The 63,206-nt window shown below is 37.6% G+C and overlaps 5 protein-coding genes across 6 annotated transcripts; 3 read left to right on the plus strand and 2 right to left on the minus strand.

Moving 5' to 3' along the window:
* The first annotated feature begins 1,905 nt into the window (after positions 1-1,905).
* On the plus strand, positions 1,906-3,237 carry LOC110765036 (uncharacterized). The gene is made up of 3 exons (XM_088244490.1): positions 1,906-2,101; positions 2,294-2,941; positions 3,032-3,237. The coding sequence occupies exons 1-3, from the start codon at positions 1,906-1,908 to the stop codon at positions 3,235-3,237; spliced, it is 1,050 nt and encodes a 349-aa protein (XP_088100616.1).
* An 18,908-nt stretch (positions 3,238-22,145) lies between these two features.
* On the plus strand, positions 22,146-34,143 carry LOC110763837 (WW domain-containing protein). Of its 2 annotated transcripts, none has more exons than XM_088256144.1 (15): positions 22,146-22,618; positions 22,752-23,279; positions 23,376-23,410; positions 23,509-23,587; positions 23,720-23,798; positions 25,985-26,068; positions 26,166-26,317; positions 27,595-27,651; positions 28,040-28,199; positions 30,799-31,054; positions 32,461-32,574; positions 32,723-32,848; positions 32,945-32,996; positions 33,370-33,565; positions 33,668-34,143. In XM_088256144.1, the coding sequence occupies exons 2-14, from the start codon at positions 22,917-22,919 to the stop codon at positions 33,520-33,522; spliced, it is 1,710 nt and encodes a 569-aa protein (XP_088112270.1). In that variant the 5' UTR covers positions 22,146-22,618; positions 22,752-22,916; the 3' UTR covers positions 33,523-33,565; positions 33,668-34,143. The 2 variants fall into 2 exon arrangements, with proteins under 2 accessions (XP_088112270.1, XP_088112269.1); XM_088256143.1 differs by having other exon boundaries at positions 22,147-22,579.
* Positions 34,144-34,346: 203 nt separating this feature from the next.
* On the minus strand, positions 34,347-38,539 carry SIP2;1 (small and basic intrinsic protein 2;1). Its single transcript, XM_021966720.2, has 3 exons — positions 38,075-38,539; positions 34,857-35,117; positions 34,347-34,745 (listed from the first exon to the last, which is right to left on the minus strand). The coding sequence occupies exons 1-3, from the start codon at positions 38,357-38,359 to the stop codon at positions 34,581-34,583; spliced, it is 711 nt and encodes a 236-aa protein (XP_021822412.1). The 5' UTR covers positions 38,360-38,539; the 3' UTR covers positions 34,347-34,580.
* A 769-nt stretch (positions 38,540-39,308) lies between these two features.
* Positions 39,309-42,624, minus strand: LOC148292899 (uncharacterized). The gene is made up of 4 exons (XM_088244491.1): positions 42,615-42,624; positions 42,143-42,239; positions 40,977-41,090; positions 39,309-39,884 (listed from the first exon to the last, which is right to left on the minus strand). Exons 1-4 carry the CDS (start codon positions 42,622-42,624, stop codon positions 39,725-39,727), a joined length of 381 nt encoding a protein of 126 aa, XP_088100617.1. The 3' UTR covers positions 39,309-39,724.
* An 11,653-nt stretch (positions 42,625-54,277) lies between these two features.
* Positions 54,278-60,604, plus strand: LOC110763835 (putative protein S-acyltransferase 1). Its single transcript, XM_021966718.2, has 6 exons — positions 54,278-54,790; positions 56,090-56,269; positions 56,357-56,662; positions 57,371-57,592; positions 59,008-59,549; positions 60,422-60,604. Exons 1-5 carry the CDS (start codon positions 54,662-54,664, stop codon positions 59,479-59,481), a joined length of 1,311 nt encoding a protein of 436 aa, XP_021822410.1. The 5' UTR covers positions 54,278-54,661; the 3' UTR covers positions 59,482-59,549; positions 60,422-60,604.
* The last annotated feature ends 2,602 nt before the right edge of the window (positions 60,605-63,206 follow it).

The raw sequence follows: 63,206 nt of genomic DNA on the forward strand, positions 1-63,206 counted from the left end.
ATGATGGTCTTCTCGATGAATTATAACACCTCGACTTGGGTTACTTTCTTTAGCGGGACAGCCTCCACCCACTTCATGAAGAAGTCGGTGGCCACCAAGATGTACTTGTGGCCTTTGGACGACTCTGGGTAAATTTGACCGATTACATCCATCGCCCAACCTTTGAAAGGCCAAGCCTTCACAATGGGATTCATAGGTCTAGCCGAAACATGTTGAATCGGACCATGCCTTTAACAATCTTGGCACCCCTTAGCATACTCGATGCAATCTTTGAGGATAGTTGGAATAGCCATGTCTTCTTAAAAGCCATCTCATCTTGATGCCGGCTTGATGAGCTCCGCATATGCTTTAATGGACTTCAATCATGGCTATAAGTTGTTCTTTCTTGCCCAAACACTTCATGAGAAAGTCGTCAGAGCCTATGCAAAAGAGTATCTCATCCCTTATCACGTAATATCGGGCCCTCCGCCGAACTTGTTGGCTATGTGGCCCATTTTGGGCTTTCAAATATGATACGATATCATGACTCCAATTATCCGTTGTTACAGTGAGTACCATGACTTCCGGTGAAATCTCTCTTTCAAAAACAGAAGAAAGAGATCGTTTCTCTACCTTGAAAAGTTCTTCAGAGAGTCCTTCGAAGATTTGAACCCCTGATGCTAATTGGGCCATAGCGTTGGCCTGAGAATTGTGTTCCCTCGGTAGATGAGTAAGAGTCACTTCATCAAGATCCTCGATCATTTGGTTGGCCAGAGCATGATAGTCGAGCAAGGCTTGGCTGGTCACCTTGTAATCCCCAGATAGTTGTTTCAAAACCAACATCGAATCTCCAAGAATTACGACATTGTTTATTCTGAGTTCTCTCACGATCTCTAACCAAATTATCAAAGCCTCATACTCGGCCTGATTGTTGGAATAATCAAAGTCCAACTGGAATGAATATCGAGTTCGAAAACCTTGGGGTGATTATATGATGATGCCTGCTCCACCCATGTTTGAAGTTCGAGATCTGTCGAAATAGAGACGCCACGGAAATAGACTCAATATGTTGACCAAAAAATAGTCCATGTCTTCTATTTCGACACAAGGGTGAGTGGCCAAGAAATCAACCAAAGCTTGCCCCTTGATGACCAATTGTGGCACGTAACGAAAAGTAAACTCAGCCAAGGCCATCGTCCATTTTCCTATCCGACCTCTAATAAGGGCATTTCCAACAGTCAAACCCTTGCCACGGCAAGGGGGGGGGCTAGGGCTGACACTATTCACCTCAATAGTGACTGCCCTTGCAAATAGTAAGTTGCACTTCCAGCAGTTGCCTGGGCAAAGGGCAAGTACTATTCAATTTTTTGTTTTTTTTCACAAATTTGTTTACCTAAACAATTAATTTGGACAATATTTTCGGATAAAATATTCAAAGAAGATTTTCAGATAAGATTTTCAGTTTCAAATTTCAGATAAATTTTTGTTTCAAATTTCAGATAAATTTCAAAATTTAAATTTCATATAAATTTCAAATTTCAGATAAATTTCATTTGAATTTCAACTTTTCATTTCAATTTCAAATTTCAGATAAATTTCATTTGAATTTCAAATTTCGGATAAGATTTTCAACCTATAAAATTGCGCCACGTGTCATATGAATTTCAAATTTCAGATAAATTTCATTTGAATTTCACCTTTTCATTTGAATTTCACATTTCCAAAAAATTTCATTTGAATTTCAAATTTCGGATAAGATTTTCACCCTATAAAATTGCGCCACGTGTCATGTCTATCAACCTAAATTTTTCTATAAAACTAAGGCTCAGCTCCACAAACCTCTCACACTACATCTTCTCAAAAAATTTATTTCTCATATTTTAGATTTCAGATTTCAAATTCCATATTCCATTCTCAATGTCAGACATGGAGGAGGTCTTGGAGAGGCAAGAGCGAGAAATAAGAGAAAGAAGGCATAGACGAGCTGCAAGCAAAAGAGCCCAGAGAGATCTAGATCAGCAACTTGTCATGACTGTGGCTTTGCTTGATGAAGAAAACCAGAGCAGTCGTGGTTCACATGAAGGCCGTGCAGCAAATGTTGACAGACATAGGCATTCTCGAGGTAAGAATCTTATGGAAGATTATTTTATCCCAACATCTCTGTACTCTGATGTTCATTTTCGAGGGCGATATAGAATGCAACAACATTTGTTCAATAAAGTCATGCATGATATTTGCAATTATGATGAATACTTTGTTCAAAAGAGAAATTGTGCTGGTGTTTTGGGAATGCTTCCCGAACAAAATTTCACAGCTGCTATACGAATGTTGGCGTATGGTGCATCTGTTGATCAGGTGGATGAGATTGCTCGGATGGGGAAGTCCACTGCTTTGGAGAGTTTGGTTAGATTTTGCGATACAGTCAAAAATCTGTACACCAGGGACTACCTGCGCAGACCTACGCCCAGGGACTTGCAACGACTTCTACAGAAAGCCGAACGGAGAGGATTTCCAGGAATGATTGGTAGCATTGACTGCATGCACTGGCAATGGAAGAATTGCCCAACCGCTTGGCAGGGAGATTACGGAAATCGGAAAGGCCAAAAAAGTATCATCCTTGAAGCTGTTGCAGGATTCGATACATGGGTTTGGCAAGCCTTCTTTGGAGTTGCTGGATCACAAAATGACTTGAACGTCCTAGGTCAATCCCCGGTGTTCAACGATGTTTTGAGAGGAGAAGCCCCGAAAGTCACATATGAAATCAATAATACCGTCTACCAAACTGGGTATTATCTAGCTAACGGCATCTACCCGAGGTGGACAACATTTGTGAAATCAATTCCACATCCCCGAACCCAGAAGCAAAAATTATTTGCTACCCATCAAGAGAGTTACAGAAAAGATGTGGAGAGGTGCTTTGGTATCCTCCAAGCTCGGTGGGCGATCATTAGAGGTGCGGCACGTATGTTTGATGAGGAGGTGTTGAGGAGCATAATGATGACATGCATCATCCTCCATAACATGATTGTGGAGGATGAGTATGATTACGAAGTTGAAGAGGTGTACGAAGAGGATCCCATGAATACGGCCTTGACAAGAATTTATGAAAAACCCATAGGGCCAAATGGAGAACCATTGGAGCATGAACCATTGGTTAGAGATGGTCGTTTCACGCACCGTATGATTGATCGATATACGGAGATGCAATCGCCGTATATTCATGAACGCCGTCAAGTTGACTTAATGGAGCATTTATAGGCGGTGAAAGGCAATGACGGTGAATGAAATGAAGTGAAGACAAGAATTTTTTAAGATTTTAATGTTTATGTTTTATGTTTAGTTATGTTTGGTTTTTTTATGCTTTGGTTGTGGTTCGTTTGTTTTTATATTTTTAATGCTTTGGTTATGGTTAGTTTTTTAAGTATGGAATGTTTTGAATAAAAAGGAATTTTATTTAATAATTTCTTTGGTAACTCAAAGAAAACCAATACTACTAATAAAATAAAATACATGAATTACAAGCAAAAATTAAAACAAAACATTAAAATACAATGAAATGAAAAGGCAAGCAAACTAACTTAAGGATTTTCATCATTTAACCAATCCGTATTGCTAGGTTCATCATCACGAAAAAGTCTTCGTCTCATAATAGCCTTTCGTTCAAGCTTCCGAAATTGTTTTGTTTCAGGAGACATATGGCTTGTATCCATGGCCATGGTTTCCCGATCCTTCTTGTCTTCGTTTTCTTTGCGTTGATACTCCCTTTCTTTGTGTATATACTCCCTTTCTTTAGCATATTCTATTCGCATTGCCCTTTCATCTTCTTGGGCTTTCCTGTCTAATTCTAGTCTCATGGCTTTTTACCTTGCAATTTCCTCCAAAATTTTAGAGGCATTACTGGTAGAATTATTTCCTCTCTTTGCCTTCGCCGCCTTCCTCCCAATAGGTCTTGGCTCCTTTTCAATGAGTGAGTCTTCACTCATAGGGGATTCCATAGGCGAATCCGAAGCTTGTGAATCATGGAGTGGCGTCTCATTTAACATCACCGTTGGACCCGTTGGAATAATGCTAAATCTCTTACAATGCTTCACCACCTCCCAACATTGGGTATGGTTGAAAGTTTTTTTCTCTTGTCCAGTAGCACCAAACCACATTTGAGCTTGCACAATCTATATAAAAAAAAAATTGAATATGCAAAGAACTTAAACAAAATATTGGTAATGCAAAAAAGATAAACATATGAATGAAAATCCAAGAAATATTAACAAAATATAGAGAATGCAACAACCATTTAAATAAATATTAGAAATACAAGAAATATTAACAAAATATGAAAATGGCAAGAAACATTTAAATAAATATGGAAATACAATAAATATTAACAAAATATAAAAATTGCAAGAAACATTTAAATAAATATGGAAATACAAGAAATATTAACAAAATATAAAAATTGCAAGAAACATTTAAATAAATATGGAAATACAAGAACTATTAACAAAATATACAAATTGCATGAAACATTAAAATTAAAATTAATATAATGAAAATTACAAATAATTTACCTCATCGCTTAGATTTTCCCCGCTTCTTTGGTTATCCATCGCTTTAGTGAGGGTATCTCTCCATTTCCCCAACTCTTTGTTGAGAATTTTCCACTTACTAGACAATGCCGATTCTGTACGGGTGGAACCCGATCTTTCAACAAATTCGCGATGAATTTTTTTCCACATTTGACTAAATTTCATCTCATTACCCGATATGGGATCATGACTAATTTGGATCCAACACTCACACAACAAGACATCTTCCATGATGCTCCATGCCCCTCCAGTTTCTTGAGAAAAAGCCATAATATGATAGAGAAAAATTAAACTTGAAAGTGAAAAAAATATGGAGTAGAAAATGAAAAAAATATGGAGTAGAAAGTGAATAATAGTTGGAGGAGGAGAAAATGCATGAGGATTTGTGGTTAAAAATGAAGAGGATTGATTGGTATTTATAGAAAAAAAAAATTCAGTAATTTTTGGGAATTTTTTTTAATTTTTTCAGAATTTTTTTCATAATTGTTGGCCTTGAAAAATTCCTGGGCGTTGGATTGGATGACAAAAGCAATCGGAAGGACCAGAAGCTGCCACGTGGCGTATGACCATTGTGGAAAAGCTGACGCGCGCGCAGCAAAATGTGCCAACGTTAAAAAAATTTGAATTGCGCCTGCTGATGTCACGCTGGCGTCAGCAGCGCCTTCGGGCCAGCCCAGGCTGGTGGACCCCACCTCTTGCCCAGGCTAGCTTTTGTTGCTGGAAATGGGTTTTGGCCTTTTACCCCTGCCCCCGCCCCCCCCAGCCCGAGCCCTAGGGGGCTGCTGGAAATGGCCTAATTGGCCGAGTAAGCATGTATTTTATCAGATCAGTCTTGGCAATTATATGAACCGTGGAAGGCAACATGTAGTGCCTCAATTTGGTTGCTATGAAATATAAAGCCAAGTAAAGTTTTTCAATCGGTGAATACTTCCTTTCAGTGGCCGTTAGAATCCGGCTAAGGTAATACACCGCTTGCTCCTTCTTATTATCATTGTCTTGGGCCAAAAGGCTTCCAATGGAATTTTTTGAGGCAGAGATATAAAGCTTCAAGGATCGGCCTCATTTTGGTGGGATGAGCACCGGTGGTTTGGTCAGATATTCCTTGATAGAATCGAAAGCCTTTTGGTGGACTTCATCCCACCTAAATTTCTCTTCATCTTTGAGTTTTAGCAAAGATGAGAAAGGTTCGACCTTCCCGGTTGAATTGGCTATAAACCTCATAAGGAAATTTAATTGGCCTAGCAAGCTTTGCAACCCTTTCTTATTTTTCGAGGGTGGCGCATCAATGATGGCCTTAGCTTTGTTCTTGTCTATCTCGATCCCCCTTTGGTGCACCAAGAATCCTAGAAAGTTTCCAGTTGAAAATCCAAAGGCACACCTCTTTGGATTCATCTTCAATTGATGTTTTCGCATTCTCTCGAAAGCCGACTGAAGATCAATCAAGTGACCTGACCTTGACTCCGACTTCACAACTACATCATCAATGTAAACTTCCAAGTTTCGACCGATCATGTCGTGGAAGATGGCATTCATCACCCGTTGATATGTGGCACCGGCATTCTTGAGGCCGAATGACATCACCACATACTCAAAGGTTCCAATAGAACCCTCATCTAAAGGCTGTTTTGTGGACATCCTCCTCAGCTATGAAAATTTGATTATAGCTGGAGTGTCCATCCATAAAGGATAAGATTTTATGCTTGGCTGCCCTATCAACTAAGAGGTCAGCCATAGGCATAGGGTATTCGTCTTTAGGAGTTGCAAGATTGAGATTACGAAAATCAACACAAATTCTTATTGCTCCAGTCTTTTTCTTTACAGGTACAATATTTGAAAGACATTTTACATACCTAGCTGGCCTAATAAATTTGGCTTTAACAAGCCTTACAATTTCTTCCTTAGCCTGTAATTCTACTTCCGTTGACATTCGGCAAGGTGGTTGCTTGAAGGGCTTGAAATCCTCTGTTGTTGGTAAGCGATGCTCGACCAAGTCACAACTCAATCCAGGCATCTCGATATAATCCCAAGCAAAGCAATCCTTGAATTCTCTCAAAAGCTCTTTCATCTTGGTCTGAAGCTCTGGCTCCATTAGGCCACTAACGTAGATTGGCCGATGGTTGTCTTATGTTCATAGGTTGATCTCCAATAGCTGATCTTGGACTTCCGCCTTCGAATCATCCATCTCAGTTGGCGCTAGCTCAACTTCATCAAGTTCGAGTGTATCATCTTCCGGACCTTCGTGGAGGAATTCCACCAAATGAGCGGTGGACCCATGTTCGGCCGCTCTCTCAGCCTAAAAACCATATAATCGTCTCAAAGTGTCTTCCACCGTGGCTCTTTTCTCTTCCTCAATGGTTGTATCACTCATTTAGAGATAAGAAATCAGCCATCGTGGGGCGCTCCCCATCTGCTTGGGCATCATGTGCCCCCAAGTCTATCAATTTTTGGGCCGAGACTCCCGTAGGTCGGCTGTTCTTATCTTACCCTGTGAAATAAAGAGGACCAAGATCATCCTCGTAAAATCTGGCCTCCACTGCGTTGGCTGAAGCCATAAAGGGCCGTGAGTTGGCCTGAACTAGTTCCACACTCCCATCCTCGTGCCAAAATTGTAGAGTCTGATGAAGTGAGGAAGGGACACACATACTTCCGTGGATCCAATCTCGACCCAACAATGCACTAAAATGAGCTGTTGTTTCTACCATGAAGAAGGCTGTCATCCTGACCTTTCCTCCTACTCTGACTTGGAGTGGGATGATCCCCTTCGATCTTGTGGTGTCTCCCACAAAGCCACTGACCGTTGTCTCGGTCGGGATTAGTTCATCTGAACTCTTCTTCAATTTCTTCATCAACGAAGCTAGGAGGATGTTCATTGTGACACCTGTGTCAACCAGAACTTTGCTTACCTAAACCCCATCAAAATGAGCGCTCACGTACAGAGGTTTAAGATGGGAAGCCATCCTCTTGGTGGGCATTTCATAGCACACCTTCTCCGACATTTTCTTCTCTAAACTTGGCACCACGATTTGAGGTTGACCTTCTCCAAGTCACATTGATTTCCTTTGGTTCTCCCATCTGAACCATGGATTTGACTTCATCGAAAACATCCCCTTCCATGGAGTTTGGTTGACCTGGCTGAGCTTCAAAAAATAACGGAAGTGTGACCACCATGGCCACAACTTCATCGAAGTCCCCAAACTTCACCTTCGTCTTTCCTACCTTCAACTCATTATCTAGCTTTGCCATCTCTTCCTTACGATCCTTAGCTAGTTGCTCCATAACTTCTTCTGTAAGTTCTTCGAAATACTCGTCATCACCATACTCTTCATCTTCCCCATAAAGCTTTTCATCGTTAGCCAAAGTGCCTTCCGAGTTTTCTGAGGTTTCTTTGGCCTCAACCTCGGTCGTAAACTCAGCCTTTTCTTCTGCCTCGGGTGTTTGAACATTGACCATAACTTGGTCCTCTTCCACCTTTGGCTTATCTTCTCTTGTCTAGGGCTTACCCCTAACATTTTTGACCATTTCATGGTCATTCTTTTTTTCCTTGCCAACCTCAGATGGTGATACCACCTTAGTGGCTACTTGACTCTTGAGAATCGGAGGCTTGGGCTTCAATTGAACCCTCATAGATTTCTTAACTTTTGATGGCCCATCATTCAACCCCTTCATTGGGCCACTGGATTCGGCCTTGGAATTATTTGCTTCAAAAGCTCCACTCAAATGAGCCTCCAACTCCAAGATTGGCTCATCTAAGGCTGTCACCATAACTTGGCCATTTGCCCATTATCGGTGGATTTTCATTTCTTCTGTCGTTGCTGCCTCCAACGAAGCCACGGCATCGGCTTTGGCCAACTCCAACTCTTCCAACCGAAGTTTTTCTCGAAGCTCAACTAATCGGTTAAGTTGGGCTTGCCTCTCGTCTGCCCATTCAAACTCTGCATTACATGAGGCATCATATTGCCTCTGAGCCCTTCTTGTTTGAACCTCTACTCCTATACCACTGTCCTGCCTTGGTGTTTGGCATCTTAAATGTTGGAATGCCACTACCATCTGCTGGGCGAGGTCTTGATACATAAGCCATATCTCGATTCTTTCCTTCTCCCACTGAAACCTACATGCTTCTATTTGGTTTTCGCTTGGGTTCAGTGGATCAACATCCTCATACCTTAGTGGCATCTGCTGACTTCTTCTCTTATGCTGATATCGTGGCCTCTTGTACCTATCTTGGTACTCATGTAATGGCTGTTTGTTCGGCCTTATCTCCATCACATCCCTTGGGCTATGTGGGCTGTAATTTTCGGCCGGACTTCTCATCATATTCTTCCCTGCACTTTTAGGTCTACTTGTTTGGACTTGCTCCTTGGTCGACTCCTTAGTCGGTTCTCTAGATGGCTCCTTGGGCTTTGGTGGAACTACCTCCAATGAGACCTCACATTGACATCGGCTACATAACACAATGGCCTTAAGAGGTTCTTCCCTAATTGGAGTTTTTTCATCTAGAGCCTTGGTCATTTCCGGATACATCTTGGCCTTACCCTTCGCCTTAGGATCCATTTGGGTCTCCCTTGCTTTTCTCTCAGCCGTTGCTTTTCCAGAACCACCCAAGTCCAACCTTGGTCGAGGTTGATCTGGCCTTGGGAAGTTGGCATTCACCATGTTGGCCTGAGCATTAGGAAATGGATTCTGATTGACACCCATTGTAGCTTTCTCCGGGAATTTCAAGGTCTTTCGATCAATGAGGTCCTGCACAACATTTCGAAAAACAAGGCAATTATTAGTCGCATGAGACCATACATTGTGCCATTTGCAAAAAGTCTTATTTCTAAGTTCGCTAGGCAACGGAATATTATGACCATTAGGCAATTTTATCATCTTTTCTTCTAAAAGTTGGTCAAAGATTAGTTCAGCTTTCGAAATGTCAAAGGTATAGGACTTCGTTCTGACTCCCTTTTGTGAGGTTTCACTAAACTTAGAAATCTGGACCGTCGTCGATCTTTGATCCTTGGAGGCTTTGGACAAAGCCTTGCATACGTGTGGTCCGCTGACCACGATTTCGGCCAAGTTTACCTCAGCCGACTTTTCTTCTTAATCTAGGAAGACTTCCTCTTCTCTTTCCTCCGAGTCCATATCTTCAACATTCACTGCATGGACAGTTGTGGTTCTAGATGTGGAAGGCTTTGGCAGATCTCTATAAAAGGTTGGCCGAGATGTCGGCCGATTCTTTTGTTGTTCCTCCTTCAGAAGTGCTTCATATTGTTCCACCCGAAGTAGGAGGTCGTAAATTTCGTGAAACTCAATACCCTCAAACTTCTTCCGGAGATCGAGCAATAATCCACCTTGGGCCAACTTTGCTAACTCATGTTCAGGTATGTTGACCGTACATCTAACCCTTGCTTCTCTAAACTTCCCCAAGTATTCTTGGACTGACTCATTTGATCATTGACGCATCTTGGCCAAGTCGGCCATCGAAACCTCTGGCTCTGGCCGATAAAATTGTTCGTGGAAGATTTGCTCCATGGTCTACCAATTTGGAACGGAGTTCTGGGGAAGTTTGACATACCATGAAAAAGCAGCCACATGAGGGTACTCAAGAATAACCTTAATTTCAAGACCTCACGATGTCCGATTTCAGCACATTGAGCCATGAGTCGGCTAATGTGCTCCACAGTCGATTGAAGTCCATCTCCTGAAAACAATGCAAAGTCCAGGACTTTGAATCCTCGTGGAAACTCCTCTTGATCAAATTGCTCCGGATAAAGCCTCCGGTAAACTGGTCTACCAATCCTCCTAGCACGAGGTACCATATCTTGGATCATCTGTTCGATCGCTCATCGGTCGATCGCTTGGTTTCCCAGTAGTGGATTATTCAAGTTCGCATTCCCACCAAGATTATTCCATCCACCGATTCCGGCGAATTGGTTGATATGAGGTCCAACGAAGTTGACTCCTGCCTCCTGGTGGACTTGTGGGCGAAATTGGTTATATTGTGGGAATCCTTGGAATTGGTTGGCCACCACATATGGGTTATTACCTATCGACTGAACATTGACCGCTAGGGCTGGGTTACCACCAGTTGGTGGATTCGGTTGAGGCGGATTCGCACCCAAGACGTTTGGTTGAACCTCCACTTGAGGCCCTGCCGCTGGCACTCCATTTGGAGGCACCTGATTCCCATTTTGGCCATTTTGTTGGCCTAGCAATCGATCAAACCTCTCATTTATCTGAGCACTTTGGGTGGCTATGGTTTGAGCCATGTCTTGCATTTGTTGCTGGTTGAGTTGGTTTGATGTCTCCATCCCTCGGATGAGCTGTTAGATCTCCAGCGAAGTGGCCGGATTTGGCCTTAAGACTGGTCCTCCAGCGACTTCCGTAACATCTTCGACCACCACATAATTGGGGTCGATGGCCGTAGCTCGGCCAATGCCATTTTGGCTTTGTTGTCCGTTCATAACATTTTGTGGTTGAGTATTCATGGGAAGTGAACCAGCCATGCTTGTCTCTGATTCCGAACGAAGTCTAGACTCTTCAAACTCTTGATCTCTTCTAGGATTCTTCCTAGTGTTTACAAACATATAAAATCAAGTGGTCCCACTGGGCATGCCAAATTATGTTTCCCTCTTTTCGGCTAAGGTAGCCATTGGAAGGAACTTTTGGTCCTTCTTCTCTTGGATTGCGTAGGCATGCCACCACCAAGCCACTGATTGGCTTGAATGGAAAAAGTTGGATTGTTATGTTTGCGCTTCTGACTTCTAACTAGCCTATTGATCGGCCAAGCAAGGAACCTCCGTTTGGCCTAGGTCCTTTCACTTCCTCGGGGTCGAGGATGGTTAGGTTTTGTATGGGTATTTTAATATTTTTTAAGATTTTAATGATAATGATGCAAATTAATTTAAAAGATGCAATTGAACTTAAAAACAAGAATTAAAGTGCAATAAAGTAAATCAAAGCAATAGATAAACGTAAATTCAATGAAGAACGATATAAATGATAAAGACAATAAAATAAAGCAATCTGAAATTAAATTAAACATAAAGAGAATTCGATAACAATTAAAAATAAAGCGATAAGCTTGAATCTTAAAACAACGTAAAGGAAAATGCAAGAAATTAAACTTACACTAATGAAAGTGAAGAACTAATCTAGTCTACTTGCTTGGAAAATAAAAACCTAGTCTAGGGATAGAAAATTGAAAGACAAAAAGTAGGTTTTTGTGTTTGATGTCGGAGTCCTTTGCTCTTTGTCTGATGTAGTTTTTATAGGGGCATTCGTCAACCCATGGGCTAGCCATTAAATGGCAAAGGTCAACCTCATTCAAAATCTTTCCTTGTGTGGCTTCCTAAATTCGCGGAATTGATTCGAATGAGATCATCGGATTGCAAATCTGATCACTTGATTCTCTCCTCCTTAGGAATGTTCCAGATTGACATCACTCTCTTTAATTGCTTTCCTTGAATGGATCTTGTCACGTGCATGAAAATATCTGGAGGTTTTGGGCCTACTTTCGCAAGTCATACTTGGATCTCTGAGAACTTGGGCTTGACATTTGGTGAGACGTTGTGGGTTCCAGAGTCTTTAATTGTGAAGAAATAGTCCACCGATGTTAGAGTGGCTTGGGAACCCATTGAATTGTATGAACCGTGGCCATGCGACTCTTGCTCTTGGACCTAAGTTAAAAGGAGAATACTTACTTTTCAATCAGGTGTATTCATACTAATATTTAAATTTTAATAAATCTAGTTATACAATAAATGTATATGTGGGCCATTTCATGGCCTATTAGTATTAGTCACCTCCAGGTCATAAGGCTTATGCCTTGTATATATTATATATATAATTATAATATGTATCAAGATCCAGGCCACAAGGCCTTCACACCCTGCGGAAACAACACCCCCTCAATCCCATCATATATAATTTTATACTATTATATTTGAAACTTGGGACATCTTGGAAGCTGAACTTCAACTAGACACCAGCAAACCATTCAACTCCAATTACTCACCCGTCTTGATAAGTCAGTCAATTGAATATGGTTCTGCTTAAGTCAAATCACAAGGCCATGATATGGCCACTTTAATATAATATATATATATATATATATATGTATATATATTTATATATGTATATCATTGTACATTCAAAGTGGGCTTTTGAATTTGCAGAACCTCAATACATCATTTCTTTCTAAAAGAACTCCAATTATCGTCCTCTCAGTTTGCGAAATAGGGACAGTCTCCTCCTTAACAATTCATGCATTATATAAGGTGTGATTGAAACTCATTTCACAGGCACGAGAGACCCAAGTCGAACCCATCTCATTTGTCAACCATCGTCCCTTGTTGAGTTTATTCTTTTTGGGTTAAGAATCCGAGCAAGAGGAGCATATCCACTTTCATGCTCCATCCACCATCCGTACTTGAAGAGGCTTGACAACTTGTTTGCACCTCAAAGGAACAGCTTGGTCTCAATGGTGAGTATTAATCCCATGTCTTGATGAATCTACTATCACTTGTATATTTGGAGACTAAAGATCTTGACAACCCTTTTGAGATTGTTGTAGCAAAGTTCAGACCCGACTGAAGAAAATCTTGACCCGGCCGATAAAAGCTTGACCCAGCTGATAAAAGTTCACTTGATATGTTTTTTGGGTCACGTGATCGAGTGGTAAGAGAATCCAAACTTCCTACATTAATTGGCTGATCATTATTCCAAACCAAACTACTTGGACTTTCATTTATTTATTGCCATTATGAATAACAATTTCTTTATTTGGCTAGACCTTGTGGAGTTGAGACACTTGACTTGGCTGGAATTGAGACACTTGACTTGGCTGGGATTGAGACCCTTGACTTGGTTGGAATTTGGTGACCACATCCAAACACATGTGAAACAATGACTCTTCTTATTTCTTCCATTCATCCCGTATCATGACTTGTTATCCATACACAAGTAGATAATCAAAGGTAATTATTATTATTGAAACAAGACCAAAAAGACCGTAAATAAATTAGTGAAACAATTCCATAGTGAAAGGAAAAACAAAAATCCACAAAGCTAATTATCATACAAAGATCCACAAATCGATTAGTTGAATAGCAAAAACAACATCCACAAGCAAAGGGAGAACTCGTAGACTTACCTCACACTCTCACATTGCAAATAAACAAAACATAACATAAAATAAGAAAACATATGGAAGAAGAAAAAGAAGAGAGTAGGAAGCTTTTGGCTAGATAAGGTTACCTATATGTTGTTGCTCGTTTGAGCATGTGAAATTGAATGTGGAGGATTTTTTTTCTTCTTCATTTTTTGTTGTTGTTGAAGGGTGTACATATATGGAGAGTTAGGGTTAACCTAGCCCGAGTGGCATTTTAGGTGTTCCCTCCCTTTTTTTGGCTTAGGCTGGAGTTTAATTGGAATTTGTTTTAATGTCTTAATAAAATTCAATCTTGTATGCCATGCATCTTCTGCATATCCAACTTGTATCCATAAATCTAACTATTCATTCCTTTTTGTTTTCAAAATAGATGGAGTGAATCATCAAATTCGTTATAGCATTTTCATTTTCTACGGAGTTGTTGAGAATGGGTTATCCTTTGTTTTCCTTTCTATGTACACAATTTTTTTTTTCTATCACTGATTTACTCATTTGTACAAGTTGGTTTCATTGATTTATTCTTAATGTTCTATTTCATTGATAAATCTTGGATGCAATTTAGGAGGTCGTCAGAAGATTATTTTGAAGGAGTTGAAAGTTTTCTTAATTATGCATACAAGCATGTTAAGTCGAATGAGGATAATGACAGTGATGAAACTGATGAAACTGATTGTGACAATGAAGGACACAAGCATCTTCTTTATAACAGAATCAAGCTGACTTATACTACATGGTATTTGCACAATGAGGATGAGGATAATGACAGTGATGAAAATGATGAAACTAATTGTGACAATGAAGGAAATTATGTGACCAATATGGAGCAAGATGCTGATATCCATGGTTTAATAGAAGAAGGTTGTCCACAAGATCCAAATGGAGTTGCACACAAGTTTTACAAATTGTCAGAAGAGGCAAAACAACCATTGTACTCTGGTTGTGAGTCATATTCTAATTTGTCTTTTGTTGTCAACTGGTACTATCATCAACAAAGCATTTAGTATTTTGCTACAATTGTTGAAAAATGCATTTCCTTTTTGTGAGAAGTTACCTACAACCACCAATGGTGCAAAGAAAATTATTGCATGTAAGAACAATTGCATCATTTATTATAAGGACCATGCAAATGCAACACAATGTCCTAAATGTAAGCTTTCGGGATGGAAGAGACAATGAAAAGGTGGCAAAAAGAAAGGTAAAAGGTTTCCATAGAAGTTGCTTAGATATTTTGCACTCACGCCAAGACTTCAAAGATTATATATGTCATCCAAGATAGCTGCAGATATGAGATGGCATTTTAAGGATTGCGAAAAAGATGGAATGTTGATCCATTTGACAGATTATGAGGTTTGGAAATCGTTTGATCATATTTAGAAGTGATTTGGTATTGAACGTTGAAATGTAAAACTTGGTCTGGCAACAGATGGATTTAACCCTTTTGGGAACATGAATCTACACCATAATACTTGGTCGGTTCTCATATACCCATACAACCTTCCTCCATGGATGTGTATGAAGGAGCCTTATGTTTTCATGACTTTACTTATACCTAGACCAAAACTTCTATGCAATGAAATTGATGTATACATGAGGCCGTTGATTGAGGGAAAATTACTGCACTTCTCTAGACTATCACTGATTATCCAGCATATGCATACATGCTAGCTAGGACTACGTCTGGCAACTTCGCATGCCCATATTATGTTTCTGATACTTCATATCATAGGTTATCTCATGGGTCTAAAACATGCTATTTGGGTCATATATGGTTTTTACCTTCTGACCATGCATGGCATAATCAACGAAGCTAATTTGATAATACAAGGGAGATGAGGCTTGCACCCAAGAGACCATCTGGTGATGATGTGAGAAATGAAGTTAATGAATTAAGAGAAATAACACATGGCAAGGATAAGAAAATCAGACAAAACCTGAGTTTGGAAAATATCATAATTGGAAAAAAAAAACATTCGATATTTTTCCAATTACCTTATTGGAAAACACTTTTGGTGCATCACAATTTAGATGTCATGCACATTCAGAAAAATGTATTTGAGAATGTGACTGGCACAATAATGAGCAATTATGGTAAGACAAAAGATTCTTTAAATGCTCGTCTTAAGCTGAAAGAACTGGTTGTAAGATAGAGGTATCATCTATAAGAAAAAGATTATGGTAAGTTCTATTTTATCCCAGGAGATTATACATTGTCAAATGATGATAACAAAGCCTTATGTCAATGGTTAATGGAGTTGATAGTTCCAGATGGATATTCTGGAAATTTATCTTGATGTGTGAATGCTTAAAAACAGAATATTTATGGTATGAAAACCCATGATTGTCATGTGTTTTTTGGAGAGATTACTTCCATTTGTGGGGCAAGATTTATTGCCTAAAGATATAAGTGTGCCTGAAATTGAACTATCTTACTTTTTCAAGGAATTGTGTGCTAAAGTATTAAGAGAAGAGGACTTGAATCTTATTGAAAATCAAATTGTCATTACTCTATGTAAGTTGGAAATTTTTTTTCCTCCTACCATTTTGTACATCATGATTCACCTAACTTGCCACTTGGTATGGGAGGCAAAAGTGGCCAGTCCAATGCAATTTAGGTGGATGTATCTTGTGGAGAGGTAATCTCAATGTTTAAATATTAATTTTATTTACAGTTTGTTTAATTGTTGTTGTATAACTCTTTAATTCCAGTTTTTACTACATAAGTTAAAGACTTATGTTCTTAATAAGGCTCATCCAGAAGGGTCTATTTCCGAAGGAGTCTTAAGAGATGAGTGTTTAATATTTTGCTCTCGCTATTTACATCGAGTTGAAACTAAGTTTAATAAAAGAGATAGAAATGACCATGGAGGTCAACTGTCATATGATACATCTCAGTTTTCTATTTTCTCAACATATGGTCAAGCTTTTGGTAGAGATGTACTTAGAGAGATAAGCATTGAACTTCATAAAACTGCGACTCATTATGTCCGACAAAATTGTGATGAAGCTCTGCCATTTGTGTAGTAAGAAATCTTCAACACTATAGATTCTTTGAGTATTTAATATGTTACTATTTATTTAGATCTAATATGTTACTATATTAATTTGAATGTCATAAATTGTCATGCGTGCAAAGAACATAAGAACATTCTAATGCAGTCTAGTGTTGATACTGCAGAGGAGTCACATAGGCTTCAATTTTCAAACTTGATTTCTAAAAGGGTATAATATTATATTGAAAAAACTCTTGACGGTCATATATGTTTATTTAAAACTTTTTTTTTTCCTTATATGCAGGTCACACAACTGTATAATGATGATAAAGCGAATAAGCAAATGCTTTCTTTGGCTTGAGGTCATGGAAGATGAGTACCTTATTATTCAGGTTATTATATTTGTAGGTTTAGGTTTCATACACTGCAACGTGATGAGACCAAAAAAACACAAAACAGTGGAGTTATGGTTAACGAGGAGAATCTGATTGACGATGTGCCTTGGTATGTAATCTTAGTAGATATTATTGAGCTTCGTTATACATAAGGAAATAGAGTTGTACTGTTCAATTGTGATTGGTATGACACAGCGCAAAAAAAAAAAGTTACAAGATAGATCGTTATGGAATAATCACTATTAATACAACACGCAAGCTAAATACTCAAGTCAAGCAACCCAAGTTTTCACTACAAAGAATGTTTCTTTTGAACCAAGCCATAGCGAGGAAATGTTGGTTTCAGTGACACAATATTTCAACGTTGTAGATCATTAAAGCGAGGAAATATATGTTTCCTCGCTAAAAGTTTAGCGGGAATTCTTTCCTAGCAGTAGGCCTCACACAATTTTTTCACATTTTCTAAAAAGTGTCACCATTTTTTTCGACAAAATGGGAATATTGCCTCTCTTTTTTATGAAATTTTGTTTAAAAATATTGAACAATAGTGAGGAATTTTGTCTTTGTCTCGGTAGGTTTTTAGGGAGGAATTTTTTTCGTTGGAGAATGGCATGTATAGTGAGGAGTTTAATATTGGTCACTGGTTTTCATTTTATCCATGTATTTTATTTAGTTTTGCTATAAACAAAATGTCTTTTATTAGTTTTGCTATAAACAAAATGTCTTTTATTTAGTTAGTGTAACAAAAGGATTATTTTTTTTGCTGAAACGATGTGGTTGAGCATAGATTTAAATTTGCTTAGCTTCCATTATCATTCTTAGACCTCTCCTTTTGGATTTGAACTGACTTCTCTCTGAAAAAATTCACGCTCTCTTTCCCTTTTGCTCTTGATGTGCCCTAACTCTTGACTGTCAATCTCTCAATCAATCCTCTTAGCTCTCTCTCTCTTTCTCTCTCAGCAACCACTTGAAAATAATTTAAAATAAGACTTGGAGTTTTGTGGTGGAAGCAAATCCTCGAAATGTTTATGAGATGACTAATGATGAGAGTAAACTATACCAAGAAGAAAAGACTCAAAGTCGAAGCATGCATGCCATCCAAAATGATGTTGAAGATAATAAAATATATTGAAGAAGGCATGCGATTTAACTTACAATTGTGGGATGAGTTCTCATGTAGTTGGGATTGTCTAAGTTTTTTTGGTTGTTCTGTCTATTTTTATTATGTAATTAGCTCTCATATTATTTGGATTTAGTTAAGTTGGATTGGCTATTTTGAGTTACCTATTTTGGAGTGTGATGGGTTATTTGTCTTATCAGTATCAATCAAATTCTTTTATTTTTATTTATGTACAACTATGATGAGTTTTCAATTTTCAATTTTGTTTGTCTTTTATTTCTAAAATAAATAATAGACACTATAGGCAATTTTACTGAGCTTTGGAACTTTTAACGTGTAAGATTACATAATTTAATTGGATGACAATCATTAGTCACTAACATAAAGTTCCTCTAACAACATAGTATTGATTATATTTTTGTACTTATTCTACAATGGAAAATTGAACTTCCAACTTTTTCCGAAAACGTACCGACGACACATTTGCACTCAAAAATATATACTCAATTCCGACTACACCTAATATCCTCGAAAATATAATGGCATTACTGAGAGGATATATTTCTCTTTGTAAATAGTCAAATAATTCTGACGTAATGCGAATCCCTTATGAAATAATCATTCTATTTCCGACAAACATATTTTTGTCGTTAATAAAGTTGGCGGCAAGTCTTCCCACAAAATAAATTACATTTTCAATGAATAGAGACTTGTTCCAACGGCACTTCATTTGTCAAAAACAAATTTTAGCCTCATGGGATATTTCCAACGGTTAACATATTTTGGTGAGGAAAAACATTTTTTCTGAGGGAATTTCGGGGCTAGCAAAAAAAGTTGGTCAGTAATGACTTTTTTTGTTATAAAGTTTAATGAGTTAAAAAAAAGTTTAATTAGTTCATCTATTTAGAAATTGTATATGATTCCATGTTTAAGACTATCTTAATTTTTTTATGACCATATTATTAACACTAAATTTATTATAAATGGAATATGTTGGATTTAACTTCAAACATTAGTTTAGAGCATTTGGAGACCAATATTTAAATTTCAACATGATACTTTATTTATTTTATGATTAAAATAATTTTTAGAGCGTGATGATTAAGAAATGTATTTAACACAAAAAATATATAAGTGAAAGTGAAAGTGCTTTTCTTTTTACCACACACTTGAAAAGAAAAGTCATTTCAACACAATGGCCTTTTTAGTCATTATACATAACTCACAGCACATTCACAAAAAAATTCACCAAACACTAATAAACTGATTATTGTACCAACATCCACTACAAGAAATTGGCATGTTGCAACACTTTAATGTGACAATGCACGCGGCCCTTGCAAATACATTTGCCCTTGCAAATACATTTGCCCTATTATAAGTTATGTTGTAAATAGTGTCGCAAATGAATTGCACACAACTATATTTGACACCCTTTTACTTGTTATCATGTATATTGTTTTTGCGACATTTCTAGACATTTTATGCGATGTGAAAATAAAATGTCCCAAACGTCCCAAAATAAACATTTTGTCTCCCTCTGCCGCTCTCACTTTTTACTCTAAATCAAACCATCAACTGCTTTCTACTTCTTGTAAGCCTCCAATCTCTCTCTCTCTCTCTTCTTTATTAACTTTCTTCGTCTTTATGTCCATCTCTCTGTTATGATTTTTAATAAAAAAAATTTACCAAACGCCACCGCTTTCTTTCATAGCTAATTTCACTCACAACATATCTGATATTTGATTATTTCATATAACAGAATTGCCAAACTGGCCCTAAGAATATTAAACAAGCAGTTGCTGGTTTTGTCAAGAGATATTCACTGAAATATTTAGATTGGTGGTTCTTTTCCTATTGGCTATGTGTATGTATTACAAGCTGAAATTTCTGTGTTAAAACATGGTTTTAAATTATAATAAGTTAGTTATTGAAGGTCATTCTAAGGTTTCAATTGATATTTTAAATTTCATGGAGTATTTTATCACATGTTAAGGACACCAGAAAACTTCTTTGGCAGCTGCATGAATATACAATTCAGCATATATTTCGTAAAGCAAACTTGGTAGCAAATGCTTAGTAAGGATATTGTGAGAACCGAATTAAATCACCCTAGGTCAAATAATTCCTTCCATTTGGGGATTATTTGACCTAATTGGGAGTTACTCAATTTAATTGGGAGTTACCCAATTAAATTGGCAATTACCTAATTAAAATGGGAATTGATTTGATTCCTACCCTAATTAGGGATTTGATTTAAATCAAATAAATCAAATCTCTAATTAATCAAATCTCACCTAATCGGGGAGGAATAATTCCTTTCCATCTAGGGAATTATTCCTCTGAAACCCTAGCCTCCGAGGCTCCTATAAATACCTAGCTACACACAAGGGTTAAGGTACGTCTAAATTCCTACTGAAACTCTGCAGAAATTATCCTTCACAAACCCTAGCCACAATATTCTTTCTCTCCCTCACACAAGGCTCCGGCCTCCACACACGGCTCCGGCCACCCGGTTTTCCTTGAAATACCCATCCTAACTTAGGCATCGGAGGGCCTTTGGCCAACACCCCCCGGGTGTGGTCTTTAACTCCGATCTGTTTTGCAGGGAGAGAGAGGTGCGAAGAAGACGAAGGAATCTTTAGGCGAATATTCCCGTTGGAGGAAATTTGCTCCCACAGATATGACATAATTATGTACATCTTTATGTATGGTTGTCAAATTTTCTTTTTTAGGTGACAGTTTTGTTTTGATTTCCAGAATATTAAGATTTTTAAAGATCTTCGTTGTAGCTTTTTTTCCAACTCGACTAGACCATGTTGCCAAAGTGGATAATTTTTTTACACCCCCTTTCTACCAAAGTGGAGAATTAATAATAATGGGAGCTGATTTTCCCACTCCCTTTTTCTCCACTTACACTCCTTTCTGTTTTTTAAAACTTTTTAATCAATTTTGTTTTTTTTATGTTCTCTTTTTCCTACTCTAATAAAATAATAATAAATAATAAATTTTGTTTTTTTAATCAATTTTGTTTTTTTGTTTTTTTAATCATTAGGAAAGTTAAATAATAAATCAAAAATCAAAATAAAATAAAATATCTCTCTCTCCCCTCCTAGCCTCCTCCAGCCCGACTGCTACCTCCAGCCCAACTCAGCCACCCAACCTTTCTAACCATCAACTACCCAAACTCAACATCAATTCACCCCCACCCCCACCCACCTTCCCAGACCCCTAATCTTGCAACCAAACTGCGATCCCAGCCCCACACCCCAATCTTACTCACATCACTCATACTCAAAACAAATAATCAAACCTGCAACTAGAAAATTTCATATCAATTCCAAGAAACAAATTAAAGTGAACCCAACCCATCCATCTTTAAATGATTTCTGAAAGTAAGAGCGACATGGACCGAGAGAGAGAGTGCACGAGAGAATCATCCCCACCCCGACGCATCCATCTCCAATAGATCGTCGGTGTTGAAGGCCAGATCTAATGGGGTCGGGGTTTAGAGTGACATGCTGGGTGTTTTGGGGTTGAATCTGGTATTGTGCCTTCGTATCAAGTGATGTGTAGGTGCCGGTGGTTGTGGTGGTGCTGGTTCGCCGAAGGAGGAGGGGGGTGGGGTGTCTTGATAAATTTTGGATGGAGAGAGAGAGAGAGAGAGGTTAGATGGATGCGGGAGGCTGGCCAGTGCAGCTGTGTTTTGGGGGTTGGTGATTGCTTAGGATGGAAATGACGTTGGGATTAATGGGTGGGGTTGGGGTTTTTTGGTTTAGGGATGGATGAGGCTAAGAGGCGAGAGAGAGAGATATTTTCTTTTCTTTTGATTTTTGATTTATTATTTAACTTTCCTAATGAATGGTAAGGGTAGAGTAGGAAAAAGAGAATATAAAAAAAATAAAATTGATTAAAAAGTTTTAAAAAACAGAAAGGAGTGTAAGTTGAGAAAATGAGAGTGGGAAAATCAGCTCCCATAATAATAATCATAATTAACTTTGGTAGAAAAGGTAAGGTAGTTTAAGAAAAAAGATCTAGGCACCCACGCATCCGCCTTGGGCCTTAAGTCATCTAATATCCCCCGGTCGGCCCAAAGTAAGCAACGAAGCCCCTGGCTCCGTGTGTGTCTGTAGGCCAATCCTCCTACTTTCTTTGTAGCCCTTGTCCAAGCAAACACACATCGAGTCTTCTTCCTCAAATTTCAAAACAGGGCACTCCAACATCGACAAAACTGGTGCCACCTGCAGCGAATTCCTGGGCTACGCCTGAAACCTCTGTGCTTCCACTGAATTGCGCACTCAAACCCAATCATTGAAGCTTTCTGCTTGGATTTGCGATTGTCTGTCTGCATATAACAAGTACCTGTGCTTGCCTTTTTCATTCATACGATATCACATGTGGGTTTTATGTATGTCTGTATGTATGTATGTATGTATGTATGTATGTATGTATTTATTTATTTATTTTAGTGTATGTATGCAAGTGCCTGTGAAGATGATATGTTCTAAAGCAGTAAACCTTTTGGTGCAGGTGCAGCAGACAGATACACCATAGTGGAGTGGGGGCTTGTTTTGTTAAATAAATTTTTTGGGATTTTGGGATTTTGGGATTTTGGTTTCGAGTTTTTCATAAAATAATTTGGGTTTTATTTTATTTGACTCATTCATTCCGAGTCTGACTAAATTATTGCAAAATATGGAGGATTCTCAAAACGAGCCACTGCCTCCAGGCGTTCAGTCGTTGCAACCTCATCAAGGCTTCTTCTACCCTCGTATGATGAGTTCACAAGCCCAGTATAGTAATTTCACTACAACTGCTCCTCAATCTTTCCACCAACCACTTACACAGCCACATGATGGCTCATCACAGAATGCTGATATCACTCAAGAAGCTAACTCATCAATTCATAATGCATTTGATATTCATCTTGTCAATGAAAAGCACAACCTCACACATTCTCATGGTGCTCTCCCTGCACCCACCAGAAGCTCCAGAATACATGTTGAAAATGCTAGCGAAATTGAAACTGCTGCGCAAAATGTGGTGTTGCATGAACAAGTACTTACGACTCTTTATTGTTTTTGTTTCCCCTTTTTCATGTTTTGATTTCTTTATTGAACTTATGTGATTATTTTCTCTTTGTCTGCCTAATAGGAAATTTCTACCCAAAATATCATACGTAGTCAAAGGTTTGTTTTTATTTGCTTTCACTAAAATCTTCTCTTCATGATGGATTGATGAATATGTAAATCATTTTAAGTTTGATGGTTTTTTTTTGCAATTTTAGAGAAGCAAGAGGTGTGGATGAGTCTTCGAAGGATAATGTAGATGTCTTCTCGGAACGCCTTGATCCCAGCGCTCTAAAGGTGTGTAATTTGAATGAGTTTTGCCTTTGTCTTGTTGACGAACCAACTTTATAGGTAGGCTCACTGAGTATATCATCTCCTATTCTGAAATTATTATCAGTTTGTGCATTCTGCTTATCGGTGCTGCTACAGGAGCATCTACTGAAGATGACCACGGAACATCGAGCTCAAATGGCTTCAAAACGTGGGAAGTCTACCCTTACTGGAGAAGGTTGGTAGAAAGTTTCTTCTTTATGATTGGCATGTACTGTTATTCCCTTTCTCAAAACTGTGATACCTGCTTTCAAAGCATTGGAAGTTTGGCCTCCCAGTACAATGGTTGTCGTTCCTTCTTTCTCCTTTACCATTGGGCCTTTTTTTCTTCTGTTACTTCTGTGGCCAACTCTTTTGAACATTATGTTCTTGTTAAAAAAATTTCTTTAGTAAAACAAGAGGAGTGTCTAACGAGGAATAAACAACCTCTTAATGAAAACAGGGAACATTATGACATCAGTGAAATGAAATGTTATATATTTGAAGCTCCTGTGAGGCAAATGAAAAACAGTATGGAATGCACATGGGTGGGGCTATTTCGAATATGCCACAAGAGACCGTTCCTTTGTTTGTCAATCCAAGAAGTTATCTCCATCCTGATTTATTAACAGCTTCTATTTTTTCACCTTTCAACTCAATGGAAGAGTTACGAACTAGCTCTTAGTCTAGTGGTATTTCTCTTTCCAATGTTGGAAGAGGTCTCAAGTTCGAATTCCCTGCCCCCTGTTAATAAAAAGAATATAACGCGATGAAGGAGTTTCTTTTCACAATAAAGTAGGATTCGAGTCATAGTAGCTTCCCTTAGGACGTTGTGCATGTGGAAATGATGCATGACTTGAAGCTGCCTTTTATAATAAACCAGGATTCAAATTGTTGATTTCCTTAAATGGATCAACGAGAGAGGTGAGATGGACAGATTGAGACGGGAGATAGGTAGACTAAATCACTCACACAGGACAGAAGATATATGTGTTCACCCAAGTTAGGCTATGCCCACAGGGTTAAAGAGTTCTCATTATGATAATGTAGTGTTTACGTATTACAAGAAGTTGGCTGAAGCATAAGAGACATGATTAAATACTCAGATTCTATAGGTGAGAGAGGGTCCTCTATTCTTGTTGTCTTGTGATGTGGGAAAATTATCCTGTTTGTATTCATCATGTTTGAATAGCTTCCTGTTACCATTTGTTGTGGGGTTTCTTGCGAGACCAATCGTGGCCTAAACAACACTCATTGTAGCTTCCATTAAGCAGCAGTCCTCACTCTGAAAATTGTCTTTTAAAAGACGGCCTTGATTTAAAGTTGGCGTAATCTGGATGGGGAATCCAAAACAAGGATATTTCTTTTGTCCTTTGCAAGAAAGAAGCTTGGAAAGGATTCCAAAATTTTGCGGCACATTTTCCTCATTTCCAGAAGCTTCCAAAACTTTTTTCTTCTTATAATAAACAAGAAAGAACCTTTGGCAGATTTGACAAATCCCACGGATGAGCCGACTCAAATATGTATGTAAACACTGAGAATTCCATGGAAGCTTCTGGAAATGAGAAAAATGAATGAACTGGTGATTTTTGAGTCCTTGGCTTTTCTCTGACAGGATATTGTCTATATGTGGCTGAATATATGGTGGGTAATACAGCTAACTGATAAAATTTGCAGACCCAAAGGAGAAGCATAGAAGTACTAAATAAGGAATTGGAAGCAAGCATAGGCACCTTTAGTCAAGGTGTGTAGAAAAGCCCAACAATATTCTATATATAAAGCTTACCTAGAATTGTCATCATTAAAGTTTCCATGCAATTTCTAAGAAAACATTTATCGGTATCCTAATGCTCACTTTAAAAATAAATAAAAAAGGTTTAAGTTACAGTGATGGAATGTGATTTAACAATCAGCGTGTATGTTTATCTGAAATGGAGGAGAAAGTTACTTTTTGAACTGGGAGAAAAAAGCTTGATTTGGCTGTTCTTTTACAATTAATAAAACCTTGGTAAAATTAAAAATAGATACGAGAAGTTTGCCCGATTGAATTACATGTCATGTGGAAAACTTCAAATGTTTTAGGAATCCTTATTCATGTTAATCCAGGTCATTTTTGGCTCAGTAAGCTCATAGTGGTCTGGCGAAATTTCTTGGTGTGGTTGGAAACCATGTGAAGATAATTGCTTACAAGAAAGAGGAAAATGTACTGCTAAGTGAAATATTCGCTCGACTGAGACAACCATAATTGTAGGTGTTATATGTTGTTTCTATAGATCATGTTTAATGTCATTCGCCATATTTGATATGCCAATTACTCAACAAAATAACTAGTCTTGCTTTCTGAGTTAATCTGAACAATGCTTCCATCTGCTGATTTCATACTAGGTAACATAGAAATCGGTAATGGCTATGGTGTACCAGGAGGAGGTGCTTATTACAGTGCTCCAGGACCTAATGTTACTACACCTAGTAAGCCTAATTGACAAAACTGAAGAATATTTTTCATTGTCATTTTCTCTTAATTGTCTACTGTAGAAATTGAGCATTTTCTTGTTTGTTTTCCTAGGAAATCTGGGAGTTGGAAATAGTGAGATGGGTCAGAAGAATTTTGAGTCTGACAATAAACAGAAGTCTCCAGCTAAAGAATTGCCAGAGTATCTTAAGCAAAAGTTGAGAAATAGGGGTATTCTTAAAGATGACTCAAGCAAAAGCAATCTTGTAAGTTTTTGCTATGGAAATAATTTTCCCTTACCACGCTTTTACCTTTTCTCTCACCTCACTGTCGAACATGTTTTACATTGTTTTGAGAATCAAATCTTATTTTGAAGCTATGTTCTTCAATCTATTTGTGCGAGTTCAGGATGGAGTTTTTGAAAATGCTCCTCTTGTTGGTTGATTGGATATCCAAGTCCCGTTCCTTTGTATGTGAAAGAATGCGTTGAGGCTCATATGTGTTGTGTCCTAGGTTGGTCTCAATGAGTGTCAACTGTTCTCTAGTCATTGGGGGTGATAAAAAAAGTGACATATGGTGTTAGACTGAACTTGGTACTAGTGTTTTCAAAGGTGTTAACTAGGAGCTGGCATCAAGGCAAGGCAGAGGCAGAATGCCCCAGACATCTATCTGTTGAGATAAATGCTCAAAAGGCGTAAGCATTGCTCCGGTAGTGTGTGGCTTTTGCATAATAGCATAAGAGGCAGATGCCACTTTGGCAGACTCCATATATCCCCTTTCTCCGTTGAACCCGCAACAACCCACTGCTTTGGGAGGCTTATGCCTTGTCTTGCAAGTGCCAAAATACCTCGCATTACGCCTTGGCCTTTGAAAACACTGCTTGGTACCACTATGTGGGTTCAGGAGCACTTCACTGTAAGTTTGGCCTTGACAAGGACAAGAGGGTTATGAGTGAGGATGTTCTGAAGCTAATATTTTGTGCATTGTGCAAGTATGTTAAGTTTCAAGTTCGTTGTTTATTAGGTTGATCTAGAGAGAGTACAAGGAAATTTTTTACAAGGAACCCCATTGTTGACTAATTCTTTGGGGTATTATACTGATATAGCAAGCTCATTCCCTAGGTTGTGATATGGCAAGCTGACTAATTCTTGTTTTAGTTTATTTCGCCAGTCATCTTTTTTTATCCGTGGGTAACTTGAGTTTGTCCTCAAGTTATCTTATTTTCTCTTTTGAATATATAATTTCTCTTTTTATTTATTGGAAAGACAGTTTCTCCTATTTTATTTATTGCTCCTTTCTTATAAACCTCCTAGGTACAAGAAGATTGTGTCCCCTTTTGGTTTTCTTAATGAATTTTTTGTACCCTATTGGTTATTTTCATAAATATTACACTGCTTATGAAAAAGAAAAAAAAAAGCTTTGGAGTTCTGAAATATCTTTAACTTCTATTGTGGACTACTCAACTTATGACGTTAGACTTCCTCCGTTTGTTATTCTCAGTTGATCTCTTTTCCTTTGATTAACCTGTACCTTTCAATTTCAGAAGTTGAAAAGTAGTTCAACTCAACAGACGGAATATGGGAAATTGCCTCCTGGATGGGTGCGTATTGTGAGATATAATTGTGTTTTATTTTATTTTTTTATTAGGTATTTTGTTCTCCTAGCTGCTGGATAGAATTGTTGTGCAAAGACCATATCATGGAAAATATAGTTGAAATTTGTTTCATTTAACAAAAACAATGACATGTTCCTATGAGTCATCACTGAAGACTAACGAATGCAAACAAGTTACAAATAAGATAAGCTCATTCTTGTTAGCTAAAAGTGCACATGATATGCTAGCGTACAGGGGCTCATATATACACACATAAATAGAACGAGCCCATAATTTAAATTTCTGAAATTAGTAAAATTGTAGTCTATTTAAAATGTCATGTTGTGTTCTTTCATGCTGCTATTACCCTAATACTTCTTGTATTACTTTTTAGGTGGAGGCAAAAGACCCTGCAAGTGGTGTTTTGTATTATTACAATGAGGTCAGTGGCAAGAGTCAATGGGAAAAGCCTGCTGAGACATCTTCTGTTACACCACTTCCATCACCTGTATCTCTTCCAGAAGATTGGGTGGAGGCTTTGGATGAAACAACAGGTATGCGTGCCAAATATGTTCTATGTGTATTTTGAGAGAAGTACATCAACATCCCAGGGATTTCACAAAGTCACTGGTATCCACTGTGGATGTGTAAATAGCACTTTAGTCTTAGTAAATTACACTTGGCTCTCTTGTTTCAGTTTCCATTTGTAAATGACCGTCAATGACAAAAAAGTAGTAAAACCTTAGTGAAAAAAAAAAAAAAAAAAGGATAAATTTGTTTATATTGATATAGTATTATATATCGTGAGATTCTTTCTGTAGGATGTTAAGGGACAGATGTATGAATAACATATCGATAATATGTCAGTAATGTGTCAATAGATTATTGATATGCCAATAACATGTTAAATATACGTATGGACCAGTTATTGACATGTTATTGATATTTTAGCAATACATTATTAATATGTTATTGACATGGAAGGCCAAAATTCCTGCAGAGAGCCGCACTATATATATACAATTATTCTCTCATCCGGATGTCTGCATGTTATTATTGTGCGGATGACATTGTAAACAGGGAGAAAAGCAGGGAAGGGTAGTAGAAAATACATGGCATCTGCACAATAATAATGTCTGGATGTCCGCAGAGGAGAATTTCTGTATATATATATATATATATGCACATATTTATATAGGGAGAGAGAGAGAGAGATTGAGGATTTATAAAACAGTACACATTCAGAGAAGGGTAGTAGAAAATACATAGCGTCCACACGATAATAACGTCCGGATGGCCGCAGAGGAGAATTTCTGTATATATATGTGTACATATTTATATAGGGAGAGAGAGAGAGAGAGAGAGAGAGAGAGAGAGAGAGAGAGAGAGGATTTATAAAACAGTACACTCTGTTCCACTCTCTTTCACATATTCTTCAGATATATTTCCTATATCCTTTAAATAGTAAATGATGCTTGAGATTCTTGAAGAAAAGAAAAAATAAGAGTCTGTTAGAGAGGGAGAGAGAGAGAGAGAGAGAGAGAGATGGAGGATTTATAAAACAGTACACTCTGTGCCACTCTCTTTCACATATTCTTCAGATATATTTCCTATATCCTTCAGATAGTAAATGATGCTTGAGATTCTTGAAGAAAAGAAAAAATAAGAGGCAGTTCAAAGTTTGGAAGAAAAGCAGGAGAAAAAGAGAAAGGTAAAGAACTATAGAAAAGGAAATGCTCTTCCGTGGAAGGGAGCTGGGACTATTCACACGAAGCACCCTCCAACAAAAGATAACAGTTCCAAGGACAAGAAGGTGGTTACTCTTTAGTAGGTGTTATCTTTTGTTGGTGGGGGGTTGCCTTGTTGTTGGGAATTATAAAAAGGCAGTTACTTTCTGGTGGTCTGCAGTCTTGATTCTTGTGTTTGGAAACGAATAAAATGTTCTGTGAAGGTAAGGAAGGGGTGAAGTTACTTTGCAATAGAACCAAATATTTAGCGCCTCTTCATCTTAAACATTTTAAAGATGAATCCTTTTTGTTATTCTTCTTGGTTAGGGAGAGCTTTGATCTAATAGTGATTTGCATTTATGTTTCTGGGTAACATATTTGGTTTGAACTTGATTAGACATCTGGTTCGTCTCACTTGTATAATTTCCTTTATTAGTAAAATTTGTTTCTTATTAAATTAAACATTGGGGAGAGGAAAAATATTCAATTTGTTCTCAGGATGCAATGATAATTGGGTTTAGTGGTAGGATCACCGACTTCTGGTAGGGCAGCAAAGATTGGGCAGTGGTGTTGGGTGATCCAAGAATTTTCCCTCTCTTGGCTTGGACTGATGTGGTTTTGAGAAATGCAATTGACAATGGTTGGAGTTTTGAGTGGCTCGGGCTGCTGTGGTTTTGACAAATGCAATTGATTATGGTTGGAGTTCTGAACATCTAAGGTTGAGAAAAAGGGGGGTTGTGCAAATAATGGTTTGTGGTGGTGGAGAGGATTTTGATTCAGGCATAGCTGGTAATGGTAGTGGAAGTTGAGATTGAGATTGGGCTTGAGGATGGGAGCGATAATGATAGCCTTCTTCTATGTGTATTTTACTTTTATTGCAGTATATATGATTCTTTTTACTAAAGTCATGAAGCGATCATTGTCAAGTAATTATTGCAAGAATCCCCCGGGGAAGGGGATCTATGATACAGACCTGTTTTTGGAGTTAGGAACCCACATTTTGCAGTTATCCAAGGAAATATGTCATTCCCATACAGTCATTGACTTGGGTTAAACTGACAAGGTAATCATTGTATGAGAATCAAGTAGCCAGTCCTGTTTCTGGAAATTGCAAACCAAGTGCCAGACAAAGTAGAGCCATGTCTCACTTACCATTTTGAAGGGGAACAGATATCCACTTCTGCTTTAGGGAGGTTGATGTGATGTGTTGTATGTTTCTTTTGATAGGTGCGAGAATATTTTGCCAATAAAGTTCCAGGGAGAGCTGCTCTTGAACCTAAATAGTGTTTACATTTTTCATGAAGTTGTGGTAGTGAAACATAACCAGACTACACTGACAAAAATTATTTGATAACTAAAGTTGTTTGCATTCTGTTTCTTTTTTATTTTCTTTTCAGACTTAGAACTTTCATACTTTCATGCACAGGTCACAAGTATTACTACAATACAAAGACACATGTATCACAATGGAAACACCCTAACTCGTCAGAGCAGGTTGCACTTGCATCTCAACATTTTGACAGCATGGCTTCTAGAAATCATGCTAATGTTATTTGGGATGGCCAATCAGCCGAGGTACAAGCAGAGAAGGATGAATCATCCAAAACAAAGAGATGCATGGGTTGCGGTGGATGGGGACTAGGCCTTGTTCAGATGTGGGGTTACTGCAATCATTGCACAAGGTAAGATGGCTCCCCTGTTCACAAGATACCTGTTGGGGTTCAGGAGAAATAAGCTCCATACCTGAGGGAGTGCTGGTGGAACTGATCCATAGTTAAATAACATGCGCCAAAAATGATCTATACTTCCCCCCAAGCTAGGAAAAAGATGTCCACTAACCACTGGTTGATTCATGAATACTGAAGTAACGACAAACCAATTCAATTTTTTTAAAACATATTCAACTTTGATTAATTTTATTAATAAGAAAAAAGAGTTACAACTAAGGGAACAAGGTGTCTCCTAAAAACATAAAATACATCAACAAGAATAAAAATAAAAATAACAAAAATACATGACTAGAATCTGTCAATAAGAATAAGTATCAAAAGACCAATTGCTTAACTCTGAAGGAACGGAAACCCAAAAGGAGGCTCATAATCAAACTCTGTCTCCAAAATTATCCACCTTCTCACACCTTGCACCCTAAAAAATTCTCCTATTCCTCTCCATCTAACTATTTCCCACAAATCACGTCTCCCCAACACCAGTCGCCTCATCCTACCTCTAAATTAACCTTTTACATAATAAAGTGTTACAAGAAGCTGGAATCTCCCTACTCAAACTGATCTCCCTAAACATTCTTATCCACAAAGAATATAGAACCAGAAAATGGAGCAATAAATGTTTCAAACCTTCAGCATCCTTTCTTCATATGACACACCACTAAGGAGTAGGCAAACTACAATAAGGTCTCCTCTGTACCATGTCACAAGTATTCATCCTCCCATTAGCAATAACTCAAGCTAAAGCCTGGGGCATAGGTGGTTCTTTACCCTTCAAAACTGCATGAGAGTGGATACTTCTCACCCGCAAACCCTAGAGAGCAGAAGCTGGAAGATAAGTGGGTGAAGGGGTATGAGAGGCACTGGCAGCTAGAGAGCGGTGGAAGAGGGGCGGTTTCTAGAGATACTTTTTTCTTTTACATATTGAGGCTTTGATACCAAATTAAATTTGGCGTAAGTGGATTTGCATAGTAATATGTCTCAATGTGGATTAAAAAACAAAGAGTACAGTACCTTTCCCCAATGTGAGGCCAAGTGGATTTACTTTACTGACCAAGTGTATATATGGCACATGGTGAACATATTTTGTGCTGAACTTCCAATTTTCTATAGAAGCATGTCATGTTTTACATGTTTAGTACTGAAGTTTTGTGTGTCAGTGTTCACTATACAGTAAATCTATTTGTAATAAGTTGACAATGCCTTTACTACAAGAGTTTTAAAGCATTGCAGATACAAATCTCTCCTCTCTCTCTCTCTCTCTCTCTCTCTCTCTCTCTCGGAGTTGTGGTTCTCAATATATACAAATTTGTGTGCGTGATTGCATTGATACTCGTTTTTCTGGATTATTTTATCACTTGCAGAGTTCTTCATCTTCCACAAAGCCAGTACTTGATGACTAGTATGCCTAACAATCACCTGACCCAAGATCCTGTAGATATCAAAGGAGAATCCGACAGAAAGGCCCCCACACAGAGGTACCTGTCTTTTATGGAGCTAGGTTTTCTCAAGTAACTGCTTGCTTTTATCTACGAAGTCATAAGTGTCCATAGAACCTTAAATGCAGTGAAGTTGTCTTGGACTGCCGTTATATGTAAGAGATGTGATTTTACTTTTGGTTTTTAGGTCCAATTGGAAACCTCCAATGGGAAAGGGAAATAAAAGGGAAAGTAAGAAACGTTCTTACTCTGAGGATGAGGAATTGGATCCTATGGACCCTAGCTCATATTCAGATGCTCCCCGTGGTGGCTGGTATGTTCCACAAACTTGATTGATCATTTTAGAGTGATATTTTATTTTGTTTCCTCCTTTTAATATTTGTAAAATTTATCTGGTGCTTATTTTCAGGGTTGTAGGCCTTAAAGGAGTGCAGCCACGAGCAGCTGATACCACTGCCACAGTAAACTCAATACTTTTGCCTCAATAAATTTGTCTCATTATCTTGTTATAATGTGCCAGTAAATATATATGAACTTTAGCTCAATGGTTTACAAAGAGAAAATAGGAAAAACGGAAAAATGTATTTGGCATGGATATTTCACGAGTGATGCAACATGGATGATACACCTCCATGCATGGGAATATTGTCCATGTTTGAGTATCTACTGATACTTGAAATTGTCAACAACATCAGAATGTGACGCTTCCTTTCTCTCCTAGTGATGCACATAAATATTTTCCTGTTGTATGTTGATTTTACCATTTGAAATGAACTGAATTTGAAACCCTGTCATGCTTTAATTAGATGATGTTATGTTTCTGGTATATTTCAGGGTCCTCTCTTCCAACAGCGTCCTTACCCATCACCAGGTGCCGTCTTGAGAAAGAATGCTGAAGTTGCTTCACAGACCAAGAAATCAAGCTCGCATTTTGCACCTATATCCAAAAGAGGGGACGGGAGTGATGGACTTGGTGATGCTGACTGAGAAATTTGAGCAATTTTGGTCTATTTTGCATGTCAGATTACAGGTGTGTATATGTATTCTTTTTGTTAGTTTCTAATCAACTTTAAGGATATGGTTTTATCTACAGCAGCCAGATGACCCATTAATTTAACAATAATTTATGTAGCTGCTTGCTGCTGCCATACTAAGCTGGGTTGCATAACTAGACAATGACGAGCACAGACCTTGGAGTAATGATGCCCATCTTTGAAGTCAAGTCAAGGAAAGACTGTCTCGTTGGGGTTGGAAAATGCTGCTTAATTTGCAAGCCTGGATACATTTAAAGAAGAAAAAAAAAACGCCGCTGTATTCGTTTCTTCTATTCGTCTCATAGTAGTACCAGTAGGGTTTTAAAGTTCAAAGGTCTTCCTGTGATCCCAATTAGAATGAATATGTAAAGCGATGGTTGAGAGCATTACCGTTCTGCATAATTGAAGCATTTTTTATGTCATGAGGTTGAGGGCATTGAAATGGTCTAGTGTTAACAGCATTTAGAATAATGCATGCAACTTTCCTGCAAGTTTTGGTAAATCTGTTTTGCTTTTAAATGTTACCCTGTAAAATAGATACTGCAATGTATACGGAATCTAGTGGATTTTTTTATTTTGAATGTTGTTGAAATGGGTTCTTCTCGTGCAACAAGCATGTTAGGACGGAGAATTTTCGTAAATCTCCCACCTGCTTTGTTCTGCTGTCTTAGTCAATCTCTCTCCTTAAACGGATAACAATGGTCAGCGAAGGGTTGAACATAAAGTTCCCAGTGGATAATGTCATTCAAATTTGTGTTGCATCTTCTTTATATATCCTTGAGCCAAAAAAAACAAATCCTCTTTATAAATGGAAGATTGAATGGGGCAGTTTGAACACACAAAATGAAGTTCTGAAGGCTAACAGGTTAGATCATCAACAGATTGCAAATTCAAGGAAACAATTAACTTCATATACAGGAGAAACTTGGCTAAGTTAGCCATTGTCCACTTTTTCTAAAGGCTAACATGTTAGCTCCTCCGTTTAACATGGAGAAATGGAGTGGAATTTCTCTATTCTGATTTAGCCTTCTTGTCTACCTTTTCCTCTTTTAGTTGTGGAACTAGCACCCTAAATGTCCATATGGCCAGTAGAGTCGCCTCTATCGGGGCAAGCCAGTAGACAAGTATATGCTCCTTCGTTACATGGGCACCACGAGCATAAGCCCATCCCATCACCTACATAAGTCAATAAGGTTTAATACATTCAAGTTTCTAAATTAGATCTCAGCAGCTAAAACAACATGGGAATCTATACATTTATAATGATTAATTGTTGTAGGTACTTACAGAGGCTGGGTTCATGCAACCACCAGTCAGATCAGAGCCAAGAATATGAAGAGTTAACTTAGAAACACTTGAGATCCATGTCTTCATGAAGAAACTCCCTGGGATGTTTCTGGCAAGCCCAAGTGAGATAGTAACAATTGCAAATGTTAGCAATCCTTCTGTAAGTGCACCTCGATGGATATCAACATTCAGACGTGGGCCAAGACCTATTTCAGGAAAGAGCTGAATTATGAGCTTGACCCCAGCAATAGAGCCAATAACCTGAAGAGATAAGAGATATGAGAGAAATTAAGTTGTCATCACTGTAAAATATGGAATTAGGAAAATCATTTCAAGTAGTACCTCCCACGACAGATAATATGTTTAGAAACTGAAAGGCATATGGTTTTCGGCAAAGTTATTCACTTACTGCAAAAGGGGGAGCAGGAAGATAAAGCCTTATCATAGGTTCCATGCAGTAACAGCTTAGTTCAACTGATATTTTAACTCCGATTTTATTTTCTTTGTGAATTTATACTAGTACATGCAAGGGTTAACTAGGAAAAGGTACATTGTTCCATAATCGATGTCTATTCACTCAATCAACTCGTAATTACATAATCAAAGCTCAATTACAGGTTTATAACAATACTCTCCAACAAAACTAACACCAGGGAGTGCAGGATATCACACCTGTAATTGAGCTTTAATATTTAAAAAGTCCTTATCATAGTTTTCACGCAGTAACAGTATAGTCCAACTGGTATTTTCACTCAAACCTTGTTGGAAAATAAAAGAAACAACGGTTCCTCTGATTTTATTCTTCTTCATTTTGGATGAACTCTCAAATTTCCCTAGTTCTCTATGTTTTCCACATTGGTTCTACATAGACACAAGGCTTAATTAGGAAAACATGTCTGATTCCATAATCTATGCCTAATCAGTTAATCAACTCTTAATTACATAGTCAAAAGCTCAATTACAGCATAATAAGTAGTCAATAATTTCCATCTAAGCTAGTACCAACGAGTGCATGATATTGAACCATACAACATGACTCCAAGAATTTGGAAAAAAACAACTGCCATGGTAAAAGGTCACCAAAAGAGATCTGACAGCAATGTCACTGCACAAGAGAAGAGGCAGCTGTCTGGTCTGAAACACCATGGGGTCTTTCAAGGACATTTTCTGAGGTCAAGCTCGTCACTAGACCAGCTCTACCCCATCAAACCTCCAACCCCTATTCACTACTCTATAACTATAAAAAAGTCCTATTTCTCTCTTGATGCACAACACTCGAAAGAACAGTGGAACTCCATAAAGCTTTTGCCTTGTTTCCCTTGTCAAAAGTCTTGTGCTTCTGTCCAAAACAATAGACATGTATGTAGCTGGAGTTATCCTACTCAGTTCAGCTTCCCTAAACAACCTCAAGAATAAGTTTAATGCCATAGGAGAACGAAGAAATAAGTGATCACAAGTGATATGACTTGCCACAATTAATTATCCAAGCTAGTATCCGTACCTTAGGCTACACTTTAGCCATAAATCATAGAGGAAGGCTGAAAACATGCAGTGGATTCCACTTTCCACCTTCTACAATCTGCTCTAGATGCATGTGAAACCAAATAGAGGACAAAAGGATCCTATTTTGGCCAGAAAGCTGTCATGAAAGGGGATAGGAGCTCTGATTTGGGCTTTGATATGTGCCTTTATTACTCTTGAAAGAGATTTTTACCACTGAATTGGAGAGTCTGTTCTTGGGAAGTAGAACCTGATAAAACAAAAGCGAGCTTAATTGACGTTCTCTCGAGGCCTATCAATCTCAAGTGTTGAAGAGTTATAAGACGGCATTATAAATTGCTATCTACGGTCCAATAGGATTTGCAGCGGCAGACAATCCTAGGGAGACTGAAGAGAAGAGGAGCCAAGCTTCTTCGTTTAGGTGCATCAATCAATTTTGCCCCTTTGCAGCTAGGAAGGGTGGTCTAAGGAAGAGTTCCCATGATCCCATAAAAAATGGAGTATTGAGAGCAGCAGGGAAAGGGTCAGAGGTGTCACCAGACAACCTCCTAGGACAGCAATCTTAAAACAAAGGGGGATTCTAGTAATGGAAAGAAACGGGTAGCCATGGAAGAGTTGTAGGAGAAGCTATTAGGTCATCTTCTCCTTTGACCACAGCTCCATTCACTGAAGACCAAGGGGTGTGCAAGATAACTGCACTTGGCAGTCTATATGCCTTCCTTAGATACCTTAGGGTTACAATCATGCAGGAAGAAGTTGTAGAAGTTACAAAACGAGTAGACAAATGAGGGCTCGTTGCTTGTGTTTCATTTAGTTTCTTTCTCTCTTTAGCACAAACTTTTTCTTTGCTTCCCGTTCTTCCCTCATCGGCCTTTGTATTGTTGCATTCATAGATACATGTGGTTCATCTTCTTCAACTATGTCTTAGGATGGTGAACTATTTAGATCAAATCTATCCAATTTGAACAACATATCAACAGTTCACTTCTTTTCCAACTAATGTTTTCATTTTAGTCCCACTCTTCTTAAGAATTTCGTTCTCTCTCTCTCTCTCTAAAGGAAAAAAATACAAACTACTTGTTTCTTGGCATTAGTGTCATCTAGAACATCTATTCTAATTATTTACGCACAATATAATTCAGAAAGGACTACTTAATAGGGTATAATAAAGGAGCGGAGGCAGGGCATATTTAGAGACTTGTATGGAGTATCACCCTAATAGGTCTGTTGTAATATATGTCAAGAGATTATCTAAATTCCAAAATCGACCAGAAAGCGACATAAATTGGCATTTCCCACACGTAAAACAATTCCTCAGTTAATTAAATCTGTTTGAACTTTGAAGATGTATAATTTCTATTTCAATAAAGCAGTCAAATAGAGAACACAAACAAGAACAACCAATATCTCAAATTGTTCAACAACAACAAAAAAAAGGCATGTATAATTCAAAATTTTCAAACAACTCAAATTGTTCATGTATCACAGAAACTAGGAAAGCAAGATAACCAAGAAACCGCTATTTAAAGCCAAATCAAATTTCAGCAGCCCAAATTAGATGTTCCGCAACCAAAAAATGTAAAAATCAACTCTACATACAAAGATCAAAACCCAAGATTCTTTCTCTCTAAATTCTAACATTTCCCTCCTCAAGTTTTGCATCTAGCCAACCAAACAACCAAATAAGACAAGCCCATGAAAAGGGGGCGTTGGGTTACCTGAGCAGGGATTCTTGCAGCAACAGTGAAAAGGAAGCGGGTGAAATCCCCAGTGATTGCGCCAGCAAAAACGGTGAGAGGATTGTACGTGCCACCATTGGTAATCTTTCCCAGCAAGGCAAAGAAGAACATGTTTACAATGGACAGAGTAGATTTGATAATCTCACCGGTGGGTTCATGGCCAAACCCCAGATTGTTGTAAACATACATCTTAATCAAGACCCCTGACCAAACCCACATGAATGACATTGTGAAATCTGATACAAGCAAACCAATCCTCCCCATTTTGCTCGCACAGAAATCACCAACGCTTACGCTTTGCACAAAAATGGTGGCTGGCCCGTACCCAGGCTCTAGGGGATGCTGATGATGAATAAGATTCGTTTACTTTGTACTTTCATGTTGACCAAAAATAGAATTTTTTTTGTTGGGTCGGAAAAACGTAAAGAAAATGTTTTGTGAGAGGATATATATTTTTCAAACCCCACCCGCTTAGGTAGGTACGGTCACCAAACGAACTTTCTCTGTATTTTCGTGTCTGTCGGATCGTAGACTCTTTTTGTAGAATACAACCAGCCCACAACTCTTCAACAATAGGGAAATAAAATAAGGGATATAATTTACCCGCTCCCCTTTTCTCCACTTTACACTTCTTTTTGCTTTTTAATACTTTTTAATCAATTTTGTTCTTTCTCTTTTCTATTCTACCCTTACTCTACATTAATTTCTTTTTACTTTATTTTTATATTAGTTCTTTTTCTTTATACTTAATTTTCCAACTTGCACTCTATTTTTAGTATTTTTTTTCTTTTAATTGAGTAAGAAATTAAGTTTTTTTTCCTTTTAATACTGAAAATGGAGTGTAAGCTGAAAAATTAAGTATAAAGATAAAGAAATAATATAAAATTGAAGTAAAAAAGAAATTAATGTAGGATAAGGATAGAATAGGAAAGAGAAATAACAAGATTGATTAAAAAGTATTAAAAAGCAAAAGAGAGTGTAAGTGGAGAAAATGGAAGTGAGAAAATCAGCTCCCTAAAATAATAAGCGGCTTTAGCCTTCAATAATTCATTTAAATCAATTTCTAATGAGTGGGGAAATCATTACCCTTTCTAATAGTGGGGGCAACCTTTCTTTTTAAATATTTTGGGATGCAAAACCACCTATACGGAATTACATATCTAGTTTTCGAATCTTTTAATATATTGCAAAGTTTTTCATACCTTAGAAAGGCTTTTCAATGCATCATCTTCTACAGTAATAGTTCCTAAAGTTGGATTCCCACCCAATGGCGGATTTAGTAAGGAGCCAGTGAAGGCACTAACCCCCACTCAATCTTGTTCTACAATTATGAAGGTGCCAAGTTTTCATGATATTTTAAGTTGAATGAGGACAAACTGTTTGATAAAATGCCTCAAATAAGGCTAAGGTAGGGCAAATGGGCTAATGAATGATTGAGACTTGGGCTACATTATGCAAAGATTTTACAGATTGTTGGTAGGCTCCATTAGCCAATGTAAGCTAGAACAGACTTTACAAGTTCTTGCCCTCAAGAAGGAAAATTTCTAGATCCGCCAGTTCATTAGTATGAGTCAAAATTTTATTGAACTTTCTATATGTTTGTCTCAAAAGATTGTACTTATTTTTTAGCTAGGCAACACTATTAGGGTAGTTCGTCCTAGTATGAAGTTCATTTATGATAGTTTGCCAACTAGTTTGGAAAAATATTGTTGTTGATCGGTTTTCCTTTGAAATCTCATCATCCATCAAATCAATAAAAATAGACTCAATGTTTTGAGGCCATGGTCCACTATGTAAAATAATAGGGCTACAACTTTAGTGTTTACAATATATGTGGCTCACTGATTTTTCTCTCTTAGAGAATTTCTCTCTGCTCTCTTTTCCCTCTCCTTTCACTTTCCCTTTCTTTCTTTCTCTTCTTTCCTTTCGCTTTGCTTGACTTTCTTTCTTCTCCCAGTTGGGCATCTATGCAAAGGCAAAATAATGCCTTATTTATAGGCTAAGGAAATGATGCCCGTGAGTGTCCAAGTGATAAGCCTCTAAGATGTGGCTGACAAGCACTACAAAACAGAACCCCTTTAGCGAGGGCTTTGTTTTGTCGAAAAAAGCTTTTTGCCGTCGGAAATACTCTTTTATGACGGAAAAAGTCCGTCGGAAGTCGTCGGTAAAACGCTGGTTGGAAATACTTCTTTTTCGACCATTCCGTCGCAAATAATGTATTTCCAACCCCCATATTTCGTAGCTGCTGCTTAAATTTCTATCGGAAATAAATTTTTAAAACGAGCATGCATATTTATTTCCGACTCGTACATGTAGTTACAATTACTTATAAGATTGTCGGAAATAATTTTTTTTTTATCAAGATTTCACGAATTATATTTTCGACCAATGAGTGTTGTCAAAAATACATTTTCCAATGATATATTATTTGCAATGGCTAGATTTCATCACAATTATCATTACTGACCAAAAGAGTTTGTGGAAAATATATAATATCTCATCGGAAATATATATTTTCAACCACATTTAATCATCACAAAATTTGTCGCAAATAGATTAATCTTGTCAACAAATATTTTCGACGAACAAGTGATCGAAAACATTATATTCAACCAACAAATTTATTTCTAACAATGTAAATTCATTGTAAAAAATTCCTATTAAATGGTATATAAAAGCAAAACAATTGAAAACACTAAATATCATCATAAAGAAATAAAAAGTCATTGTGCAATACATAGCCTTGATAAAACAAGGCTCCCTAAATATAGTAGCGTCTCATTTATTCTCATATAACAATAATGTACATGCTTTATGGCAAACTAACACAACTAATCTTGTCGTTCAGTCATCTTCAACTAATAATGTACAGGATTTATGCCCTTTGTAACCCCAAGGTTTGTACTCATCATCTCTAACACCTGTAGGATGGAAAACACAGCCCATCAATAATAGAGAGAGAGAGAGAGAGAGAGAGAGAGAGAGAGAGAGAGAAGACTAACAAATCAAAACTCAAAGCCCATCTCTGAAACAATATCAGGCAGATTCATTCAACATTTTAAGAACTTCTATAGTCAAATTGCACGCTTAACTCACCTTCCTTAACTCAGAGCCCAAACTATCTCATAAACCAAAAGGAGTTTATGTGCACAACGGATGTCTTCGTCCAGAATGTAGCTAGCTGGGTACCACAAATTAAACTCAAGCAGTTGGTAAAACCACAATTTGTAGATAAATCAAAACAAGAAAAGAATAGAGATTATTTTATTGTTCTCACCATTTCACTCAAGTATTGCTCTAAGTCATTTAACATAACTCTTCATAATTAAGAAGTTAACAATACAATGTTCTTGCTCAATACTAAGTAGCACCAAACAAACAGCTCATGGCCCAATACAAATCTTGCAATTAATATTTATGTAATGACTCCAACAGTAATACAAATCTTTGGATTGTGCTCCAACAATACTAAGAATTATTCCAAAAAGTAAATAAATGAATTATATTACTCTATAGCAGCCTGCATTTAGAAGTTAACATTATGGAGAAGTTGGATGAATGAACCTTAACCTGTCAATTGCTCTATATAAATAATAAGTTTCTGGTATTTTTCACAATGTTCTTGAAACTGACATAGATGAGAATAAGAAATAGAGAAGCTTTATTGGAGAAAGATAAAATTATAGAAGAAACAAAAGAGGATATAAATATATATTAATTGACTATCCGAAGAATCCATAAATGTCACATTGATTGATAAATGTTCTTACCTTAGACCAAACATAGAAGTGCAGAGAATATTCATATTATACTCTAATCAATGTAGCACCCACGATCAGCAGCCATGTCAACCATATTCTGCTTGATTTCCCATACAGAACTAATACTAATACAATGTAGCTGTTGTGAGTAGCAATTAGATTGAACAAAAAAAACCAGTAAAGAGCACCACATCACTGTAAGCCACTGCCTAAAGTTAAATACAAGTAAACAGAGTGACAAATAGAGGCATAACCTTTGCATTTCAGACACAAAATATTCGGGGAGAGAGAGAGAGAGAGAGAGAGAGAGAGAGAGAATTTCTTTGGTTTGCCATTATACAAGTCATCCAAAGAAACCTTTAAGATATGCACCACATCTTCACCTTACTTCTGCCTTCTTGCATGTGAAGGATAGTCTGCAAAATCAGAACATCCACAAGACAACAATGACAGAAAAATTAGTGCATCCTCACCCTTCCCTCACTTTCTCCCACTTTTTTTTTTAAAGAAGAAAGACAATCATTAATCAAAGTACAGGATTACACTCCTCAAACAAGAGATTCTGAATCAAAGCAGGGGTCTCCCCAAACCAGAAACGGGAAAGATTATTGCTCAAAGCAAATTGAGTCAGCCTATTAGCTATTCTATTACAAAATGAGCCCTCACTTCTCACACTATAACCCAGCCATAGTGAAACGGAAAATCCAACCCACAAAGCCTATTATAAAACAAATCCCAGAAACCAGTCAATTGAATACCAAACGTCATATCTTAACACACAATAATTTCCACATACCTACTCAAACTTTATAAATCAAAGAGAGAATTGATAGACTTATCCGAGGTCGAGGTCTTGTAAAACATCGTTAGAAAATAAAACACCTAAAAATCCACATGAAGTTTTCCAAAAGCCTTTAAAGCCATAAACATTTAAACAGCTACAAAAGCTAAAAATAATAACAAGGGATGGAGATACGGACCTCAAGAAACTCAAGAAGTGAAGAAGATAGAGGGGGGATCTCTACGGCCGCCGACTTGAGTCTGAAGAGCGAGATAACAAAACCTCACAGGCAGCTCTGATTATAGGAAGTCTTGCTCGATTTTGGGCAAAATAGGAGTAGACTGGGCATTTTGACCAAAATTGAGACAGAGGAGATGAAGGTGTTGGGCTGGATGATGGGGATTTGGAATCGGTGTTGGTAGGGGACGATGGAGTTCTAGCAGAGGCAAAAGAGTAGAGAGAATAATTAGAGTCGTATGATTTTCTTTGGGTAATTGACAACTTGGGAAACCCTAACGCGATAAAAATTGAAAATTTATCACATTTTCGTTTTCGTTTGGGCGCTAGAACTTGCCGCTTATACTTTGGTCTGCTGAGTTTGGCCCCTCGCTTCAATTTTTAAGCAGCCCTAGAGCGGGAGTAATTTTTCATCCCTCAAAAAAATGTCATAACAAATATTTTAAAATAAGAAAAATACTATGAAAAATCTCCTCAGGTTTAGATGGCATACGCATTCTACAAAACTAGTTTCAACGATCCAACCGTCGAACTTGTTTATATATACTTCAAGATCGTATACCCCAAAAATCGCAAAAAACAAACATTCAGAGATCTAGTAACGGGACAAAACTTTTCGACGGTTATAAATGAAAAATCACGATTTAGCGGTTATTCTAACTCCGATTTTGATGATTTTTTACAGCTACACTCCTTGACCCTATATGAATACAATGACTGAATTTGATCTTCAATTTAAAATATTTACACTAGTGGATACCACAAAATCTTATGTTATATTTAACAAAAGTATAAATAAACTCTTAATTGTTAGTGAATATATTGTTTTGGTGGCATACGCATTCTACGAAACTATTTTCAATGATCCAACCGTCAAACTTGTTTGTATATACTTCAAGATCGTATACCCCAAAAATCGCAAAAAACAAACATTCAGAGACCTAGTAACGGGAAAAAACTTTTCGACGGTTATAAATGAAAAATCACGATTTAACGGTTATTCTAATTCCGATTTTGATGATTTTTTAGAGCTACACTCCTTGACCCTATATGAATACGATGACTGAATTTGATCTTCAATTTAAAATATTTACACTAGTGGATACCACAAAATCTTATGTTATATTTAACGAAAGTATAAATAAACTTTTAATTGTTAGTGAATATATTGTTTTGGTGGCATACGCATTCTACGAAACTAGTTTTAACGATCCAACCGTCAAACTTGTTTGTATATACTTCAAGATCATATACCCCCAAAATCGCAAAAAACAAACATTCAGAGATCTAGTAACGGGACAAAACTTTTCGACGGTTATAAATGAAAAATCACGATTTAACGGTTATTCTAACTCCGATTTTGATGATTTTTTAGAGCTACACTCCTTGACCCTATATGAATACAATGACTGAATTTGATCTTCAATTTAAAATATTTACACTAGTGGATACCACAAAATCTTATGTTATATTTAACGAAAGTATAAATAAACTCTTAATTGTTAGTGATTATATTGTTTTGATGGCATACACATTTTACGAAACTAGTTTCAACGATCAAACCATCAAACTTGTTTGTTTATACTTCCAGATCATATATGCCAAAAATCGAAAAAAACAAACATCCAGATATCTAGTAATGGGACAAAACTTTTCGACGGTCATAAACGAAAAATCACGATTTAACGGTTATTTTAACTCCGATTTTGATGATTTTTTAGAGCTACACTCCTTGACCCTATATGAATACAATGACTGAATTTTGAATTATAAAATACAAAGTAATAATAAAAGCTCAATTTTGTTCATAGAAAAATCCGATGGAAATGAGAAACCCCTCAAAAATAGTCAAATAATTCCGACGTAATGAGAAGCTCCTCAGAAATAGTCAAACAATTCCGAGGGAAAGCGAAGCTCCTCGGAAATAGTCAAACAATTCCGACAAAATGAGTAGCCCCTCGGAAATAATCATCTTATTTCCGACTAAAATGTTTTTTGTCGTTACTAAAGTTGGCGCAAAGTTTTCCCGCCAAATAAATTACATTTCCGACGACCTTAGAGACTTTTTCCGAGGGTAGTTTCTTTGTCGGAAATAAATTTCAGCCCCGTGACGTATTTCCAACAGACAATATTTTTTGGTCGGAAATATCACTTTTACTGAGGAAATTTCGAGGTCCTCGGAAAAAGTTCGTCGGTAATGACCATTTTTTTTGTAGTGAAGGAATCCAACATGTGAGCTCCACCCTCTATCTTTACAACACTCCCCCTTGGAGACCACAAGTAACTAATAGGTCGTCTCATTAAATTTTTGTGAGGAGAAAACCTAGTGAGATAGAGAATTGATGGAGGGAAGAAGAGTAAGTTGTAAGGGTCTTTTTCTTCTGGCAGCTACAAATGGACTGGGCCGCCGTAAGGAGCAATTTGGTGGAATTACCCCCTTGTGTCTGAGTTCGAAGATTAAGCCCCAAGGATGTTTCGAAATGGTAGTAAGGCCTTAGGAAACACCTTGGTTACCTTCACCAATGAAAATAACAACTTACAGATAGATTATTTTAGCTTGGCTTGAGAGGCTTGTGGCATGGAAGCAAAATTGTCATGAGTTTAGCACTGAAGAGAAAGCTATGTGTTTCTGGGGGAAAGAGAAAGATGTAGGAAGGTTTGGGCAGAGCATGAGGGAGAGAGATAGGAATGGGTAGCTTAAGGTTACTTCCGGCAGCTTGATAGTGACTCTGTCAAATGCTTATGATAGTCTGCCAGAAGAAGGAAAATTGGGAGAAGGGTGAATAAAGCACGAATTTGCTGGGTTTTGCAGGTGAGAGAGGAAGCTTGCTCTCCAAATGTGGGTTGGTTTTGATGGGTAGAGTGTAAGACCCGTGTCTTGGGGAAACAAGAACGATGAGCAATCCCACATCGCTCAAGGAGGGAAAGGTGAAGTGCTTTAAATGTGTGGGCACTTCTCTTCCTAGCACGAGGCCTTTTGGGAGCTCACTAGCTTCGGAGTCGTAGGAACTCCGAAGTTAAGCGAGTTGGGGGCCAGAGCAATCCCAGGATGGGTGACCCATTGGGAAGTTGCTCGTGAGCTCCCAGAAACAAAACCGTGAGGGCAGAGAGGGGGGCCCAAAGCGGACAATATCGTGCTAGGAGAGTCGGGTCATGACAATGGTATCAAAGTCGGACCTCGACCGAAAATGTGCCAGCGAGGACGCTGGGCCCCAAGGGGGGTGGATTGTAAGACCCGTGTCTTGGGGAAACAAGAACGGTGAGCAATCCCACATCGCTCAGGGAGGGAAAGGTGAAGTGCTTTAAATGTGTGGGCACTTCTCTTCCTAGCACGAGGCCTTTTGGGAGCTCTCTGGATTCGGAGTCGTAGAAACTCCGAAGTTAAGCGAGTTGGGGGCCTGAGCAATCCCAGGATGGGTGACCCACTGGGAAGTTGCTCGTGAGCTCCCATAAACAAAACCTTGAGGGCAGAGATGGGGGCCCAAAGCGGACAATATCGTGCTAGGAGAGTCGGGTCGTGACATAGAGGATGGCCCATAGCCGCTGGAAGCCCCCTTTCTCCAAGAAACCCTAATGGTTTCCATCCCATTTTGCCAAGTCTTTTCCTTCCTTTCTCCCATCATCCTTTCAATCATCCTATTTTGGTGAAATCTACTTTGCTCATTTGCACAAAATTAGGGATTTTGAGAGCTCAAGGTCCCTTCCCCGCAGCTGCCTCATTGAAGAATTCCTATTTTCAGATATCCCTCTTCCTCTTTTCCCCTCCCTCCTTCATATTCATATCTGAAGAGGGAAAGAAATGGGCATACATGCTGGTTCGAAGGGTGGCTCCTTACGCGCCAATACCTTTTGGTCCCTTGGATGCTTTGCTTGAAAACTTGTTCCTTCCATGTGGAGCCTCCCAGCAGCCCTTCACATGTGGATCCCCTGGCTTCTTCGTGGCTCTCCTCTTCAGCCAAGTGCTGAGGGCCTTGGATTCCCTTTATTCAAATTGTATGGGCTTTTTAATATGGAAAGTCAAGTTATCCAATAAGTGGGCTAAGTTCACCAAACATTTGGGCTTCGTGGGCTATCTAAGGTAATTGGCTATTTTTACTAAGGTAATGGGCTATTTTGGTTAATTTTAGTGGGCCATTTTGGTTTGGCTTTTTGGTTGGGATATTTTCTCTCTTGTGCTTACCCATGTTTTTGGGCCTAAGAAATGGGCCTGAGTTCCGAGGCTCCCAAGCGACCCGGAACCTCCATTTCTCGGTCCATCAATGGGTCTCATGACAACTTATTACCATCCATACCACAACCCACTCAAGCAAGCCCCGGGCATTTGCGTGGCTTGGGCCCACTTAAGCTTGTAGCATGGCTAGGTGTAATAATAATGATTTTCGCTTGGCATGCTTTAATTTTATCGTCCTTGAAGAGAGACATGATGCTTGACAGGATAATTAGCATGGGCTCGTAGAGCTAGGGTATTTTATAAGCTCATCTCGATTCTTAGCATGACTGATCATTTATTTGGCATGGCATGTGGATTGTGGCTCGTGCGAGTGCGTGTGACGAATTTTTGCACGGTCCCAGTCGGATATTTTCTTAATAAGGTGTTGTACTAGGTCGGAAATTTATTTGGGCCCGACCTTGGATTTTTGGGCCTCAACATACGTCAATCAATGTAACATACTTCTGGATGCTTCCCATAATGAATATCTCCCCCTGAAATCTTCATTACTAACTTTATGGAAGGAAAATCTTTCGGAGTGAGTGGAGGATGTAGCTATCAAAAATTACTTAGTTGAGTAAGTAATTATACTTTTAGTAAGTGATCTCTATGTAAATCATAGAAATTTCCATAGTCCGCATATCCAACAAAACCTGGGCTATTTGTAAGTTCACTTGAAAAGAATATGTCTGTATATGGTGTTATGCGGAGATAGCATCAAATATGCCTCACATCATCCCAAGGTGGTGGTGATGGAGCTGAGCTCTATTTGGAAAATACAATATCCATTCCAGTATACTTCCGGAAAATTATTTAAGTGCCTAACGGATAACCCACATAAAAATGCTTCAATACTTTCTTAGTATAAGCAAGAATCTCGTTGGCAAAATGCTTGATCTTCAAACCGAGACAAATATTTCTTGAACTCTTCAGGAGTTTTGATCAATTATCAACTCTTCATGAGTTGTAATGACAGGACCCCACCCAAATTCCACTTTGGAATCTGCGCCGAATCCTATGTGTGTTCGACAATTGGCAAGTGCCAAACACTTTTGACCAAATTGCCCTTCTAACAAAAACCAAAATTAACTTCAAGTTTGACTTCTGTCGAAAATTCGGCAGAGTCTCCCCTATAAATACTCATTTCCCAAAAATTTACACCTGTACGAAAAGCAATTTATAACCACAATTGTTCAGCATGCACAATAATAGAATTCATGCAACCAAACATCAAATCTTTATGGCCCCAGGCCTCTTTAAATCAATTAAAACGTTCTGCCAACTGAAACTGATCCCAACTTTTGGAACAACATGAATACATTAACATATTTTAAAATAACTTAACTAAACAGCTTTTCAAACACTTGGTCTCGTGGCTGCACCTAGTAACTCTAGGTTGCCTACGTACCCTTAACAAGGGATCAAGCCACACGTAGTTCTTTCTCCTTGTTTTATTGACAACTTATGTATTCAACTTTTATGTTTACCACCTGTTTTGCAAAATCAAATATGAAAAGAAATTTAAAAGGAAAAGAAAATAATGAGAGGAGAATAACTTTTAAATTGGAAAAGAAACACAAGGAGAACAAAACTGGTATATAAAATCAAGTAATGACATGGTAAAATAAAACTTCACTTAAGAAAATAACAAGATAAAATCCTTAAAACTTAGAAAACTCTTAATCCTTGTCTCTTAAGTAGGAAAACATATATTAAAACCTTCGCCCATAAATACCAAGATAAAACCCTCAATTTTTAGTTTAAAACATCTAAAAACTTAAATACTCTCCACCTAGGCATACCCCCATTCGTGATCCGTCAATTCCATCAAATTTCCGTCAATTCCAATAATGTATAGTCAGTTCCATGAATTTCTATTTATTTTTCACATTATATCGTCAATTCCTTGTGTCTCATAATGTGACACATCCTCGCAGGCCTCGATAACACAAATTCAACCCGAGCCGCATTCATCGCAGAACTCGGGGGACATGTAGTCAGCCCGAGAACTCATATCCTCGCTCCACACGGTTCAGGCGTCCCTGAAACTCGTGGGGCATTGTCATAAAAGACAAAATGTTTCAAAGGCAACTGAGGGGGTACTCCCGTGGTGGGTTTGAAAACCATATTCCGAAACTTATCATAAACTTTCCCAAAATCAGTTCTCAACTACACTTAAAATATGTACCTCATTCTGTTAAAAACTAATGTCCAAGATTCATCATTTTCAAGCCACTGAGTATATATATGAATTTTAAACATATAATAAGATATTTAATTCATATCTCATCCACACCAAAATCCAGTTAATAAGCATTTTCTAACTTTACCCATCAAAACATAGTATAATACCCTTAGAAAGTAAAAGCGATTACCTAATAACCCATAAACATTTGAATAATCCAATATCACCCAATCATACACTTTAATAATACTCATAATAATAATAAACAAATAAAAAACAAGATAAACTTCAAATATCAGAATAACACCCAAGAATATCATCAAACACTAAAACATAAACTCAAAATCCAAACATAATCAAAATAGTTCATAAACAGTCAAACCTCATTTACACGGTCGTTCTAGCACTACTCGAAGGGTGAAACTACCTCGGAAGATTCACGGTCAACCGAGGGTCAAACTTTCTATATTGGGTCAACTGGGCCCGCGAGGCCCACAACCTCCCATTTCCGATCCGAGAGTTCCTACGAGTTCAACAAGGTTTACTATACCTGTCTTGTAAGTTTGGTCCGAATCGAACGATCGGGTCGCTCACGATCGCACGATCGGATGATTATCGTTTATCTAAACTTTGAATTATTGAACTGGAGTATCCGGGACTCCGATTCTTGATTCGCGAATTTTTACACGATCCTAGAGGTGCCTAGATCAACATATTTGAAAATGAAGTTGATCCAACGGTTCGAACATATCGAACTTGGATAACGTCTAATATGCGATATTCGATCGACAGTCAAATGGTAACCAAATTGAAATCCGAGCATACGATCGTGCTCGGGACGACGTGGGGATCATTTTAGGACAAAAAACCAACCTTGACACCCCACCACCACGCCGCCACCGCCGGCGGGTGTCTAAAGCAATTTTCCGGCGATCGGAAAACTTCAAACCGCCAACCAATAATCATACCTATAGATCAAACACATCAAGGGGAGTAACGTTATACCTTGGCTCGAAGATCAATTCCACCTTTAAAGCCCTCAAACGAACGATTTTGTCTTTGTGTTTACCCGTTTAGATTTGTTTTCGGTAATGATAGGGTAAAGTTCCCCATTAATTCAAAGACCATTGTTTGGTCAATAAATTAACTTTCTTTATGTGTTGAGCGTGCCACCGTTAGCAATTTTTTCAATTCTAACAGACTCGAGAGTAAAAATAACTTGCGCCCCAAGCTATTGACTTTGAACAAACGATTGTGAATTTGGGTGAGGAATATCTCCCAAGTAAGTTCTTTTCTATGCCTTAGACTGGTAAGGACTTTACAATTTTCCTCAATATAAAACCGGTAGTTCTAGCCAGAATAACTGATAACAGACTGAACTAATTCCAGGCAGAACTCCCCTTTTCAAGACTCAAAAAGGGAAAACTAACTATACAAAGACAAAAGGAGGGCTGTACTTCCATTTCTGGCTGGGTAGTTGCCTCTGTTCTGGACTGGACTGGATGTTAAACAACTTCAACTGTTGGACTTCGGCTGCAAATCGATACCAAAGCTTGATTTTGGCAGAGCTTTAATTCATTTCAAAACCTGGGAGGCTTTTGGATGGACAGAACTGGGACTTCTCCAGTTTGAAAGGGACAGAAGTGGCAGGACTTGAGCTGGAGGTGTACTGTGGTACCTGTGCTGCTTAGTCAGGGCTCTCCATAAATTTGTTGAGTTTTTCGTTTTGAGAAAACTCAAACTCTGCTTGTCTTGGCTTTTGCTGAACCAAATTTGTAACGAGAGAAATCTCGTTATTGTTGATTTGTGAACTGAGGTTCAAATCCGAAACAGTATTCTAACTATCTTTGCTGGGAGAAAACAGGATGATTCTGCAAGCTTGTTGAGAAGCTTTGGAATTGAAGTGCTTCAGACTCTAAGTCTGCTGGACTTAGTTTGGAGTTTTTGTGATCAAGTGATCATTTGAGTGTTTGTCCTTTGACTGGGTTTTTTGGTTGTGTTGATTGATTGTGTTGATTGGTTGTTGTTTTTTTCTGTTCACCCTCTCTTGTATATATAAGAAATGTTCTTTGAGAGTGGGCGGCAAGTAAAAAGATCTTCTTTTAATTTTTAATTGAAATAAACAGGGGTTCCATCCATTTTCTGGCGAGTAAACACTCAACGATCAGTTCCTGAAATGACTACTTCTCTGTTTTCTTTTGATGGGGTGTCGTGCCCTTCTTCCATTTCAACTGCTTTCTGAGAGTCTGAAAGTTTGAGATAGTAAGTTCTCAGTTTTTGAACAGCTCCCTGTTTCCACGCTTATCCCCTTTTCACAGAGGCAGAGTCTGCTTATCCCTTGAAAATGGTGTTTTTTATGGAACAGGAAATATCTTTTGAATAATTAAAACGGGATCTCCTAGCAACGGGATTTGATCTCCTGGCAACTGAGTTTTTTCAGAGACGTTCTTCTTTTATACCTGCCCCTGTTCAATCTTTTATTTCAGCCGATTTTGTTGACTTTTCTAAGTCAGGGATCACATGGGACTGTTTAAAAGACCAGTTGGGTTTAGTTTGCTCTGAGCCCAATTCTAGTTCTTCCGAGGCCCAAGTCTCTTTTCTAATTTCCACTGTTTCCAGGCCTTCGACGTTTTGGGCCGAGTTCATTGTTTTGGCATGTTTACTTGTTAACGGGCTGGGCGCGTTTGATGGATTGAGGGTGCCAATTTTGGGCCCAAATAGGCGACTTTAGAAGAAATGATGTGGGCCTTTGCTTTTGAACTGGGCGTGCCAAATTTAAGCCCAAACACTTTGAAAAACCTAGAAAGTTTTGGGTTGGGATTTGACAATTTCTACTTGAAATTGGGTTGGGTCTTTGAGGGAAATTACAAAGGGAAGGTAGGGGAGTGTTTTGGAAATGATTTGGTGGCGGGTGGTGGCCGAAGTTGGCCGGAAATGGCGTCGGTGGTCACTGTTTCCAAATAGCCAGATTTTGGCTCAGTTTTGGCTCGAATTTCTGGTTTAATCGCTTGGAATCAAGGCTAGATATGGGTATGCATGGAAAGAGCAGTGAGAGATGAAGAGTTTGCAAGTTGTGGCGTCGGAATTGGTGGCTGGATGGAGGAGAAATAAACGTCTGAAGTTGGCTACTCGAGGAGGATGCGAGAGAGAAGAAGAATCTGCTGGGTTTTAAAAATTGAACTTCAAAATATTTACGGTTATGCAACTGATCTTCCGTATATCATAACTTCTTTATTATAACTCCGATTTGAGCCCAATACGTGTCTATGGACTCATCTCGACGTGCTCTACGCAACAGTACAACTGAAATCCCCTGATTCCTTCCCGAATAAAAAATCAACTTTTAAACCATTAAAATATTCCCGGGGTAAAATTGTCTTTTACTTGAATAAATTAATAATTAAATATTAATTTAAGATCGGGTTATTACATGTAATGTGTTGCAACCATATTATAATTAATGTACTCATTGAGACAATTTATTCCTTCTCTTCTTTCCTTCCTCTCTGCCTGAGTCTCTTTCTTCTCCTAGTTGGGCATCTATGCAAAGGTAGAATAATGCCTTATTTATAGGTTAAGGAAATGATGCCCGTGAGCGTCCAAGTGATAAGCCTCCAAGATATGGCTGACAAGGAATCCAACATGTGGGCTCCACCCATTATCTTTACGACAAAAACAGGTCTTGATGCATGAGCTCAAGGTAGCGTTTGGCCCCGCTTAAATTTTAAAAAAAGTGGCTTTAATAAAAATTTGGCATGAGTTGGGTGTTTGGTAAACCCAAAAAAACACGCTTATTTTAAAAACACCCATCATAAAAAGCAAAAATTCAAAGTCGCCAATACCCAGCTTTCAAAAGCTGCTTAAAAAAAGAGCCAGTTTTTGGATTAATGAAAGTTTCATTATTCCTATAATGCCCCTAAACATTTTACGAAAGGACAACGTTTGTCCCTCTCACAAAATAGATCTCGCGACCTTCACTCTCTCTGAGACCTTCACTCTCTGCTCTTCTCACTTTTCTTCTTCTTCCTCCCCTATCTCAAAATTCCAGTCTCAATCAAGGAAGAATTCATACTCAAGCGAAGTCAAAGCGTGGACAAGTAAACACCTAACACCAAACAACCAAGTTGTGGGCTTCTGTTGAAGATTGTGCCCAGAAAATTACTTGCCCTTTGCATCATATCACATCTGTGATATCTTCACAAGTATAAAATCTCACTGCTTTGCGTATAAAAACAGACCCAGATGAGGAAATTCGCAAGCAGCAGACTCTCACCAAAATAAAATCCAATCTTACAATCCCACTCACATACATAGAGCAAATGACCATGAACTCAAACCTCTCTTGATCTGGGTTTGGATTGAGTTTTGGGTTCTAAAATTCTTGATCTGGGTTGTTTTTTAATCGGTGTTTTGAGGCGATGGAGAAGAGAAGAGGAGAGAGAGAGAGAGAGATGGGGTGGGTACGGTGATGGGTTTGTTTGTTTTTAATTTTAATTTTGTATATATATTTTTATATTTTATTCATATAACAGTATATATATATAACAATATTTTTTAGATTAAATTTTTTGATAAAAAAGTGTAAATTAAAAAAAGAAAAAAAATTATGTAGTGAAGTTGGGTTTCTTTAAAAAAAAAATAGAAAAAGAATGAAGGAAAAAACAAACAGATTTATCATCATGCATTTTTCGGTCATTATACACCCTAAAAGCGCTTCTGATAAAAATTTACCAAACACTTTGACTACTAACAGCAGTTTTTCAAAACTAGTTTACCAAACGCCTAACTGCTTTTTTTCACAGCTGATTATTTTCGCAGCACAGCAGAAGCAGTTTTTTTTAAAAGCACAGCAATGCCAAACTAGCCCCAAGTCCCACTCTTATAATTTAGGCAAAGAAAAAAAGTATAATACTTTTCGTCTTATTAGAGCCATGTTCGGTGCAAAATGCAGGAGAAATTGAGCATATACGTGTAGTAAATATATGGAAGGGTGTAATTGTAAAAGTGAAAAAAACATTGGTTTGGGCGCGAAAAAGGCGGTAGTATTTGGAAGCTGGAGACCCGTTTGACAGCAAGTTTGTTGGAGAGAGGGGATTTGTAAGATTGATGTGGTGGGTGAGAAAAATTCTGAATACGGGGCAGGCATAGGCAAACAGGTAGAAAAACCAGAGAGAGAGAGAGAGAAAGAGAGAGGGGAAGCCATTAGGCCCAGATGAATATCATGTGAAAGGGCATCCTCCTACAACCCACAGCTGTGTTTTTTTTAATCTCGTTTCATTCGCTTACCCATCAGAAAAATGGTCTCATTTTGATGCGGGTATATGCGAATAAAAGGAGATTGTTGAAGAAACCAAAAAAGAAAAGGAAAAAAAATTGAATTGAAAATTTTATCATGAGTAGGAAAAAGAGCCAAGTTTGGGATGTTTCCTCCAATGGCATGGACGACGACACAGCCGTGGCTCCTCCTCCGAAGCCCAGCCCTGAAAAAGAAAGGCTCTACCTAGTCTGGCAGGGTAACAATGTATGATGTTACTATATGCTCATGATGATTATGGGTTCTTTTCTTGTGGAGATCTTGTTTATGCAGAATGTTTGTTTCATGTTTTAAACCAATTGCTCCCTTTTTATGCCTGCCTTGGGGTTGCAGCTTGGTTTTTTGGATTTTTAGATAATAATTCATCATTTGGGATTTTTTTTTTTTGTGTGGATATAATTGTTACCCATTTTACAATTTTTTTGGTCTCATGAGTTTGTTTCTGCGGTTGTCACAAGTACCATTAGGCTTAGGTATAGAATTGGAAGATTGTCTTCCTAATTCTGAATTGAAATATGATTCTCCAGAGGTGAAGTAAAACATACATCTTTGGGAAGTCTAGTTATCTGGGTTAATGGCTCATTCTGTTTAAATGTTGACATTAAATTGCAAAGGAGGTGTTGAGTTGGTATGATGTGTTGTTGTACTTGGAGTTTTTCACCCCCTAGCATGCTTGGCATTCAAATTGAGCATAAAAAGGTTCCATGACTTTGTCCTTTGTATTTTGAGCAGTTCTTTGCTTCTTTTTTCTTCAAGTGAGCTTAACTCTGTCTTGACCCTTTTGTTTTTTCTGTCAAGCCTTAGAACATCAATGTAGGAATCAACTTCATGTACTTTTCTGTTGTTTTAGATGCTAATTTTGCATATTATTGTCAATCCAGTTGTTTGAGAAGCTTCAACCGATTAACGAGACGTAATTGATCTCTTGCCATTCATTGAGAAATCAAGACAATTAATTGCATGGCATGGGGGAGATTATCAAGTTTATAAGTAGAGTGACCAAAGCACCTAACCATTTCAATAAAATAAAATAAAATTTGAAGAAATGATCTGAGAAGCACCTCATCAATTAGTAGTTTCACTATCCGAGGGGTTTAAAAGTTGTTGAACTAAATTTTGAGGTTGGAGGTGCCACACTAACTTTGTAACAGATAGTCTCTTGTGTGTATATCATGCTTATGGAATAATATATAGGGCAGTTCTATCAATTTTTTATTGTGTGGATCAGTTGAGAAGATTAACTTTGTTTCTACCCATGTCCTGCATATAGAAAATTATAACAATTTACCAAACAAATTTTCTGAAAAATGAGGGTGTTATGCATTTTAACCAAGTAATACGAACATATTTATTGTGTTCATGAATGTGTTTACTGTCACTTATTCTTTTGCATTCAAAATCATCCATCTTTGGTAATTTTGTACATCCATGTCGAAAGTGGCTAGAATAACAATTTTGCCTTTGATTATCATACGGACTAACACTTAAAACTTCTCTTCTTGACAGAAATTTTTGTGTGGTGGAAGAATAGTCTTTGGTCATGATGCTGCATCACTGTTTCTAACTAGCTTTTTGATTGGATGTCCTGCACTAACATTCTGCATAAGAATGCTTGTAACGATGAAAGGAGAACATGGACATTATGACTATCCCGTCCTAACTGGGGGAATAATCCTCACTGTTTTGGTTGGTAAATTGAAATTCTTTTTCGTACAGTGGGAGCCTGCTTCACCAATGAAAAACTTCAAATCTGACTTATATTGGCTCATGCAGGATTTCACTTTTCTGTACTTGACATCTGGTAGGGATCCTGGTATCATTCCAAGGAACTCTCGACCACCTGATTCCGATGAGGCATATGATGTGTCTGGATCAATGGAGTGGGTCAATAACAAAGCCTCTAGTTTGAGAATACCCCGAATAAAGGATGTACAGGTCAATGGCCATGTGGTGAAGGTAAAGTTTTGTGACACTTGTTTGCTATATCGTCCACCGCGTGCTTCTCATTGCTCGATCTGCAACAACTGTGTTCAGAAGTTTGATCACCACTGTCCATGGGTGGGTCAGTGTATTGGATTAGTAAGTTTCTTCCCCTGCCAACTATTAACTCTGCAATTTATGTTCTGGGTGTCTAAATGGAAATTGAATAAGGCTGCTAGTTTTCAAGTGGAGGTAATGAAACTTAGAAATTCTTCTGGTCAGTGTATTGCTTTATATTTGAGAATTTGTTGGATATTATGTCCCAAACTCTTCATTTGGCTTTGTCAATTGGTAAAAGTCGATATTCTCAGTTACTTGTGTTGAAGTGAATTCTGTTCCTTGTTTTATAAGAAAAGTCTTTCTTGGCCTAAAAAGGTATTGGTTTTTGTATAACTCTATGAATATATAAGTTTAGCCAAAAATTAGGACAATGGGATATATGTGACCATAAACAAGAGTGAAGAAAACACCGGAAGCAGGAGGAAAAGTTTGTCTTATGGCTTGATACCAAGTAGCAATGTGATGTAGGAAAACCTAAGGGGTCACAAAATGTATGAAACACTCAACCAGACTAATGTTCTTTCATTAAAATGGATACTTTGGTAACTAGTAAGCTATGTGCACCATAAGAAAAAGTAGATGTGGACATGCGTTGGCTAAAATATGGAAGGTTTCAAACTCACAAAATACAATTTACCCATAGGATTCATTAGTTTCCTTGAGGAAAGCTACCTAAAAGAGTTTGTTCCAATATAAAACAATTTGCACTCTTTCTAACCTACCTCTTTCATGTTCTTGTTCTTGCAGCGTAACTATCCATTTTTCATTTTGTTTATTTCATCATCAACCTTCCTGTGCGTATATGTCTTTGTCTTTTCTTGGATCAACATTCTTCAACAAGGTGGCAATCTATGGAGGGCCATGGGACATGACATCGTATCAGTTATTCTCATAGTATATTGCTTTGTAGCAGTATGGTTTGTTGGTGGGCTAACAGTTTTCCATATCTATCTAATTTGCACCAACCAGGTAGACCTCTTTGCTTTCTTATTATTATTCTTTTTTCCTAATCATTTATCAATAATGCAATTTCTTGTAGTCTGGTTACTTTCCTTCTCATATATAAAACTAAGATTATCTGTTAGTTGTCCGTAGTTGTCTGCACTGTATACTCAATACTGTCTTGCAGACATCTATATCTATATTAGAGAAGAATGATAAGGGAGATAATGATACATTCACTGTGCTATGCGTATTTGGGTTCACTTCATAAAATATGATTTAGATTATGCTAAGTACAGGTTTTTAGGCGGCCTACATAAGGAAAAAAATCCCTCCTTCACTGTGCTATCTAGTGCCACTGTTCTGCTGCAGTCAACTTTAACCTTTGATCTCAAAATCCTTAACTGCATTGTTGATTTGGGTTCATCTTTTTCTCATAATAACATCCAGACGAATGAGAAAACTTTGCTTGGATTATCTTTAGGACATTGTTCCTGACAAATATTCAAACTGCCGTATCATCAGTCCTTGTCACACATATTCAAAAAGAAATATGTTGTTTGCAGCTACAAAAGTAATCGAGATGGAAAACTACTGGTCAGGGTAACTAGAATAGATGTATTGTTCTAGGTTTCTTTTCTTCTTTGGGATTGACGATTCTCTTGCTTAATTTGGTAAGAAATGTATCTTTAATGCATTACCTGCCTTGAATTAATGTATAGCTATATACAGGAAAGGGGATGCTACCTATGCATATATGTCATATAGGATGTTGACATGAATTCTAGATTATCGCAAACTCTATCACAGATCTGATAATTTAGGGGTACAGAATAACTAATACTCGCTAACCATTATCTCTAATATACTGAAAGGCTGGTTTGTTCTTGTTAGGCTACAATGTAACTCAAAAGCTTAAACTTGTGGTAGTAGTGATAAACCAACAAAATTTGACATGGTATCAGAACTTTGGTTCTGAGAGGTCTTGGGTGCAGATATATGTTTCTCTATGTCCAGAGTAATGCACCTGAGGGAGGTGGGGGTTAACTTGGAAGACATTGTTGGCTCATTCCTAAATAGCTTACACTTCTTCTTCTTGCTTTTATTTATTTTTCTGGCATAGAGGGGATGTTAAGTTGATGTAAATTTTTGGCACATCCCTAACAACTTAAGTATTTGGGGTACAGTGTTATCTGTTAATTTTGTGCAGAATGAGTTGCGCATATATGTTTCTGTCTACCTCTGCACTTGATAATCCCTACTATTTTTTGGATATGTTATGCATGTATAGTTGCTGCGTGCATATTTTTCATCTTGCATCTACATGATAACAAGATGGCTTATCTTTGTTTACATTGTTTAGCATGACTGTAATTTGAATTCTTACCCAGTGTTCTATTCTGAATTTAGATTTTTTCATTCTGACCACTGCTTTGTCACAGACGACTTATGAGAATTTTCGTTACCGTTACGATAAGAATGAAAACCCATACACTAAGGGAGTACTGGGAAACTTGAAAGAAGTGTTCTGCTCAAGGATTCCACCTTCAATGGTCAACTTCCGAGCATGGGTTTCAAAAGATGACGACATGGTAATGGGATCCATCGCTTCAGAGAGTAACAGAGGCTTCATTGGCTCCAAAGAGAAATTTGACATGGAAAGGGGAAGTAAGTTTGGCAAGGATGGGAATATGATGGTTCCAAGTATTTTGCAGAAATTGGACTACAGTGGGATTGATGATAACATGAAGAAGAAGAATTTGGGTAGCAGTGATTTTGATGATAATTTAAAACGGAAGGCAGCAGATGAACGTGCATTAAATCCATTTATCTTTCCTATTGGTCAAGAACAAAGACGTTCACAGGGAAGTTCCGGCATAGGAGTTAATTCTACTAATGATAAGAGGCCTCAGTAGTTCCAATTGGACAACATCACTGCTTGTTTTCTAAAAAAGAAAAGAGAAAAGAAAAAAAGACAAAAAAGGTATTCTTTCTCTCAGTCTCTTTATACTTTGAATATGGATATTTGGCATTTTTTTTCCATGAAGATATTAGCTGATGATATGTTGCCGGACATCATAGTAAAGTTTATTTTATTGCATCAATGACCTTTAATCTAGTTGCATGAATGTGAATTTGTTTTCGGTGACAAACTTCATATTGCAACAATGTAGGTGGGATGTCCTTTTCCCTAACAAGTTCCAACTTAAGTATTTTATAGTTATCAAGAGGCGGCAACATGAATGCCAAAACTTTAAAGTTCAGAGCATCTCCTACAGTTTGGCACACTTTTCACTTTTTCAACTCCAATGAAACAACTTAGGATCATGTTAGTTTGAGTTTGAGATAAATAATTCCCAATCCCATATTTGAGATAATCCCATTTCACAAATAGCACAAATAGCACTTCACCATTGGAGCAAGTTTGGCAATATCTCATTCCAAGCTATGAATTATAGAATTGGCAATGGCACCTCATACAGCACCTCCTAGCTACTAGAATTTTTGAACCATTTGAAGTCAACAAGCCACTTTGGCTTCTACTTACTGTGGATCTGCAAACTGCAATGGCATTGTCTGTGCGAAAGCAAAAGTAGCAGTGGGAAATGGTTCCAGAAAACTGGTGTAGTTTAGATTTTGTGGAGAAGCTTCAGATATCATATCAGACATTAGCTTTTCTTTTTTGTTCTTTTTTCTTGGATAAAACAGGCATTGGATTTTGCAAAATCACTTCATGTGTTTCTGGACTCTATTTTGCATGTTATGTTCTGCTATTAACTTGTTGAATTAAGAATTAATTTGCAACTCTTGCATAGTAATTGGTTGACCTTACCTTGTCTTACTGTTTTTGCTCAGGTTTTGGTGCAGAAAACTTTTTCTCAGTGCATGTATGCCATATGACAGATTGGCTGAACATGATGGGTGCTTAAAAATGCTAATTTACTGAGATTGGAGGTAGAATTTGAAGGTCAGTGATGTATTTTTAATGGAATGAAGAAAATGAAATTAATTCATTATTCTGCACATTCTTGTGTTCAATCTCTCTCACCCCAACTCCTATTTTTATCCTACTTCATTACTGAATCTACAAAACTAGAAGAGCTGTGATATGGCACAAACGGGTGCAATAAATAATAGCTCGGTACATATTAAAAAAATAAAAACAAATGAAGGTGCTGCATTAAAGAACAATTTTACAGGGTTGAGTTCTTTTCTTTCTTTAGCTTTTAGGAACTCATGTAATTTATCTTCTCTTTTTTCTTCTTTTTCTGGGATTAGAGGATGTAGATTATGTGAGCTAATGGTAATTAATTAAAAATGGACCATGCAACACAGGCTTTACGTTTCGTTCTATAATAGATGCATATCCAAGACTGAAAATACGGCTTCTGCTATTGCTCCCACTTTCCTTTCTTTCCAGTTTTGCTATGAATTTATATCCAAGTTCAATTACTAGGCTGACCTTACCACAAATAGGCCAGGTTTCAAACCCTGTCCAAGAACTAAAAGGCCCGTTTGGTAGGCTAGACTAGACTGGATTGGATTAACCCTTTTATATTACACTGGACTGTTTGGGATATGACTGGAATTTTAGTAATTGTTTGGTGCAGTACAACACCAAAGTCTGGACTGCCATTATTTCATTTTTATTTTTATTTTCATTTTCATTTTTATATTCTCATTCCCAAATTAATTTTAACAAAATCGATTTTCAATCCAACAAAAAAAAGATTTTCAAACTTCAATAAGTATCCATAGCAGCTTAACTTGTTAATATGGAGGAGGAAATAGAGAAGTCTTTTTCCAACTTGCAAAACAGAAAGATGAAGCTTAAAGATTTCAAAATTTCCAATTCGTAGTTAACTCTTGTTGTGGAGTCAAATTTACATGAAGCATCGGCCCAAAGGGTGTGAGGCCCAATAGAATCTTTTAGCCCAACAATAATTGCAAAGAGACATTTGGGTGCATTTTAAGGGTATATTTTACAAATATGTTTGAAGGCTCTTCCAAAGAAAGCAAAAGGCTAACGTGTTGAAGTAAAATAATTCAATTTTTGTTTAAGCACACGACCTTCAAAATCAATAGAGCGGCTCTTGTATGAGTGGAAATTATTTCGTGTGAGTCCAGTTTGGGAATTTTAGTTATTATTCGATTAATTCCCAAGAGATTTAATTTGTTAAGCATTTATCGAGAACTAAGAAGCTTCTCAAAAAATGGAGACATAACTCTTGTATCATTAGACATATTTCATAAAAGAGGTTTACGTCTAAGCAATCACTTAACAAACAAATTTAAAAAGAAGAAAGAAACAAAAAAAACAACAAAAAAAAACTGTTGAATTATCACTAAAAGCAAAATAATAGTCTATAGATGACTATAGGGCTCGTCAATGGGCCGGGCCGGGCAAGCCAGGCCCAAAATTAACGGGCTTGGGCTGGGTTGGGCTGGGCTCAAATAGTAAATGAATATTATCGGGCCGGGCCGAGCTGGGTTTTATTTAATAAATCCAAGCCCAGGCCCGATCCATGGAACGGGCTTTAATGGGCTTTATCGGGCCGGGCCGAAATGAGCTTACTAATAACAAGTCAAATTTATGAAATTCATTTCATTCCTGTTAAAGTATGAAGCTCACAAAATGTGAATGTCTTACAAATCTTATACAACCATTAAAATTATACCCTTCTAAACAAAAGGTCTTACAAAATCACAATCTAATACAACCATTAAAATTATACCCTTCTAAACAAAAGGTCTTACAAAATCACAATCTAATACAACCAAGTTATGCAAAATCAAATTAGATTCACTCACAATCTCATCAAAAGCTTCACTGAAGGCTTACTCAAAAGCATGATAATGTCCCAAAGTCTGTTACTACAATTAAAATCCAATGCTTGCAAAATAAAATATAGTCATATTACATAACATTTCAACTTTGAATGGTCTCATTTTCAGATTCACCAACAATCTCAACTTCACTGTCTACCATCCAATCTGGTCTTGATGCTCTAATGTTCATTAATTCTTCAGCTCGTTGCTCATCCACCAATGCATCTTGCTTTCTTGAATCTGCCAAGCCCCAATCTTTCAAGCAAATTAAAGCTTCTATTGTACTCGGACTCAAACTAGCCCTTTTCTCCGATACAACTCTACCACCTGCACTGAAACATGATTCTGATGCTATAGTAGAAGCTGGAATAGTTAGCAAATCTCAAGCCATGAGGGAAACAATAGGGTATAATGATTGATTGTTTTTCCACCAACCCAAAAGACTAAATCGATTGTCATCAACAACTTCTATTGTTGGTAAATCAAGATAAAATTGTAATTCAGAAGTGTTGGTGGAAGAAGAAGAAGAAGAAGAAGAAGATAGCTTTTTCCTTTTCAAGCCTTCAATAGAGAAATTTCTCATTATAGGGACAGATATAGAATCAGGAGTTTGGCTAGTAGAAGTTGCAACAACATTTTGCACATTTTGAACCACATTAGGAATTACATTCTTCTTGTAGATATCAAATAACTGAAATAATAAAGTCTTTATAGCTAAAACTTTTGAGTCAATGGTTAATTGATCAATACCTATCATGTCTAACCATTCAGCAATTGCATATAATTTAAACCTAGGGTCCATAATAGTAGC

This window comes from Prunus avium, chromosome 7 (assembly GCF_965620075.1).
Source record: "Prunus avium chromosome 7, drPruAviu1.hap1.1, whole genome shotgun sequence".
Lineage (NCBI taxonomy): Eukaryota > Viridiplantae > Streptophyta > Magnoliopsida > Rosales > Rosaceae > Prunus > Prunus avium.

Bases quoted from the DNA above. Each gene is read 5' to 3' on its own strand.
- LOC110763837 (XM_088256144.1), top strand. From the start codon at position 22,917: ATGGAGGATTCTCAAAACGAGCCACTGCCTCCAGGCGTTCAGTCGTTG. The intron at 26,069-26,165 runs GTAAGCCTAATT...TTGTTTTCCTAG, and splicing joins ACCTAATGTTACTACACCTA to GAAATCTGGGAGTTGGAAAT. The intron at 27,652-28,039 runs GTGCGTATTGTG...ATTACTTTTTAG, and splicing joins GGAAATTGCCTCCTGGATGG to GTGGAGGCAAAAGACCCTGC.
- LOC110763835 (XM_021966718.2), top strand. From the start codon at position 54,662: ATGAGTAGGAAAAAGAGCCAAGTTTGGGATGTTTCCTCCAATGGCATG. The intron at 56,270-56,356 runs GTTGGTAAATTG...TGGCTCATGCAG, and splicing joins GAATAATCCTCACTGTTTTG to GATTTCACTTTTCTGTACTT. The intron at 57,593-59,007 runs GTAGACCTCTTT...GCTTTGTCACAG, and splicing joins ATCTAATTTGCACCAACCAG to ACGACTTATGAGAATTTTCG.
- LOC148292899 (XM_088244491.1), bottom strand. The intron at 41,091-42,142 runs CTCCCCGAATAT...GATTTGTTAGTC, and splicing joins CTCTCTCTCTCTCTCTCTCT to TTCTCTCTCTCTCTCTCTCT. The intron at 39,885-40,976 runs GCATAAATCCTG...TATTTTACATAG, and splicing joins AAACCTTGGGGTTACAAAGG to TGGACCATGGCCTCAAAACA.
- LOC110765036 (XM_088244490.1), top strand. From the start codon at position 1,906: ATGGAGGAGGTCTTGGAGAGGCAAGAGCGAGAAATAAGAGAAAGAAGG. The intron at 2,102-2,293 runs GTAAGAATCTTA...AAAATTTCACAG, and splicing joins CAGACATAGGCATTCTCGAG to CTGCTATACGAATGTTGGCG. The intron at 2,942-3,031 runs GTATGTTTGATG...ATGATTACGAAG, and splicing joins GATCATTAGAGGTGCGGCAC to TTGAAGAGGTGTACGAAGAG.